The 65,219-nt window shown below is 48.3% G+C and overlaps 1 long non-coding RNA gene across 2 annotated transcripts; it reads left to right on the top strand.

Annotated features, from left to right (window-relative positions):
* The first annotated feature begins 15,879 nt into the window (after positions 1–15,879).
* LOC144119007 (uncharacterized) lies at positions 15,880–27,163 on the top strand. 2 transcript variants are annotated; one of them, XR_013312224.1, is made up of 4 exons: positions 15,880–15,971; positions 17,462–17,601; positions 20,593–20,635; positions 26,933–27,163. It is a non-coding gene; the product is annotated as an uncharacterized LOC144119007 (long non-coding RNA). The 2 variants fall into 2 exon arrangements; XR_013312223.1 differs by having other exon boundaries at positions 17,459–17,601.
* The last annotated feature ends 38,056 nt before the right edge of the window (positions 27,164–65,219 follow it).

The following is a 65,219-nucleotide window of genomic DNA, read 5'->3' as shown; positions in this document are numbered from 1 at the left end:
GCCTCAGCACGAACGACAATGATACATCGGGTTCCAGTACATCCAGCACCAACTACAGCAACGCATCGTGTCCAAATACGTGTAGCGCAAACACCTCTCTACTAGTCTCAACACACGTATCACCGAGGATGGCGCATGTTGCGGCTACGAACTGCTTCGAGAAACATTTCGTGCAGAACCCATTCGGGGCCGTGTGTGCAGTGTGTGATCGGTTGTGGTTTGCGAACGACCTCAGCAAGCCCCCCCCCCCCCCCCCCCACACACACACACAAGGCTATGAAATCCTGACAAAGCATTTGCCCAACAGGGACGTCAGTGAGTTCCTAGTGTGTCGAATGTGTCTGGCGTCGCTCCGCGACATCAAGATACCTAACTACTCGACGAGCAACGGGTACGTGTAACCCCGAAGCCACTATACCTACCTCACCTGAATGCAGTCAATGAGAGATTAATTTCACCCTGACTGTCCTTCATGCAGATCAAGCGACTTCCGTACCATACATCGGGGCAGTTGTCTATCATTGTGTACCGGCAACAAAACAACCAAAAATGGTGTATGGTTTCGTGCTCACCACAAAATACGCAGACGGGATTAAGCGCCAGCCCAGACCTGTGCAAATAAAAATTTAAGGTTGGGATCCGGCAGCGGAACCTTGATAGAGATACCTGAACCTGCCGTGAATGGCATGATTGCCTGCTCCACGAATACCTTAGGTGCAGGTAATCATCAGATCTTAAAAGAAATCCAGTTGTCATTCTTAACAAATTACGTCGCCGGAACCTCGCTGCTGTAATATACGCTGTAGCCGGAACGATAGGTAGCACGGTGCCATTGAGGGACGCCTTTGCAAGGCAGTCCGCAACTTCATTGGCTGTCACACCGCTATGACCTGGCACCCACATCATGTGAACAAGGCTCAAATGCGGTGGGAGTAATGAATGGAAGGTGTTTAGGATTGGCGAATCTACAGCCGAAGCAAGAGACAAACACAAAGAAAGAGAGTCTGTAATGACAGCCACTGAAAAGAAAGCTGTCTCCAGTTTGCGAAGAGCAAACACCACCGCCAGAAACTCCGCTTGGAAAATCCGGGTGTAGTCAGGAAGCCACACAGAAAAAGGCCAATCTAGAAGCGGGCAATATATACCCGCCCCTGCATTTTCAACCCATTGGGAGGCGTCAGTAGCTATCGTTAAACTAATAGGTAGGCTTTGTAAATGGTCTCCTAATAATCCATTTAAAATGCGGGGTGGTAAATGCTCAGCGTTTTTCGGGAAAATGTCATCACAGACAATTTCTACACACTACCCACTGTTTTTACCGGAAGGATGTTATACAAAAGACCATTTAAAGGTTCAAGCAAATTTTGTACCATAACTACCTGCGAGGTATGAAATCTAGGCCAGTGGACTCCAAAAAAGGAAGTCGGCTGGCAACAAAAAACAGACAAGGAGCGGTGTAAATCTGATTCATATATCTTAGGTACGTCTTAACAGTTATGGATTGAAATCTAGATGATAAAGAAGGAATACGGGCTTCAAGATAAAGCACGTTATTTGTCACACATTTTGGGAGGCCAAGGCACAACCGAAGCGCTTCCCGCTCCAAAAGAACGAGCGGGCGAATTTCGTAAGCAGCCGTACCAGAAAACAGCACAGATCCAAATTCTGAAATTGGTCGGACATACAAAACATATATCAGCAAAAGTGCATCTCTCCGCATTCCGGACCGCGGATCACTTAATCTACGCAACATGCCCACCGCACGAGCCCCTTTCGCTCCGACATGGTCAATGTGAGAGCGCCATGTGAGGCTGTCATCATAAATGACACCAAGATATTTTAATGACTTAACTTGACGAATATTTTGTCGCTGGCAACTGAGAGACAGATGAACAGGATCCTTCAGTTGAAAAACAAGTACAGCGCAGTTGCTTACATTTCAGGTGAGACGTAAGTCACACAGCCAACTTTAAAACAAATTCAGGTACGATTGCAGGCACACATACAGAGATTGAATGTCAGCTGCAGCAGTGAAAGATGCAATATCGTCCGTATAGACGTACGTGCGAATGTTTTGATGGCTGGGAATAGAGCTCATTAGAATATTAAAGAGCACAGGCGGCAAGACTGCCCCTTGTGAAACACCTCTGGATTGTTTATATCTTCCAGAATTCACACCATTTAGTATACAAAAAAAACTGTCTGTTTTCAAGGAACGCTAATATCCACGCAAGTAAGTAATTCGGAAACCGCAAAATATATAATCTGTGCAATAATATTTAGTGTTCGACGTTGTCATAAGCTTTGGCTACATCTAATGTAATCAATGCAGCATGCATTTTTTGGTGGCGCGCACGACGAATGCGACTCTCAAGAGCGGTGTGAGCATTCCACATGGAACATTTTTGACGGAAACCAATTTGACAGAGACTAAGGATATTATTACTGTCCACAAACTCCGAAACACGTAGGAGTATGACCCTTTCAATTAACTTGGCTACGTTTGATGTCAATGAAATGGGTCTAATATTATCCAGAGAATAGCCACCACCATTGTTTTTAGGTAAAGGGATCACTTTTGCGATTTTTCACTCAGGAGAAATCCATGCATGTTTGATTGAAAAATTAAACATCTGTAATAATGATATAGGGGAGTCCTAGAAGAGGATTCTTAACATTTTTGATGTTATCCTATCAGGGCCAGGGGCAGCAGTTGGGAACCTCAACACTATCGGGGAAAGCTCGGGAGGGGTAATAGGGCGGACATGCTGAAACTGGTCCACGGACGCCACAAACGTGGAGACCAAAATAAGTACAGAGGCGAAACGCTGCTCTAATCCTTTGGCAATTGTCCCACCTTTTTGTATTGCTTCTTGCGTGGTCAAAACACATGAGGATGAATTTTCTGAAACCAGAATCTTTTTCCGCGATATTAAGAAACCGAAAAGTGAGCGACGATTGCCTGATTGCGATAGGAAATAAAAATGCTCGGATTCATAATTTTGTTTCGCTTGTGAGACTGTGCGTTTAAAAGTAGCCGCAATGAAATTATAATCATGCCAATTTTTTGGACACTGATTGTGTAGGACCGTCTTCCATGCAGCCTGTCTGCGTCTGTAATCCCGCGAGCAATCTGCATTCCACCCTCTAGCTGAAGTGTTGCCTCTTGATGTACGTACCAAAAATTCGGACTTCTTTCGGCATTCCTCAATAGCCAAGCATATGCCTTCTGCTGTAGGTTCTTTGTTCTTCAGCAAAATTAACCGCTGAAGCAAGAGTGGAGCGCAAAGAGGACTGAAACTGGTCATAGTTTATATATGACCTCAGCTTAGAGCACAATGGTGTTGAGCGGCAATTAACATCATAAACGATAGGTATGTGATCGCTAGATGTTCCACAATCCACAGTCGACCAATTGAGTACAGGAACACTAGGGCTGGTGAAAGTTAAATCTCACACAGATTGAATTTGTGCGCGGAGAAATGTGGCCGAACCTGAATTCATACACGAAAGGTTGTTATCAGTAACCCAATCCCAAAGGCGCTTACCACAGAAATCTGTCTTAAACCCCACTACACAAGATGAGAATTAAATTCACCGGCCAAGAGAATTGACTTCTGACAATTAAAGAGCAGGAGATCTAGCAGCCTGGTATCCTGCACACCACAAGGAAAATAAACATTTACTAATGAAAACGGATAGCACCCAGGAATTTCAAAGTCTAAAGGCAATAACTCACAGTGCATAGTAGAGGACTGAAAAGTAGTCTTAGCCCTGTGACAAAATTTAGAAGAAACTAGTATGAGTAAGCCTCCTCTTTTTCACTGACGATCTTGCCGAAATGAAGAATAATTTTGCAAATGGAAGTCTTTTTCAGAAGTAAGCTAAGTTTCTTGTAAAATAATTATGTCTGCATTATGTTGAGATATAAGGTACAGTAAGTCTGCTGAAGCTGAAAGAAGGGACCGATAGTTCCACTGGAGAACTATTAACACCCCTATGGTTGAGAAATCCGGGCAGCAGCAACTGCCTGCGCTAAAATAGTTTCTTTCGGCTTGGAGCCAATCTGTTGCTTCTTTGATTTCGGCAGAGGATGTGAAGAAGAAGGGATAGGAATGGGGGATCCGCTGCGTTCGAGGATTCGCATATCCGAATCCACCATCTCTGCATCATGAACAATTTGAGCATTATCTGAATTAGCGGACCGAGGAAGTGGAGAAACAGCAGTAACTTCTTGAGGCGGAGACTGCTCAGGCAAGGAATGTTGGGTCATTAACGAAGGCATGGCTGACATGGCACAAGTCATTCCAATTTTCATGGCCTGGGTAATTTGCGTTGTCAGAGCATTAGATATACACTCTGTGACAGTGTACACTATCCTGTCACCCATCTTAGCCATAGAGGCTTCCACAGCAGTCAATATTGCCTGAGAGATAGACGAATCTATTGTCCCTCCTGAACGGGCTGAATTTCTGATATTGCCTCGCGCCATGAACAGCGTTTGCGGTCGGTTATGTATAGAATTTTCAATTCATGATCCCGAGAAGGACAATCCATGGAATTTGCAGCGTGAGGTCCACCACAAAGGCAACACTTCTCGTTTTGATCAGAGCATAAATTTGCTGGATGGTCATTGCCGCCTTTGCAACAGCGCAAGGGGGACTTGCAGCCACGAGCGCTATGACCATATCGCCAGCAATTACTGCACTGCAGTGGCTTAGACGGAAGGGGATCTACACGGAAGATTATGGGCCATGCTTTTATTTCTGAGGGGCAGGCAGTACCCGTAAAAGTGGCAATAACCGTTTCTGTTGGCACCCGCTCATTGTTCACCTCCCGGCTACAGCGATACACAACAACAACACCCGCTTCAGAGAGAAGGTCGAGGATCTCAACTGGAGAAAAGCAAGAGTCCACACCGCGAACCAAACCTTTTGAGCAATCCAGATGAGACGGAATGAAGCTGTTTACCGAAAGAGACCCAAAAGATGAGCAGTTTAGAAGATCCTTTACGCACGACAGGTCTGGTGAACGCCAAAGAATCCCGCCACGTCCTAACTGCATTACCTCAGTGATTGTCTCATAAACGGAAGTGGCCGCCTGGAGAGCAGCTCGCACAGGCCCTGGGTTGTTAATTTTGATAGAACCACCATCCTTTGGCACCAGCGCCACAGGAATGCTGCGGACGCCGGAGCGTTGAAAAGCTTCCAGAAGCATCTCATGAGGTGGTAGGAAAGCCGACCAGGGGTACCTCCCCTGCCCGGGAGACTGCGTAGACATAACCTGAGATTTAGAAACTCACCGCGTGCGTTATTCACACAAAAAAGGTACAGAGGCACAGGGGGAAATGAAAAACAGGACCAGCCGCCCAATACTTAGCCAATTCCTCGTCTTCCTCCACTGATCACTTCTTTTATTATAAGGCTAGCCAGCGTAGCTAAACCTCACTGTCTTTTCCCTTCATGGCCGTCTCGTGCCGCATTCTCTTCATTATGAAGTCAAAGTCTATGTGCTGGTCTTGCTTTTGTTTTCCTGCAGGAGATAAGTTTAGAATTGACAAGGAGTAAACAAGGGACTTATGTGGGGATGGCAAAAGATGAGTGTCACTCTTAAGATTACTTGCAGCGCCAAAACATGAATTAATACCTGAATCGTCATTGCTAACCGAAGGTTGGTCACGTTAAAATTGGTTTACACCTATTGAGCTCCACAAGCGTGTTGTGACAGGTACGAAGGTACACGTGCCATACATTTTCAGAGCACTTAAGGTACAGAATGAAAGAACTTTGGCAGTATAAGCAATCAGCCACAAAGAGGTAGATTGGTTTGCACTAACCACTACAACTTGCACATTACGCCCTGCACATTGCTGGCCACTCTTCCAGGCAACAAGGACTCTTGCTGCCCAAGAAATCTCTGTTGCGAAAACTTCTGCGGTACCTATGGGCATCCTCATCAGATCATGTGTACCTTGCAATGCACATTTTTCTTTTGTGTGAGTTTTTATGACATGCCTTTGCAGCCTAAGTGCTAATGCCATGTAGTAGAGTACTCCCTCTGTTCTCACGCAGTCAGCTTTTCAAGAGCTGTAGGAATATGGGTGCTCTGGGCAGCCTTCCGAATTAGTATATTTATCTAAATCATAGTTCTGCTCCAAGTAGCTAATGGCTCCTAAGTCTGTCGTGGTTTGCCATGAGATTATTTAATTTTCTTTTAAATATCCACTCTACTGAGCAAATATTTCAGTAAATATATGTCACAGGTGTTTCATATTTTTCTAGGCCATAGCATGGAGGAAACTCCTGAAAGAATTGTTGAACTTAAAGGCTGCAAAATATTATTTCTGTGTATTCGTGGCAAGACCCAGACTTTACCCCTTCAGCGGCGGTGTGCACATTTGTGCACGCTAACTTCTAACAGCGGTCGCCGCAAGTAAAAAGACTTTTCTGGAATTCAGGCGCTGTGTGCACATTTGTGTACGCCTCGCGCATGGACTACTAGCGCCATCTCGTTTTGAGAGTGCGAAGCTCAACCACAAACAGTCAAGATGGATGCCTCCGTGTTCTACGGGTTGACACGTGAGTACCTCCGAAAAATCTCCTTATTTTGCCATTGTGCCTGTTCAATAGTAACTGCATTTTGTGGTCAGTTGTTATATATGATATCAGGTTTCTGCTAATATTATTTGTTTTTGCATCTGTGGAGCGAGGCTGGCGTGACGACGAGAAAGTTATATGCGTGCACAAAAGTGCACACCGCGCCTGAATGCCCACAATCTCGATAAACACACACCGCTTGCTTACGCGCCTTACGTATGTTACAGTGGATTTAAGGGCGTGTTTTGTGTGTTTTAGGTCTCCAAGATCACTCGCGGTCAAGATTAAAGGCCACCACATCATCAGCGGAGCAATTGTTGCTAAATATTGCCGATAGAAATGCCTCGGATGGCGACTTCTCCGACGATGAGCTGGATGAGACTACAGAAGTAACAGTAAGTGTCTATTTATCTAACATTTCTGCAAATAACATTCATCGTCTAATTCTTGTTTACTTTAACAGACTCTCTCACAGCCTGAAGAGAGTGAAAAGACAGCAACAGGTGCATTTGGTGAGGATAGCGAGGACGAAGAGCCCCTGCTGCCCCAACCGCCCCAACCAAAACGAAAAAAGAAAGTGGAAGTAAAGTGGATATCTAAAGAGTTTACTCCTACAAATACTGACTGCACATTCAGTCAGCAGCCTATAACTTTATTGCTGGAGCCTCTTCAGTACTTTCTCAAGTATTTTACGAAGGACATATTTAGTGAGCTGGCCAAGTTCACAAACAATTACGCATTACAGCAAGATGGAATAGAGCTGCAGACTACAGCGGATGAAATTAAGGTATTCTTCTGAATAATGGTGCGGATGGCAGTCCTAAAGTTTCCCAGGATACGCATGTATTGGCAAGAGGGTACAAGGATTCCTGGAGTTGCTGACATGATGTCATCCAAGCGGTTTTTCAAACTCAGGGCCATGCTGCATATCACTGATGTCAACAGCCCAAGGGACTCTACAACAGACAAGTTTTGGAAAGTGAGGCCAATAATCAAAGCAGTACAAACCCGGTGTCTTGACCTTCACCCGCTGCCCGTTCAAAGCATCGACGAGCAGATAATGCCATTCACCGGAAGGGTTGCCGCGAAGCAATTTATCAAAGGGAAGCCAAACCCGGAGGGTGTCAAAATCTTCGTTCGCTGCAGTGCTGATGGCTTGGCGCACGACTTGGAGCTTTACCAGGGGAAGGGCACAGGCATAAGTGAGAACCATTTCCATCTTGGTCTTGGGGGTTCTGTTGTCATGCGGCTTGTACAGAATCTTCCACATGGGCACAACATGAAAGTGTACATGGACAACTATTTTTCATCTGTGCCTCTCTTCCGTGAACTAAAGGAGGTTGGAATTTTAGCCACTGGAACCATCCGATCGAACCGACTCCTCGGATGCCCTTTAGAAAGTGATAAGGATCTGAAGCGAATTGGGAGAGGCAGCTACGACCGAAAAATAAGCGAAGAAGAGGACATTGTCATTGTCAGGTGGCACGATAATGGGCCGGTGAACATGGTGTCGACTACTGTCGGCATCGGGATGATGTCAAAGGTGAAAAGGTGGAGCGACTCACAGAAGCAGCACATTGAAATTGATTGCCCTGAAGTCATTGCTCAATATAACAGCTTCATGGGGGGCGTGGACAAATTAGATTTTTTAATGTCCTTGTATCCCCTGAAAGCCAAGACAAGGAAGTGGCCCGTCCGTGCTATCTCACATTTTGTGACATTTGCTATTTGCAATGGATGGATAGAGTATGTTCGGGATGCCAATGAAGAAGGAATCCCCAAGAAGGACATAAAAGACGTCATGGCCTTTCAGACGGATGTAGCCCGCAGTCTCATCGAGGCGAACAAAAGCGAGCGGCCAAAGAAGGGCCGGCCGAGCAACGCTGCGCCTCGAAGTACTTCTCGGAAGGCACATAACTGTAGCCCGATGCCCACAAACTCCACCAGGTATGATGGCATCAACCACTGGCCAAGGCACATGCCTACTCACTTTGCACAACGCTGCAGGAATGATGGATGCAGCTCGAGATCCCGAATCTGCTGCCTGAAGTGCGATGTTTTTCTTTGTTTGTCTTCAGCAAAAGACTGCTTTTATGAATTTCATAATAGAATGTGAAATTCTGTAATGTAGGCCTCAAACCTATTACAAAATGTGCCTTGTAACCGCAAATGTGCCAAGAAAATCCATTTTTCACTGTTAGACATTGACCAAAACCAAAACCTGGAAAACTGCCATTGGGGCGCTCTGTGCACAATTGTGCACGCGAACTAATTTTTTCCGAGTTGCAATAAAATCTATTTTGTCAATTGCAATGTGTTGCAGTGACTTATAGAAACATGCTGAAATGAAATTAAATTTTTTTCTACTTATTTCTTAATTCGTGCCTGAAGGGAAATTAAAAAATTTATTTCGATTAATGCTAACAAACCAAACTTTTCCTGTGGTCGGACGAGGATAACAAACAACAATTATAAATGTTGCACTTCTCACTGGCTCCATTCTAATGTCACGCTGAATTTTTCATCTGTTGCACAAGCACTTTTCAGAGATGCTCTCGCCTAGATAGTTCGCTGTTCAAAATCGGACTTAGCAGTGATCTTCGACATTGTTATTGCGCTTCTCAATGCTTACACAGACAAGAACGACACATACAGACAGAGCGCAATTTTTTTTTTACTACGTATGTGTCGTTCTTGTCTGTGTAAACCATGAGAAGCGCAATAACAATGTCGAAAATTACAAACCAACTAGGCCAATTTGAAGCTGTTCATAGCAGTGATATCGCTCCCTTTTTTAGCTAATTTTGTCTCGTACAGAAGCCGACAGCGCACACCTCTGTCTCTTTATTCCGCTGACGCAACGTTATGAATACAATGATCTGCCAACAACCTACCACGTCCTGGGTAATCGGGGGTTGCTTGCGAGAGCACGCGACTGTCTCTTAGGTGGTTGGTGCTGCTGCTGGCTGTGGGCAAAACAGAGACAGGTAACGTGGGGCAGGCTCCTCGACACAAGCTCCGCTGCTGAGCGGCGTGCTTGGGCTTGGGGCGCGCTCCTATTCGTGCACAGGCTCGGCCACCATGCTGTGCAGCAATCGTTCTGCCGGCGTGGCCTCGCTGCTGGCGCCTGTAAACACAACTCAGGCTGATTCAATTTGCCCTATAAGCCTTTGCAATCTCGGCGAAAACAACGCCGACCTATGCTGTCTACTGGGTACACTTACCGGTCATGTCGAGGTCGGCATTGGCGCCTTCAGGTTGAGAAGTCTCGAGGGTCGCCGAGTATTGTTGCATGAAAAAATTCCTTGCAGCAGCCGTGTTCTTGCGCGCTGCGGCGGAGCCATTCACTTCGCGAAGGGGGGGCGCATTTTTCTTTCTGGAAATACTCGAACGGCGAACCCTGTATGCTGTGCCCTCGATCAAAGAGAGGATGTTCTGGAGCAGCTGCTCCCGCTCGGAATGTTTCTCTTCCGTTCCTGACCTAAGTGAAAGCAGTTCTGTAAATGAATCTCTGCGCGCACAATGAAAGTACAAAACTTACTTTTTTCATGTTCCTCCTGTCATTCACGGCGAACAGCGAGATCAGCAAGTCGAACCATTCGAGCACGCTGCGCGAACTGAATGTCTTGTTGATAGCAGCATTAGTTGCAGGCAATTGCGTCCCACTGGTCCGGGTGGCAAAATGGGTCACCGGAATGTACTTCGATGAGTAAAGTTACACCGACTTTTTGTGTGTAGATCACTCTGCTTCCGCTGGTAGAGTCTTTACGCTCGTTCATCACGCCACCATCCATGTCCGAATGCGCGCTTACTTTTTGCTGCTGGGCTCCCATGTATCAACAGCATCAAAACAACCAAGAGAAAAAGATACGTGACATGTGACTTCTTGTGGAAAAAATAAATGACACATGATGAAGATTAATTCATCGCCTAGTAAAAATACTGAAAGTACTTCAACGCCGCGTTAAAAATTATTGTCGCGCTTAGTTCCAAAAATAACTTGCACTCCATTTGTTTTTGTATGTTTTTTTCCTTTCAGGCAAAAACAATTGGGGGTCTGTTTCGGCGGCTGCCGCTGCTATGATCATATCTATGCACAACACATAGTTAGGGTTAGCATCTTGAAAATCGCCAGATTATCTGAAAAACAGGGCCTAGTTGTCGCTTATACCTCTACGTGTGGGTGAAAGTGTGCAAAATAAAAGCGTACCGCTACCATTTCGAGCGAGTTATCGCGTCCAAAAATGCAGTGACGACGCGACACGAATTTATCCGAAGCGGGCGAGCTGGGAACCGCCATCTTGTCTATGCATCCCGTAAAGTATCCGTAGCGCGCGCACTCTTGGTTTATAGCTTTCGTACGCCCGCAAGACGCTGCGAGATATGTAGCGTTCTGCGCATGCGCATTCGTAACCCGCAGAGTCGTTGCGTACGCCCAATTAAAAGTGTCTAATTTGCTCGTTTCGCGTCCGTTTTTCCGTCCGCTCTAAACATTCAAGATGGCTGCCAAATCATGCGATCATAGCCGTAACATCTCAGGCCAGCAAAAATTTCACGCCCCCCCCCCCCCACATGTGCGCGCGTGCAGGGCCGAATTACACCCTATACTGGCGTTCCGCTATATAATTACCGCCTGAGCAGGTGCGCAGAGCGGTGCCACTTCGGGTCGCCATTGGTGACACAATTGTGGCGCACCCGTGTAGAGGATTCGGAGTGGTAGCAAACGAATTGGCACTATTCGGCGCACAAAGCTGTTGGTCGAGTTGAAGGCTCATGTGTGTGAGGGATTCGCACCGAAGACCTTTGGTCCTGGAAACCGTAATGCGGGGGGACCTTCGAAGGGCCGTGGCGGGCGAACCAATGGTCGCAGAGGGATGCGGGTGGTACCATACAAATCGTCGTTTTGTGATGTACACATTGATGTCCACATTTGTCGAAACTATTAGTGAAAACGGCATAGCTAACGTTCTTCGTTTGATATAGCATTCGCGAATCATTCGTCTAATCTTTTTAGGCATCATTCGCGTTTGTTCTTCTTGTACGTGTCCCTACGTTGTTTTAACGAGACAACGTTTTCCAATGAGCGGACACCCTGGCTTGTTGTTGTTTTCAGAGGCTATTTATTAATAAAGTAATAAAGGAAGGAAAATATGTTGCTAGCCGCGGAATCTGCCGTCGAAAACTAAAGCAGCTAAGCTGCGACTAACAGGAATAAAAGGACAGGGAGAGAGGAAGAAAGGGGTAGCGATAGTAAGAAAGTGCAGGGGTAGGGAATAATATACACTATGTACAAATACAGAATATGGAAATAAATTTGCGGTGCTGGGGCGCGCATGAAAGGAGTAACCCCGGCGTACGCCCACTTCACATTCTGCGAATTTCAACGCCCGACACTTCGTATCCGTTCGGTCTGCGCCCGGCGATTGCCGCCGGTCGAGCCGCAGACGGCTTGCGAAAGATTTCCGTTCGGTTCGAATTCATTCGCAGACCGAGCGAATCCGCTTGGTCGGGTGGAGATATTCGCAGCATGTGAAACGGACCGTAGTCGTCGTCGCAAGTGTATGCGGAAAAACTGAATTGATCGACGAGGTCGTGGCTTTACAGGTTCTATGTGTACCTGTAGAATGCGAAAGTTGGCCTCGTCGATTATCCACCTCTGGATGCCTGCGGGCTCATCGCGGGCTGTCATAGCGAGGGGCCATGCTCTCGTTTTTCGCAGGTTGCACCGTGCACTTTTGGTGGCTGCCCAGAACACGTTCGTTTTTCTCTGGCTGGGCGGTTTCGGGCTGCCCGCGGGCAGCCAGACTCGCCAGGATCATTTTTTTTCTGGCAACGCTCGGGCTGGCTCAGGCAACTAGCAGACGACAAAGATGTGGTATGGCGGCGGGAAGCGCGCGCGGTCATTCTTATATGGACTAGATCGAAGGACCGCGGTTCTTGATGCGAAGGTTTGCTCGATCTCAAACGCGGCGAAGGCGCTCATTTCGATTAGACCACGGTGCATATAGTCACTCTTCCCTGCAATGAGGCCTTTTTATCTTTGTCCGTAAAATTTAGAGACTGATTTATTTTCTTCTTTAAAAAATGATTCCCCAAAACAAATGTTGGTGCATATGTGTAGCGCCATATTTTCAGGCTAACCTTAGGTATTTATGTTATTTGCCGTGGCAGCCGCTAGATGGCACTACATGTAGAAAAATACGTTGTCACTAGTCTGCGCATTTTACTGTGCGTGAATGTGTAGAAATGGACGTCCACCTCGAACAGCGTGTAAACATAAAATTCTGTGTGAAGCGTGGAAAGATAGCCACACAGACGTGTGAGCTCATTCATGACGCTTATGGCAACGAGACATTATTGCGGGCGCGAGGTTTTGAGTGGCACAAAACGTTCGTTTCGGGGAGAACGTCGGTGGAAGACGACACAAGGCAGGCGAGCCATTCAACCTCATGGAATGAAAACAACGTGGCTCGGATCAGTGAAATCGTACAGCAAGGCCGCACCATTACTGTCCGCATGCTATCAGATGCTGTCGACCTTAGTAAGACAACATGCCACCAAATTTTTCATGAGAACTTCGGGAAACGAAAGCTGAATGCCAGTCTTGTGGTGCACTCCTCACATGGGACCAGAAGGACACGCGGGCATCAGTGAGTGCTGATCTGCTTTCCGAGGCAGAGAAGAATGCTGCATTCATCGACAGCTTTATTGCTGAAGACGAAACACGGTGTTTTCAATACGATCCCCAACCAAAGGGGCAGAGCGCCGAATTGCGGTCCAGAAGCTATCCGGCGTCGAGAAAGATGCGGTGACAGGAGACGAAACCAAAGACGATGCGGATAGTTTCTCTCGATGCCAGAGGTGTCATACACCACGAGTTCGTCCTACAAGGGCAAACGGTGAATCAGAAGTTTTATATCCGCGTGCTACAACACATGCGTGACTCACTGCGACGCCGTCGTTCTTACTTATGTGCGTCTGGACAATGGAGCCTTCTCCACGATAACGCAAGGCCACACATTGCTCTCAGCGTGACAAAATTTCTCGTCAAGCACAGCATTACTGTACTTCCCCATCCGCCATACTCGCCTGGCCTCTCCCCACACGATTGTTTTCTGTTTCCTCATGTGAAGAGAGCCCTAAAAGGTCGCTGGATGGGGAGCGTGGAGGCCGTTCAAGACGTCACGACAAAGGAGCTGACAGCGCTGCCAAAAGAAGCGTTTTCCATCTGTTTTCAAGAAGTCAAGAAGCGTTGGAAGCTCTGTATAGACTGGAAGGAAGACTATTTCGAAGGGGTGCTGCACAAATGATTTCAATGTTAAACGCATTTTTTTAAGGGACACAGTCTCAGAACTTTACGGACAAAGGTTGTACAATAGTCCTTGCTGTACGTGCGTGTGTGGGATCGTATCTCGATCGTCTCCACGCAAGCACAAATGCTCGCTTCATATTACGAGAGCATAGTTCGGATTAAAACAATATTTCGCCGCAAATTTCCCCGCATCTGGCTTATATTGCGCTTTTGTTCGAGGCCCTTTTCGAGAGCGGCCGCAGACTCCAGCTCGGGTAACGCGCTCAAACACGCGCATGCATAGATGTGATGAACGTGTTTAACGCGTTCTTGTTTTCTGCGCAGGGCGAAGGCGGAGATGCTTTGAGAAATGCTTGATTGATTGAAACACGCGTCTTACTAAAGGCCTTCACGTGTACATTCCTCGAGGCATCTGTTCTCGATGCTGGCATACGTTCATTGCACTCGTTCCGGCGGCCAGGGCGGGTGCTGATTTTATTGCCGCCGACTGCCGTACAACTGGTTGCTGTGGCCTTCGGCCACAAATGCTTGAAATATCCCAGAAGTACCGTATGCATACATAAGCTAGCATTCGACTCATTAAAGAAACAATTTCCAAACGCAGATAAGCATGCATGCAGACGCAGTACGGCGCCGACACGCAAAGCCGGATTCTAACGCTTTTCATTTCATTCGAGCGCTCGCCCTCTGCGGTACAGCGACAGCACACAGATGGGATATGCAGATACATTTTGTGCAGTACACGCGCTTCCTCGAGAGAGACGTTGAACCGGCTAATATGCGCGTTTGTCAAAATTATGCGTGCAATCCTTGCCGCCAGCAATATATCGCCGGCGGGCGACATACTATAGTTGAGCCCAACGTATACCCTGGTTCCTTATACCCAACAGGAAGCAGTTCACGAACGTAGAAATCGCAACGACCACAGCGCATCGTGTGCGGTTACACTGCGTAGAAAATAAATACGCGATAATGCGAGAGCACGGCGCGCGTTTGATGAGCAATGAACGTGCAATTTTTCCCTTCGATGCAGGATCGAATGAAAGCCGCTGAGTGCGTCAGCTGGTCGCATGCTTTTGATGCCGTGTCGATAACTTCACGTCGTTTCTTTCTACGTAAGCGCGCGCAGCAACGGACGCAGCAGCATATGAAGATGCGGAGGACATTTACCTTCCTTGATCCGTGGTAAACGTTGACACCGTGACAACCGCAGGCTGGTTCTGGCGGCCGCCTGTCCATGTGATCATGATGCGCCTTCTTGTCAAGAGCGAATTTTCTGACAGCCAGCAGGCCGTCGGAGTGTGGCAAATAGAAGAGGCCCAGCGAGTAAAACATCACAATATTTGTGATTAGAGGGCCGCAACGTGACTCATACGCCATTATGGCATTCAGCACACAAAGTAAAGGAATCGCGCTGGAAATAAAATTGAGATAATTAGTCGGGAATCGAGCCCCTGACCTTCTTGTTGCGATTCAGACACGCTACTCCTATGCCGCGCAGGTACATTCCTACCACTTCGCTAAAGCGTAGCTTTGCATGTATTTCGTATGGTCTTTCAGATAACATGGAAGCAGTGTCTGTGTCTGCGTGGGCACGAGGAGGCGCTGACAGGACCCTTTAGCGCTATCGAGTTATATCCTTAAAGGCGAAGGTTAAGTGTCCCCCCAAACTTTATTTTCCCCTATGGCGGGGAGAGAGCGCGCAGAACGCTAACTTAACACAAGAACAACCCGAATAAAAGCGCAGAGGCCTTTCTACTGGCACCAAATAGACCAACAGCACTGCCACGCGCAGAGTAGAAACAAAACGAGGTGAAAGACGAGTGTCGACCGCCAGCGGCGGCGGCGGCCGAGTCGAAAATGAACGCCGTTCACTCTTGGCGAAAGCATGACGGCTCACTCGAGGGTGAGGCCAGAGAGGGAGGGGGAAATATTCTCCTTGACATCGTGTATAGCAACGCCTTCGTGACAAAAAGCGAGCGCTCAGAACCGCAGCCAAGACACGAGCGCAGCGAAGAGACAGCAGAATCGCCTTTGGAAGCAGCCGGCGGAGGACAGAAATGGTAAATATCTTATACAGTCACATCTCCAGCATCAATTGCAGGCCGACCTTTATGAAGCGTTTAAGCAGCTGACGGAAGAGAGAAACATGTATATCTTACACAGTCACGTCTCCAGCATCAAGTGCAGGCCGCCGTTTAAGATGCGTTTGCACACTTTGGGCAGCTTCACCGGGGTACGATATTTTGCTTGCAGCTGGCGTAACCACTTCGCCGTGGTCCTGGGCGAAGGCACCAGAGACAAGCGAAGCGAAACGGGCGCATAACGGCTTGTTTCCTCCTGACAGAGCTCCGTGTCTATGCATGGAAAAAAAAACACGGCACTGTACGCATTCATTCCTGCAGTGGGGTAGCCCTGCCTTGCAAGGACTGGACAGCATTGTTTTTTCTGCGTATAAAACGTGCAGAATTTTGATAACTCTTTTTGCTGTACAGTTTAATCGAAAGTGAAGAGCGTCTAAAGACATTAAGCCAGTGAACACGACGGTGGGGCGTGAAGTATGTCCTGGACGATGAGTCGAACCATAGACCGAGAATTTGATTTTTCACAACCATATTGTAACCACTGTATTTGTCCGGAATTGCGCTAATTGTATTGAGGCTCCTCATTATACGTAATATTGATGGTTCTTATGCGGCCTCAACAAGAGGGCTCCGGCACTCATATTTATTATGGATAAAGCGATGCGAAATGACAGGCGACGCGAAACAGCACGTCCTAATTCATCTCCCCCACCGTCACTTTGCTTCGACGCGCGACTAGGTGGGATGCACTGGCGCTCGAACAGCGCGCCCACGCTCTCGCGTGTTCACTTTAAGTGTGAGCGACTTTGTACGTGTCTACGGACATAGCAAGGCACAACGCAACTTCAGGATTTGTTGTGTTCTGCTCAGCTGTCCTTCTCCGTACTTCTGTTCCACTCACGACTATTATTTCCTATCTTGTTGAAAGTTACTGCCGATGGTTTTTGCCTCTTAAGCAGTAAATTGCCTTACCACTCTCTATACATTCCTGTGAAAAGGCGTCTGAATTTTTGTTTAATGAGCTCTGCAGCTGCCTTAATTTAAATTATTCGGCTGTAGTGAAACACACAGTGCATTGTTGTGTCCTGCCTTCAGGCGGTCACTTGTCCACCCCTGAGAGGAGAAGCGCGCAGAGTAATTAGTGCAATTTCTGACTTTACTAACGCCTTAGGTCACCGTCCACCATTCACCTCTGGCGTTGACCTTTAGGGCTCAATATTCTTTTCTTTATTCAGGCAGCATATTTTCTGAAGCCAACACTCCTCCTTAAATACGACCCTGCTGATGCGCTAAATGCTACGTGAGTCGGCAGACATTCCAAAGTGGAGAACTACAGACGACATCAATCATTTGCACATTGGAAATATAAGTTCAATACCCTTCAGAAAAAAGTCTGAAAAAGGACCTATTTCAAAGTGTTTCCCTCCTCTAAATAACAGCGCCTCAATTCGCACTCTCTCTTACAGTAGAACATAGAAAAGCCCGTGCTTTTCGTCAGCGTTTGCGGCAAGAGCTTCTCTTCTCAATAATTGAGTATCCTCCTAGACGTCATGAACACTTTCCTTGTGCTCGCTTGCCTTGTCGCCTGTGGCATCGTTGCGACTGCACGGTAAGTTATTAGCCCTTTCTGTTTATGGTGAAGTAACATTTACAAAGCCCTTTCCAGCCATTTCAAAGTGCACGGTATACACTTTGTACAGCGACAGCATTTTTAAATGCGGTCAAATTAATCTAGCCTACTGCTTCTTGCACCAGATAACGGCCTTTACACATTTTCTAATACATGCCCACCACTGACCACGTCCACATCAATGTGTTGTGCAAAGTCGCCAGTGCTAGATTGCTAGTGCGACACTAAGAGAACAATGGACAAAAAGTTGCTCGCAGTTAGCTGAGAATTTCGTGCAAACGAAAATGGCATGACATCCTGGCATCAAATAAAACCTTGAACGAGCTGCGCATTTAACTTTAGAGCGTTGCCTGATATTTCGGAACCCACGAAGTCAGTAATCAATGCTCGTGGCGTCTGCCTTAGAAAAATAGATTCATTCCTAGCTGCGCCATCTTTTGTGTATTGACTGCGACCCACACAGATTTAACGAAATAGGCCATCAATTACCCGCGCTCAAGGCATTCATTAGTGCAGTACATTCCGCAAAGATGTTGCAAAATCTCAAATATGCTGTAAACAGATAAGCTCAGCGAACCTACTCGATTCAAAACCACTTACCTGCGTAAAGGAGCAAATACTGAAACCGCCGGGGGTGGTACTGGGCTAGAACACCGTGTCACTTGCGTCCAATCACGTCTTTGCTTTGGGAAACAAAGAAGACATAATCCGCCAACACTGCCCCACTGTTCGACTTAAAGGGGCTATGCAATAAATTGAGATTACGTAAAGCAGACGAGAGATAGGCATTCGATCACTCGTCACCCCAGTGCAAGCAATTTTGAGCTAGCATCAATAACAGCGAAGATATAGACGATTAAAAATTACGCTCCTCCTCTCCCTCTTCAACTCGTACACGACGAGTACCGGAAAAAAATAAGAAAACAGCTCTGAGACTGGGCCCCGCGCATGAATACGTCATCCGCTGACGTTTTTTTTGCAACTTCCGGTTATCGCTCCTAGCCCCCCAGCAGCAGCGTCGGCGGCGTGGCGGCATCTCTCCGGTCTCTTCGCCTTCCTGGATTGCGGCGCGCGTCGGGTTTCTTTGCTTGTCATCTGTGGTAATTAGCAGTAATAAACCCGGACCTCGAGGTGCGACTGCTCGCTTTTACGGCCGCGATGGGCATCGAGGCATATGCGTGCCCACGAAGAACCGTGCGAGTGGCTCCGGAACTCCCGACAGAAGGAGGCGGCAGAGGAAAATTGAAACCATATGCGCGAAGGCAATGGCCTGGCTCGCGCTTCCCCGAGAGGGTCGCGCGGCGGCACGAGCAGACGATTTTCACGGCTACCGGAAGTGTGCCCGTGACGTCTTGGCTGCCGTGGCTCCAGCGAATGAGAGCGTGTGGTGGCCTGGGGACGTCATGGGTAGTGTGACGTCTTTATTTCACGGTTTTAGTTCCAAAATCGCTCACTACGAGCACACCAATCGTCCCGCGAATTTTAAAAAACACGGCTTTTAAAAGTTCATAATAAATTGCCGCCTCAGTTCAGAAGACTCATACTTGGTGTGAATGCTTCTTAGCATCCTTTCTAAGCATTGAAAACATTTACAAGTGACTTTTTATTCGTTGCATAGTCCCTTTAAGAGATTTAACTACAGGGGCTTCTAGTGTTTAGATCGGTGTGCTCAGCAAACGTGGAGAAGACCAAATCCAAACATTCGCTGATGTTTCTTTTCCGGAAACATCCCTTCTAAGACACAAGCAGCGCCATCTACATCATGGATTTTTCTCTACTATGGCGATTTACAACCAACTTCGCCATATGCTGTGTATTTCCTTGTTATATCAGTTAATAAATTTTATAGGTGTGTGCATCACAACACGACGAATCATTGGACACCATCCGGAACTCCGTGTGACAGAAAGGTCGGCCGTGATATCCGTCTGAAGGTGCTCGGAATGCACGGTTTGGGGGCGGAAAGGTCGTCGTTGCGAATCTTACACATATTTTGGGCTGTATCACAACTAGTAATTTTATCCTCAGGAACATGCCAAGTCATTTGACACCACTTCGAACATCTTGCTTTAAACGGCCAAATTTTATGCAAATGGCGGTCCCTGGGGGTCTCCCACTTCGATGGTCGCTTTATTGAGCCATGTATAACGGATCGAAAGCATAGGTATCAATTGAGACGGTACGCGCCTGTGTTGCTATGTGATCTAGTATGGTCACGTGGTAACTGTTCTGGTCAATTTTAACTTCACTGAAGAGAGATGCGTCCTTGACAAACGTAAGTAGTAAGAGCACATGCTCTTAAAATATCACCGGAATGGCTTTCTCAGTAACTTTACGAACAGTTCCTTTGGGTTGATGCCTGTTAAAGAGCCAACTTTAGTGACGGTAGCATATACTTTGACGGCTCAGACTCGTTTTTCATCTCAGGCCCACTTAGTACAGTGCGAATGCTACAGAAGGGGACATCAGTGGCCTCAAAGCAACACGCAATGTTGCGAAACAGGTAGCTTCGATGTAGTATGCTTCAATTTGATTAGGTTATGGTCCGTTGGCTCGGAAACGGTTGAATCACTTGATCAATCACATGAAGTGACTTACTGTAGAATAAAACTCCGCCGTATCTAAAACTGTATCTCGTGTTTGAACACACTTTCCTTTGAACGAATATATCAAGAAACCTTGTCAGTTCATTTCCAGTTCCGGACACAATGAACACCAATATCCGAAGCCGATGTGAAATCCCCCAAAACAAAATTCACTCTCAAAATTTAGGCGACAGTACTTCCTCAACATATTCTGCATAGTCAGAATCTTTGCTCTTGTTCGCCAATCAGTAACAACCCTTCTACTTCTTATGGATTGCACTAGTCACTGTCGAAATAATTACTATTTCGTCTTGAGGAAGTTGTACCGCACCACTTAATTTCGCAATTATTACATCGACTGTCCTTAAAGGTCTACCTTTTACAGATATTATCCGGAGGTTGACTACCACCCGCCATGTAACCCGAACGTAAGTTAGCTCTGGCCATATTAATTTGGCTGAATAGTAGGAGTAATAAGAATGTGTCATGTACAGTGACGGCAATTGTGATTTCTCGCCGTGTCTAAATCAAGTTCGCAGGCTTTCAATGTCAACACATAAAGATCAGAACAATCTGGTGTCTTACTGTAACAAACAGCCCTAGCCGGCCCCGTTTAAGTGTTTATCAAGAGTTAACTGCTCAGCTAGTTGGTTTTCAGACATATTTCCGAGATGTTCAGCGCAACGAAAACACACACAAAAAGAGGACAACACCGGCGCTTACAATTGTTTAATCAGGTGAAAGCAGTTGACATATATAACCATCCCTGCTGAAGCGCACGCGTACAAGGCAACAAGAAAACCAGTACCAATCTTATATGAGTACGCGTGAAAGAAATTTCTGCTCGGTCTCATAAAGAAAAAAAAACTGAAGTGTCACTGACACAGCTCGAACCCGTTTTATTGATGTAAAAGGATTCCAGAGCTTGACGAGCCGTCTGCTGTCTGCCTCTACCCAGAACCCTCACCTCGCAGAACCGTGGTGTACTACAATTGGTGCAAGCCCTACAGTGTTCGACAAGTCTCTCACTCGCATTATTTTCAACCTCTTTTGCATGTTATCTAAGTCTCTCATTCACCCAACGTCGCGTCTGTCCAATATAGAATTTTTCCCAGTGCAACACTGCACTAAACAATTGTAAGCGTTCGTGTTGTCCTCTTTCTTATGTGTGTCTACAAACAGAACAACGTGCGAACCAAACCACCTCACACACATTCGTGATATGCTTTTTGGCCAAGAGTTGGCTAAAGACTTGCTGTCACTTTTGTTTGTGCATTAGTGGACAACAGCCGTAAGGGCGACTTCTGGTAGTTCCTGACATTCGCAACGAAGAACTTGATAACCTGTAGCTCGAGCGCAGCGGTTTCGCCGCGAAGGTATTGAGTGGTTGTTAGTTCCTTTTACAGACTGGGAAAAAATCCGGTAGCAATTTTAAGGAGATGCCCGGGTTAATGACAAACAAAAGAAAAGATATCACCTTCTATCTACTCTTTTTGTCTTGATTTCTTTTCCCCGGAGGCGTGGAAAGTTACTTTGACGGTTATGCCACTCCCCAAAAATATCAAATGAGACTATAATAAGGGGAGACGTGAAGTCAGGGCAAAATTTAATCAAGATTTGTATGGTAACCCGACAGGCATATACAACGTGAATGCAGCGAGCCCATCCGACGAAGGCGTCTGCACCACTGCGGTGTCGTGCACGGGGAAAGCAGATGAACAGGCTCTAGGTAAAACCTAGCCACGCGCTAATGCTAGAGTAAGCTGCGATTGCACTGGCCGCCACCCACTCCGACGCAGTGTACATAATGTCGGACTCACAGCGGGCCTGCAGAAATTATGTGCGGGGTAGAAGAATTCCACTGGCCCGCAAAATGTTATTAACAAACGGGAGCAATTTGCATTCCGCTACTACTAAAAAACAGATTGTAGAGGCACCCGGTCTTCAGGGGGTGGAGGGGAATGAGCCCACTCACGTGGCCCTCGAGCGAAGTTCCGTCTGAAGGGTTCCACGCAACCCCTCGGATCTGCCGCGAGACTCATACTAATAACGCTAATCTCTTACGCGGAGATTACCATACACGATTCTGGACAAAAGCATTTTTTAACGGGAAACCATTTATGAAAGCAATTTTCTCATATAATGTAAGATTTCACTATAGCAATCAATATATATCTGCAGATCACCCTACGGTAGTCTTAAATTTTTTTTCACGCTTATGCTATCGTCAAAATCGTTCCCCATTAGTTTTCAATGGAATCCTTAACTGATGGGAACGTTGAAAAGGAAGGTATTGCTACATGTCAGAAAAATGGACCATTACCTTCAATCCCCATCATCCTGACTACACCCACTGCGGGCAAAGGCCTCTCCGATGTCTCTCCAATTAACCCTGTCCTTTGCCTGCTGCGCCCACCCTATGCCTCCAAACTTCCTAATCTCATCCGCCCATCTAACCTTCTGCTGCCCCCTGCTACGCTTGCGTTCTCTTGGAATCCACTCCGTTATCCTTAAAGACCAGCGGTTACCTTGCCTTCGCAGTACATGCCCTTCCCAAGCCCATTTCTTCCTCTTCCTTTCGACGAGGATGTCATTTACACGCGTTTGTTCTCTCACCCACTATGCCCGCTTCCGGCCTCTTAACGTTACACCTATTAGTTTCATTTCCATGGCTCGCTCTGCTGTCCTTAACTCAACCTGAACCCTTTTCGTTAGCCTCCACGTTTCGGCCCCGTAGTTGAATACCAGTGAGATACAGCTGTTGTACACTTTTCTGTAGAGGGATATTGTTAACCTGCTATTCATGATCTGAGAGAACGTGCCATATGCGCTCCACCCCATTCTTCTCCTTCTAGTTATTTTCCTCTCATGATACGGATCAGCTGCCACTACCTGCCATAAGTAGACGAATTCCTTTACCACTTCCAGCACCTCATCGCCAATTGTGAACTGCTGTTTCCTTGCTAGACTGATGAACATTACTCTGGTTTTCTGCATGTTAATTTTTAGACTCGCCGTACTGCTCTGTCTGTCTAACTCATTGACCATTATTTGCAGTTCATCTCCTGACCGACTCCACAAGGCAATGTCAACAGCGAATCGCAGATTATTTAGGTATTCTGCATTAACTCTTATTCCTAACTGTTCCCAAATCAGGCCTCGGAATACGTCCTGTAAACAGGCGGTGAATAGCATGGGCGAGACTGTGTCCCCTTGCCTGCCGCCTTTCCATATTGGAATTTTATTGCTGACTTTATGGAGGACTATGGTAGCTGTACAGTTCCTATATATATCTTCAAGATTTTGACATAAGGCTCATCTACACCCTGATTCCGCAATGCCTGTATGACTGCTGAGGTTTCCACTGAGTCAAATGCTTTCTCATAATCAATGAAGGCTATATATAGGGGTTGTTTATATTCTGCGCATTTCTTTATCATCTGTTTGATGGCGTGAATATGGTCCATTGTGGAATATCCTTTACGAAAGGCTGCCTGATCATTTGGGTGATTGAAGTGTAAGGTTGCACTTACTCTATTAGCGATTACCTTAGTAAATACCTTGTAGGCAACGGACAGTAAGGTGATCGGTCTGTAATTTTTCAGGTCTTCGGCGTCTCCTTTCTTATGATTTAAGATTATATTTGCGTTCTTCCAATCTTCTGGTACGGTCGAGGTCATCAGGCATTGCGTATAAAGGGTAACTAGTTTTTCTATCAGGATCTCCCCTCCATGTTTCAACAGATCTGCTGTTACCTGATCCTCACCAGCTGCTATTCCCCTTTGCATTCCTCCTAAGGCTTTCTTTATTTCCACTTTCATTACTGGCGGAATGACGCATTGCTGTGCGCTACTCTCTCCATCATTAACGTTGTGATTGCATTGGCTGCTGTATAGATTTGTATAGATCTCTTCAGCTACTTTAACTATCTTATCCATATTGCTAATGACATTGCCCTCATTGTCTCTTAACGCATACATCTGGTTTTTACCTATGCTTAGTTTCCTCTTCACCGCTTTTATGCTACCGCCGTTCTTTAGAGCATTCTTGATTCTCTCCATATTAAACTTCGTTATGTCGGCTACCTTGCGCTTATTAACTTCGATAGCTCTCCTAGTTCTATTCTGTCTGTAGGGTTAGACGCCCTCATACTCTGACGTTTCTTAATCAGATCTTTCGTAACCTGAGATAGCTTGCCGGTATCCTGTCGAACCGTCCTACCGCCTACTTGTGCAGCGCACTCCGTAATGAGAGCTGTCAGATTATCGTTCATTGTATCAGCATTAACATCTTCTTCCGTAGTTAAAGCTGAATATCTGTTCTGAAGCGCTATCCTGAATTCCTCTATATTCCCTCTTACCGCTAGCTCGCTAATGGAATTTCTCTTCACTAGCTTCTTCCTTTCCCTCTTCAAGTCTAAGCTAATTCGAGACCTTACCATTCTGTGATCGCTACAACGCACCTTTCCGAGGACCTCCACATCCTGCACGATACCAGGGCAAGCGCCTAGTATGAAGTCAATTTCATTCTTAGTCGGACCATTAGGGCTCTTCCAGGTCCACTGCTGTTCTCTCGTTTGCGGAAGAAGGTATTCATGATGCTTAAGTTATTTCTATCTGCGAACTCTACTAAAAGCCCTCCCCTGCTATTCCTAGAACCTATCCCATAGTCGCCTACAGCCTGGTCGCCAGCCTTCTTCTTGCCCACTTTCGCATTGAAGTCGTCCATCAGTAGAGCGTACAGTGTTTTTACTTTGTTCATTGCCGATTCCACGTTTTCATAGAAGCTTTCAACAGTCTGCTCATCATGACTAGATGTAGGCGCGTAGGCCTGCACCACCTTCAGCTTGTGCCTCTTATTAGGCCTAATTACGATACCTGCCACCATTTCGTTTATACTATAGATCGCCTCTACGTTGCCAGCTATATCCTTATTAATGAAGAATCCCACACCTTTTTTTCGTCCATCCGCTAATTCACAATAGCACAGAATGTGCCCGTCCTTTAGTACTGCATACGTCTCACCTGTCCTCCTAACTTCACTAAGCCCTATGACACACCCTTTAATGCCCGCTAGTTCCTCGAACAGCACTGCTAGGCTAGCCTCATTAGATATGGTTCTAGCGTTAAAGGTTGTCAGGTAAAGATTCCAATGGCGGCCTGTCCGGAGCCAGAAATTCTTAGCACCCTCCGCTGCGTCACAGGTCTGACCGCCGCCTTGGTCAGTTGCTTCGCGACCGCTGGGATCTGAGGGCCGAGGGTTAATTGGTTTGTTCACGGAAGGCTGTGGCCATGTACTGCAACAGGGTGGCCAAATCCTGTTTTGTTGAAGGAGTGCGTTGTCGGTTAAGCTCATCGAGATCAGGCCGCCCCCCCCCCCCCCCCCCCCCGCCTCCTTATGCAATTCTATCAACATGGCATTACAAAAATCAACATGGCATTACAAAAATATACCTCGCCAGGGATGCGTTTCAGGGGGCGCTCACGCATCCTCGTCAGTTCTGCAGTAAATGTAAATGTAATAACTATTTATTGCCTAGTTTAAGATGCAAATCACAAAGGACACAAGAAAGCAAAAACCTCAGGTTGCTTGCCACATTTTCGACAACTGGACTGGTCTTCGTCTGGGCAAAGCGTTCATCACGGGCGGGGTTTAAATAGGATCATCTCTCTGAGGAGGAAGGCGCGGTGAGAGGGAGGAGGGTGTGAAGTGGGAATCACGTTAGGATGGGGAGGGTAAATCTTGTCCAGACATGAATGCTAAATTTGATTTTAGGATTGTCTGAAGTGGCGTTGCTCGGCTTGCTCTGTGCGTGATACGGCCGCTTGATGATGTGAACCGATTTTTCTTGGCATCGCTGGGATTATCTGTACCATCTTCGAGCACACAAACATACCACCGGCTTTTTTCGTGACGGGGCTGTAATGCTTTCGCATTAAAAAAAAGGAACCCATTCCGAGGCATGATAATCATATTACAGAAATTTGCAGCTGTCTGACAAGTAACTCCTAAGGCAAAAGATTCTCTTGCCTCATCAGTGTTCGCAAGATCTGTCGGCAGAAAACGTGTACAAGAAGTATCCGCTCCACCTGTCAATCAAATAAAATGAAACAAATTTCGACGAGGATAGGATTCGAGCCCACGCGGGCAGAGCCCAATGGATTAGCAGTCATTCGCATTAACCACTCGGCCACCTATTCCGACGAAACGAGGGTGTTTTAGAAGGTATATGTCGTAACGTGAAACCGGGTATAGCGAACACACCGGATATAACGAAGGAGCTGTATGTTGTAACTTGAACCCGAAACTAATTCGAGAAGCTTGAGGTGATCGTGTTGCGCTAGAGAGCTCAACAGGGCGACACAGGCTTTCGCCTTAATGCACGTAAAGTGACTTAAGTGCTCCCTCAGTTTTTTGCGCGCCATATTAATCCTCTAACCGCGAGCATACTTACAACCTTAAATATGAGTTAAATATGACAGATTCGCTCGAAGGCCTTCTAAAATAAAAGATGGCATCTATTTGGGACTGAAACTCTGCATTGTAGAAAAAGGGCAAGAATTTGCGCCACTTGTCAAGCACGCGAGAAGCCTCTGCGAAGTCCATGTTTATTTTTGTTGAATATGCCATAACATTCAATAGCTGTTGATTTCAATATGCTGTTGGTTTCAAAACACATTTAGCTCGCTTCGTGAATAACTTTGTTCTTTTCTTTCTCTTTCTAGTGCGACCAAAGCGACCCGAACGTAAAGGCCTCCTGCGGGTCAGAATATCGTCCCTGCCTGTGCAAGGCTAGAGGAGACAACTTTGACACCTGTATGACGAAAATCGAGGCAGATGCCAGAATACGCTGGAATGAAGAGAAGCAGAGTTAGATTTGCGATAATTGAGCACTGCGTCATATGCTGTTTCTCAAAGCCTTCATAATATGATTCTCCTTTTAAAAAACAGCCAATAAAAGTACGTTGGTTAGGTTAGCAATTTTGTTGCATGATTTTTTAAGTGCTTATTACGACCACTGATTTCGCTTGATGGGCTAGCAGTACTGCTCCTTGTGTTGCAAACTTGAGTCGTTATGGATGTGGCAATCGTCTTCGTAATTTCTTTCAGCAAAATCTGTTGAGGCCTTCGCATCGCATGGAACTGTGCCCTATTAAAACTTATAAAGACGCTACTATGCTGTGCGAATTATAAACATTAGGTTGCGCAGTACTTTACCTCTGCAGTTTGTTTAGGAATTCCTCATGATTTCTAAGGAAAGATTATTTACTAGAGGTGTGCTAATACTCGAAATCTGCTAATAGCATATCGACTGTTCTGCTACTCAATTCGATGAGTGAAGAAATCTCGCATGTTCAATATAATTTCAACCGAATTAAACATGCTGTCAAGATTTCCAACTGATTTCGAATAACTGGCTCAAATTTAGAATATGTAACATCTTAGTTTGCTTAGACGACTCTTTCAAAAACAGGGCTCAAGCTGCCGAGCAGCACGTTGCCGTAATCGGTTGCCGAAATACAAGCTAACGACTTCCTGTTGCAGAGCATTAGAATACTCGCACAATTGCCGCTTCTGAAAGAATGCCAGCCTGCAATGAGAATTAAAACATTTACCTTTGCGATTTCTTTATCACCTGCGGTACACTGGCTTATCGCTTTGTATGCTAGGCAAGAAGGGACCAGAGCACTCTCGAAAAGGCTTAATCAGTCGCTGCTCTTTCAACGTTGTTCAAGATGGTTGTCGTTCTTCCGTGACCCTCATCTCGAATTTTCGATACCGTCTTTAGGTTAACGGGTTCGAAGGCGGCGATGATTGTGTTCGACGACCGCACAGCTCGATTGTTGCAATCGCTGCCACTTGTTTTTTTTTTTGTCTTTTCCTTTGTGGAGCGGGGAGCCCTCCTTCTTTCGGGATCATATATATACTGTCTATTGTGGCCGCAAGTCAGCCCAATAAAGAGTTCGCTTCTGTACCACGTCCATCGGCTCTTCTGTGTATACTTCATTGTCACCACCACGTGGCAACCGATGGAGGCGCTCTATAACCTGGCCATGTCCAGCGCACCTCTGTCAAGCCGAGGCACCAGCCATTATGCCGTCCCGGAGGTCATGCCCCGAGCTCGTCCAATCAGCTGGCGACTTCAAGACCATGGCCTAGAGTTTGGGTCTCTGCCAGAACAGAGATGACAGAAGACTGAACCGGCAGATTGGAATTTAACCCTGCCTACAAAACCCGCTTATATATATTATTCTGCAGATTCCCCGATTGCCGCCCACGTTCAATGGTTTACTAGGCCAGGAGATCCTGAATAATGGCTTCGAAAGTTAGAGCGAGCGCCCTTATTAAGGTGAAAGCCTTTAATAGCTCATGCTCGCGGTCGCGCCCGTCCGTGCGCTGGAATCGTGACAACTGTGGCCTCTCTTCCGCGCAGTCTGCTCCCCCCCTTAGCAAACGGCGCGCCGGTGAGGGGCGCAGCTGCGCATAGCAACCATGACATCACACAGTAGCGGTAGAACGAGCGCGCGCGTCGGCGGTGGCAGCTGCAGCGCTGCTCCTTCGCCCTATGCCGGTCTCGAGCGAAGCGCGCGCCGCCGCCGCTACTAGAGCCCGGTCGTGCTTCGCCAGAGGTCTCGTTGCAGTGGAGTGAGTGAGATGCATGGCTCTGAAGCGGCCCACTGATTCCGCGCCAAGCGGTTCGGGGAAGCGGCAGCGGACGCCGGATTCCCCCAACACCAAACGCCAGTAGAACAAGGAGCGCATGCGATGACTGAACATGTCACCAGATGCGAAAGCAAGGGAGGCAGAACGGAAACGCCAACAGCGACTGATTAGATCGCCGGGTACCAGAGGCAGGGAAGCAGAACGAAAGCGGCAGCAGCGACAAGCGATATCGCCGAACACCAAAGCGAGTGAATTGGAGCGCAGACGGCAGAAGCGACTGGTCATGTTACCGAACAGCAAAGCCAGGGAAGCGGAACGAAGGCGGCTGCAGTGGTTGTTGCAACCAGGTCCATCAAGGAGCGCGTCTAGCACAAGTGGCACACGCCTACTAGAGGGGGAAGACGACCGACAACCAGGCCTCAGCACGAACGACAATGATACATCGGGTTCCAGCACATCCAGCACCAACTACAGCAACGCATCGTGTCCAAATACGTGTAGCGCAAACACCTCTCTACAAGTCTCAACACACGTATCACGGAGGATGGCGCATGTTGCGGCTATGAACTGCTTCGAGAAACATTTCGTGCAGAACCCATTCGGGGCCGTGTGTGCAGTATGTGATCGGTTGTGGTTTGCGAACGACCTCAGCAAGCCCCCCAACCCCCCCCCCCCCCCCCCCCCACTTACACACACACAAGGCTATGAAATCCTGACAAAGCATTTCCCAACAGGGACGTCAGTGAGTTCCTAGTGTGTCGAACGTGTCTGGCGTCGCTCCGCGACATCAAGATACCTAACTACTCGACGAGCAACGGGTACGTGTAACCCCGAAGCCACTATACCTACCTCACCTGAATGCAGTCAATGAGAGATTAATTTCACCCTGGCTGCCCTTCATGCAGATCAAGCGACTTCCGTACCATACATCGGGGCAGTTGTCTATCACGGGCCCCATAGTGGGTGGGTGGACGGGCGGACACGTGTGTGTGTGTGTGTGTGTGTGTGTGTGTGTGTGTGTGTGTGTGTGTGTGTGTGTGTGTGTGTGTGTGTGTGTGTGTGTGTGTGTGTGTGTGTGTGTGTGTGTGTGTGTGTGTGTGTGTGTGTGTGTGCATGTGTGCATGTGCATGTGTGTGTGTGTGTGTGTGTGTGTGTGTGTGTGTGTGTGTGTGTGTGTGTGCGCGTGCGCGTGTGTGTGTGTGTGTGTGTGTGTGTGTGTGTGTGTGTGTGTGTGTGTGTGTGTGTGTGTGTGTGTGTGTGTGTGTGTGTGTGTGTGTGTGTGTGTGTGTGTGTGTGTGTGTGTGTGTGTGTGTGTGTGTGTGTGTGTGTGTGTCGACGGACGGATGGATGGAGGCTGAAACCTTTAAATCGGGCGGTGGCTCCAGCCACCGCCCGAACCTTTCACCGCATAGTAAACGTCCAAATCAGCGCCCCTGAGACTGTCGCCATGCTACCCATTAAACACGCGAATGATGTCGCTCTGCGTGTAAACATCAAGCAGCGTATGATCTACAAGACATAAGTACAAGGGATGGTCAAGAAGTGAGATCTCGTGCTGTGGCTCAACTACCTGATGGTGACCGACCGTTTCTACGGGATCAAAGTCGATATGCAACATATCGACGACATTTGTGCACATGCTGTGCCGATATCAGAGGACAACGTAGAGATTACCAGTAGAGACTTAGACGACCCAATGGCGGTCGCAGCCGCTATGACACTGGGACAAGAGATTATTATTCTCGACAACTGCAGGTTGGTCATGGCGGCAGGCGAAAGGCTGCAACCGCTCAACACCATCTTTGATGAGCACGCAGAGGAACTGTCGTTTCCACAAATCTACCTCGGACAGGCGCGCAAAATTTCTGCGGACGCCCGGCCAACACTGTTGACTATGGCGTCAAGTGAATGCAGGCGACGAGGCAGGAGGGGCGCCGTCCCCCGTCACGTACTCTGCATGGCGATGAGAGTGATCCGCTCTAGATTGGCGTCGTCCATGGCGGCCATGTTTCGCAACGACAGGCTGTCGGGCAAGGTGACGCGAGCCGACATAAAAGCAATCGATTAATCTAATATGGCATACACAGAGAAGGAACAGGCTAGTGCTATGAATGTGTGAACGTGATCCTGAATAAAGACGCATAGAATGTATAGAGTGTCCCATATTTACTACAAGCACCTTTAGGTAATTGAAACGGATATCGGCGAACACTGGCCATTCCACTAGGGCGCCATGTACAACATGGTATAAGCAGTTGGTTGACCACAAGGCTTTCGCTAAGCACGCTTTAGAATTTCCAAAGTGTGTTCGATACTTTTTCATCAGTTCGAATGACGAGGCGATAGTGAAGCATCTTTCTTCGCTCTGGAACGAACAGCCAGTATCTGGTACGAAATCCATGAAGCTTACCTGGCAACGTCGGATTCATACAGACGGGAGTTCATCATGATTCTCACAAGCGTGTCAGGTAAGCGCAGCTGCTTCTACAATCTCGTACGAAGCACTCAAAAGAGACCGTGACTGCATATGTAGGAGAAAAAAAACATTTTTTTTACGCGCCGATCACGACATGAGGGAGAAGGAGCTCCTGGTGCGTGTGTTGAGAAGGCACTTTTCCCCTGTATGATTCAAATTGGCGGTGGTTTAGCTCTGGTAAAACCTGGAGTGACGCGATAGCTACGGCTGGCCGAGTGGAACTCGCTCAGTTAAATTCTGAAGTCAGTCTTTCGCCGCTCCGTTTCGCTGGGCGTTCCTTCTTCATCTTCGTCCCACTTGACACGGCACATGCGCACAGCTGTTGTGCGCCGCGCCGCCGGCAGCAGCAGCAGCTGCTCCGCACCACGTGATCAACCCCCGTGACCAACCGCGCCGCCGCGTAGCTCAAGTGGTGCCACGCTGAAGGGTCGAAGAGGTGGCGTAGTGTAGCTATTGCTATAAAATTCATTTAAGACACTCGCCGAACTACCCATTGAAGCGGCCATAATTCAGAAAACACTGAATGCACGAACTCGCCATTATCTACGGCCTTTGCAAGTCACTTCCGAAAGTCTATCGGACAGCACAGCAATCAAAAAGAACCTGCAGGATGTCACACTCGGCATTGTCCAGGAAGACCTTCACCGGCTGCTACAGACTTCCAACTAGGCTAAATTCCGACCCTCGTGGAAATCGTCCTCGAAGACGTGTAACATGCGCTTGGTTCCTCGCCATCAACGACACCAGCAGAAGCTGAAGCCCTGACCTACGCCGCTGCAGTGCGCAGTCCTGGGCGCGAGTGAGATGGCCCAAGCCATCTTCGACGCAAAGCACCTGCTCCAGAGCAGCGCCCTCAAGCACCGGCCCACCCAGTCTATAAGCGACGCTCAAGCCCCATGAAATGCGACACCCAGAAGGACTTTCGACAACCGCCCACTGGGCATTCATTGAGGAGAGGCCGGCCAAATCTTTCGTCAATGCTGACAGAAGAGCATGGGCGGGAATTTGTGGTTTTTCCTGCGACGCACCGCGACCCGGACAGTGACCACGTGATGTAGAAGACTACTTTCGACATGCCCACTACAAGCCCAGTCGTTCAACGAGCTTCTATCGCCGTCGCCCTGCCGCTTTGCATCGGAGCCCCAGCTACGCGACGGCTACCCGCGGGTCTTCCAGCCCTCATAGGCGAAACTGAAAAGGTCAATCTCTGGAGATAAGCTGGCTTTATAGTGCCAGTATATGACTGCTTTGTAAATAGTCGGAGTACATCGCCACTTCCTGTACATAAACGTGTCTAGAAAATGTCAGATGAGGAAAAAACTCAGTGGATTTCATTGCTAGCTATGATGTAAAATATCTTGCTCGATGGGAAATATGCCCAGTCCGGGTGAGGCCCCAGTCCAGGGCTCCTGCAGCGGCTACCGACAGCCTAACGTAGTTTACCAGCTTGCGCTGACCAACCAGATCCGAGCTGGAAAGCACCGCTTCACATTGGGTGGTGGTGGGGTTGGGGATAGGGGGGACTGCCGGGTTGAGTTCGCATGTCCAGGTGGTCGACCGCTGATGATTCTGGTTCCCAGACGCAAGATCTGCGGTTCGATTCTCCGCTCGGCCGACTTTTAAGTTTCGTAACAATACGAGTAGATACACTCATTGCACAGAGTGTGGCTGCACTGTGGCTTAGACTGAGTGCTGGATTCTTTAAGAAGGGTTGACATATTGGGCAAGATACTACTGCACCACAAGGTGTTCGTAACACTCCTTCACTTCTAGGAATGACACCAATTCAATTACTGGTTTCTTAAAAACACTCATGCAGAAAACTATGTTCGTCACTTTATTCGCAGCCGCTTCAACATCTGCACGAAAGAGAAAGCTGATAGCTGCTAGCTAGTCAGCGCAAAGCCGCTTGAATGCAAAGGGGAAAAAATCAAAAAGCCTCTGGCTTAACAGAACGTCTTCTTGGGCGAGTTGGTCACAATTCATCTTTGGTACAAGGAGCGAACACACACAGAACACAAGGAAGGAAACGGGACAAAGCGCCACTTAAAACTGCTTTATTCGGAGGCACATCTCACACACTTTTTTATACGCAAGGAACACAATCAAATCAGGACCGATAAGCACGTCCACTGGTTAAAAATTTCTTTTCCGCCTTATATAAAGATACGGATGGATCAGTGACGCACATGTTTCATTTCTCTCCGATAAAAAAAGCTGCAATTAATTCCCGAGCTTTGGTATCTTTACTGGAAGCTAGAATCCTCGCCCCTGAAAAGTATGCCTCACAGGAGCGTGACGGGCAGGACCAAATATGCTTGGGTATGTTTGGCCCTTCTTTATTTTGCTCTAGATTTCTCTCATGTTCCCTAATGCGGTCATTGACGCAGCGCCCGGATTGCCCTACGTATGAGTGACCGCATGAGAGGGGAATTTCATACACCACCCCTACGGCGCACTTCAAAAATGGTCGCCCATGCTTCGTACTGCATCCTTTTTCCTCTTCACGTACTCTTTCGATACGCGAACACAGGATTCCCAGCTTTTCAGGGGCTGAAAACACAAGCGGCACCCCATGCCTGCTTGCGACCTTCTTTAAATTGTGGGCCATCTTATGTACATAGGGCACCACTACCGGTCTCACCACCTCTTCTCGAGGGGGATCTTCCCCAGCTCTAACCGCCACAATCTTCATTTTTGCAGTAGGCTTTCGGCGACTGCCATCACAACCGAATCAGGGAATCCAGCTGAAGACAGCCTGGCCGATTGGTTCTGAAAGCTACCCTGCATCCTGTGAGGACACGATTTCCTGAGGGCGGATTTAAGGCAAAGTGAAGCAATTCCTCTTTTTATCAACTTCGAATGGGTAGAGTCATACGGCAGGAGCCCTCTTCTTGCACGAGGAGCATATCCCCAACAAAGCTGATCCTCACTGTCGTGCGCGGCTGGCTTGGACACATCCGGAGCCTCAAGTAATCACGTACGGAACGCCGCCTGTATGTGGACAAGAGTGCGTACGCTGTGATCCATTTCCTTTTGACTCCACATGGAACTAACGAGTCAAGCGGACGGCGACGGAGGGGAGTTCGGGGTGCGCAGACGACCCAGCTCGGCCGGGCCCCATTGTTCGCAGCCCGCTCCGAGAAGCAGCAACGAAGGCGCGTCGCCTTTCATCCCTACCGCGGCGACGCTGCCCAAGGCCATTACCCGGGCGGCGGTCGTTCAGTGTGTGGCTAGGAGGCAATTTTGAAGACGCGTTCCTCATGTTCACTGTGAGCGCTTATCAGCTCCATATGACTGCCAGGCACTTCCTGTACACGTGGGGCATCAGGATGAATTGGGGAGCGATGGCGCCTTAAGTGGCACGGCTTTCGACAATCTGTGCGGCCCTCGCATGCTCTTTAAGCGAGTAATCATGCCGCCCCGCGGGGAAGGATGGAGTGATCCGAGAGGGGAATTGTTAGTATTCGTGACAATGACCTGTCCCCTCTCCCCAATCTTTGATTGGGCGTGTTTTACGCTCCTCTGTCTCTTTTTCAATGTGTTTTCCTCTCCCATGTGTTTTATTGGATGTGTTTTCCTTTCCCCGGTCCTTGATTGGATGCGTGCTTGTGTTTTGACCTAATTGGTTGGTGTCCCCACTGAGGGCGGGGACTTAGGGATTAAAAGAAGACGTTTTGGTGGTACCGGGGGTTGATTTCGTCTGGTCACTCTGCGGATCAATCACTATGTACATAGTTGTTCTCTTTGTTGTACCTTCCGTTCTGTCTTAGATATTTTATGTGTGATTAAACAGTTTACTTCCTGAAGTTCCACGAGTAATGTGACTGAGCAAGTTTAGAACCTCAAGACGTCGGCATCCAACAACTTCTACCTTTCCCCTTCGGGCTGACATCAAAGAAGAGAAAGGGGTAAAAGGAACTCAACTGGCGCAGTCGACAGAAATGCGACGTCTTCCTACTCGAGGCAACTGAAGGAGGGCGGAAGTACAAGGCGGCGGACGAGCTATAGCGTGGCACGTCCAGAGGAGAAGATTTCAAGAGTGACAGCTGGTCAACGCCGACGTGACGCTGAAGGTCCAAGTCAGCGGGCAGCTGAAGGAACCAGGTGACCAGAGTCAAGGAGGGCGCTGTTGATCAGGAGGAGCCGACGACGACGCGGATCAAGGAGACGAGTTCCAACCGGGACCGTGCGGCGCAGCGACCAACTTCCGGGCCAGTCTTCCATGCTGGGGCACCGGCAGCCTCGTAAAGCGGAGCTTCGGTAGCCAGGCGAGTACCTTTCTGTTCCTGTCGGGCTTGTGCTTATGCCAAAGCCTTGGGTTTTGAGAAGTGACAGTGTTAAACAGAAAGAGATGGAGAACGGGGCAGGAAACGGAGAGTTGGCAGCCGCGGGTCAGGCAAATGAGGGTCCGACGTACCCTCTTACAGTTAGCGCGCCGGTGCAACAAATGACCGAGTTGCAAGTGCAATTACGAATTGCTGAACTAGCGGTGGAAAAGGAGCGGTTGGCTTTGGAAAATACAAGGCTGAATCTTAAGCAGAGCGGAACAGCGGGTGGGCTTGGTGAGAGCGCGGGAGCGAGCGGAAGAATGGACGAGGACAGAAGGTTGAAATTTGCTAACCTTATGAAAGGCGTCCTCACGCCGATGCCGCTTCAAGAAGCCCTGGTACCAGGGTGGTTCGAGGACGTAGAGGCCACGTTGGGGTCATACGAAGCTCCAACCCAGTGGTGGGCTGGACTAGTTTTGCCACACCTAAGCGAGAGGGCACGCATGCTACTCACGCGGTTGTCCGCAGAGGAAAGGAGCGAGTACGCACTCCTGAAAGCTAAAGTGTTAGACGGCTTGAGGCTCACTGCCGCCGAATACAAGCGTCTTTACTCATCCGCGAACAAAAACCCAAATGAGACGTGGGAGCAGTTTGCGGTACGCCTGCAGAACTACCTGGAATACTATTTAAACAGCTGTCAGGTAACTTCGTTAGAGGAGTTCAAACTGCTAGCCGTCGCGGACCGACTAAAGGAAGCCCTCAGTGCAGAGGCGAGAGCGCACGTTGCTCTAAATGATAAGCCAGGGTTCCTAAAACCTAGTGAGATTGTCACGCTGGCAGAAAACCACGACGAAAGCCGAAGATGTAAGGTCGGGAAAGCAGCGAGCGCGGCGGTGGCGACGAACGAGGCAGTCGAGGCAACACAGCGCGACGGAACCCAGTCCCGACCAAACAACACGCGGCCCCGGGGACGTGGACAGTGTTTCCATTGCCACGGGCATGGGCACATCGCAAGATTTTGCCCGAAAAGACAAACCGCGGAAAAGCCAGACGTGGGGGGCGGACGCGCAGACCAGAAATCAGTAATCGCCCGAATATCGGTCCCCTTGCATGACAGGGAGACAGTGCACGGCTCAGTGGAAAGGCAGCCCGCGGAGGAGAAAGTCAGCGCCGGAGAGGTAACATTGTTGAGTAGCGGGAACGCTATAAGTGCGCGCATTGACTCAGGGGCCGACATCACGGTCATCCGCAGGTCGCTCGTGCCGCGATATGAATGCGCGGGGGCAACAATAAAACTCACCGGGGCTTTCGGAAAGCAGGTTGTCGCGGAGCTGGCGTACGTTCCCCTAGTAACAACTCAGGGAGCACCGCGAGTATCATTTGACCCGTCGGAGCGGGGCATACTGTGTGCAGTCACAGACGAGCTTATAACTGGGATAAGCGCGTTAATCACTCCCGAAGACTATGAACAGCTTCTGAGCGATCGTGTCCATGCGCAAGAACAGGGAGAAGCCGAGGGTTCTGACGAAGAAATCGAAGAGAGGGAGAAGCGGGTTGACGAGGTTCTAGCGGGCGCGGTAGCAGCAGATTGCAGCGAAGGGGAAACCGCGGTGGCACAGACGACGCGGCAACGGTTTCGCGAGGCGCAGATTGGAGACGAATCACTCCAGGAAGCGTGGGCTCAGGCTAGAGAGGGAACACACGGCATGGCGGTCCGGGACGAGCTTTTGTTCCACCAGGAGCCTGTTGCTGGGCATCCATGTACTCAGCTTGTCCTCCCAAGCGAGCGACGCGCAGAGGTGTTAAAAATGGCGCACGACTCAGTGTGGGCAGGTCATCTCGGCGAGCGGAAAACGCTTCAGCGGATAAAGGCTTCATTCTTCTGGCCCGGGGTCACACGCGACGTGAAGCAGTACTGCCGCTCATGCCACTCATGTCAGGTGAAGTCGCGTGCACGCACAGCAGATCTAGTGCCGATCGCGCCGATCGCTAGACCAGAGGCCGCATTCCAAGTGGTAAACATCGACTGCATAGGACCGATAGAACCACCGTCAGCTCGAGGGCACCGCTATGCACTTTGTGTAGTGGACATGAACACGCGTTGGCCCGAAGTCGTGTGTTTAAAAGCGCTGACCGCTAAGGCCACGTGTGACGCTCTTCTGCAAGTATTCGCGCGCCTGGGAGTCCCTGAAACAGTGTGCTGTGACCAGGGCACAAATTTTACCGCAAAGCTTACACAAGAGCTTCTCAGAAAATTGGGCGCCTCTCCGAGGTTTTCCACGCCGGACCACCCTAAAAGCAACGGTCTGGTCTAGCGCTGGAATGGAACATTCAAATCCATGCTATTCCAGATTATTCAGGAGCACGGACGGGACTGGGATAGGCTTGTGCCATTCTTGCTCTGGGCTTACAGAGAGGTCCCTAATGAGACGACCGGGCAGTCGCCGTTTGAGTTAATGTATGGCAGAATACCGACCGGACCGCTATCCATTCTCTAAAAAACTTGGACGGGAGACTGGGCAGTACCAGATTCTTTGGCAACGCCGGCGGCAGAGTACCTGTCAGCTCTGCGCGAGAAGCTGGCCGAGGCAAACGCAAAGGCTAGTAACAACAGCACGGTAGCGCAACGCAGGTACACTGGACAATACAACTTGCGCGCTGTCGATAAACACTTCACAGATGGGCAGCAGGTGTTGTTGCTTGAAAGGGATGGCGAGGGAAAGTTGATGTCCAAGTGGACGGGGCCTGTGACGGTAATGCGGAAGACGCGCCCGTACAGTTATCTGATCAAGCTCGACAATGGCGCATGTCGGACTGTCCACGCAAACAAGCTCAGAGCATACCACGCACGGGTGAATGTAGTAGGGGTGATATTCGAGGGCGACGCGGAGTTCGGCGACGTGCCCACGTTCCCCATGCGCTCAGTGCCAGGCGACGCGCTGCCGCCGGGTGCTCTCGAACATTTGAACGAAGCGCAGCGCCGAGATCTAGAGGCACTGATCGAGGAGAATGGCCAGGTTTTCAGCAGTAGGCCCGGCAAATGCACGCTAGGAGCGCACAAAATCGTGCTAAAGGAGGGTGCTCAGCAACGGGCTGGCCATGCGTACAAGGTCCGGATGGCGGATCGGAAGGAAGTGGAGAGGCAAGTAGATGAGCTCCTGGAGTGGGGACTAATATATCCCGTTGAGAGTCCTCATGCTCACCCAGTGGTTTGCGTCGCTAAAAAAGATGGGGGGCTGCGCCTGTGCTGCGATTATCGGAAGTTGAATGCGATAACCGAGCAGGACGCCTTTCCGATGAGCCTACCGTCCGAGCTGCTGTTCCGAGTAGCGAAGGCCAACTTCATCAGCCTAATAGACATGCTGAGAGGCTATTGGCAAATATCCCTTGACGAGCATGCACAGGCCCTCACGGCATTCGTCACTCCGGTGGGGCAGTACACATGGAGGGTCATGCCCTTCGGCCTTCGAAATGCGAGTTCGACATTTCAGAGGGTCATAAACCAGGTACTAGCACCGCACCGCGAGTACGCATGCGCCTACATAGATGACCTCGCGATTTATTCAGACACCTGGGAGGAGCATTTGAGGCACGTTCGGGCGGTGCTCGCTTCGATCGCAGCCGCCTGGTTCACCGTGAACGCAGGCAAATGTCATTTCGCGAGACGAGAAGTCGAATTTTTGGGCCATGTGGTTGGGTCGGGGAAGCACAGCGCTAATCCAGGAAAGGTCAAGGCAATAGACGAGATGCCGAGGCCCCAAACAAAGAAGGAGCTCAGAAGCTTTCTGGGCTTAGCTAACTATTACCGACAATATGTCCCCGACTATTCTCGCGTCGTGCTCCCACTGACGAGCTTAACTAACAGGCGGACACCGCAGCGGCTCCCATGGGATGACGAGGCGCAGAAAGCTTTTATTAGGTGAAAGCTTGCTTGAAGAGCGCATCCTCACTTCATGCGCCTGACCCAAGTAAGGAGTTCGTGCTCGCAACCGATGCTTCGGACTACGCGGTGGGTGCCTGCCTTGCCCAGTGCGATGACGAGGGCCGCGAGCAGCCTATCGCTTTTCTGAGCAAAAAGCTAAGCCCGGCTCAGACCCGCTGGGCGACTATCGAGAAGGAGGCTTATGCCATCATTTGGGCATTAGGGCGACTTGAAGTCTGGTTGTGTGGCGCACAAATTAGGGTCATAACGGACCATAACCCGCTCAAATATTTGACTCTGAGTAGTCCGCACAGCGCCAAGCTGACACGCTGGGCACTCGCTCTGCAGAGATTCGATATCCGGGTCGAGCACAAAAAGGGGGAGCAAAACGCTAATGCCGATGCAATGTCACGACTCGTAGCTGCCAACTAGAGGCGTGGGGGTGTCCGGGGCCTGGAGTTATGTCATGTATGGAGGTGTACCCTGAGGCTTTGGCAACGCATATGATTCGGCAGCGGCAGATGGTGCTTCTTCGGCTCCGGGCCCGCGGCACGCTGGTCTGTTTCGGGTTTCTGTGTGTGCTTCATTCCAAGATGTTATGCAGCACACTTGGTGGGGAGGTGTCGTGCGCGGCTGGCTTGGACACATCCGGAGCCTCAAGTAATCACGTACGGAACGCCGCCTGTATGTGGACAAGAGTGCGTACGCTGTGATCCATTTCCTTTTGACTCCACATGGAACTAACGAGTCAAGCGGACGGCGACGGAGTGGAGTTCGGGGTGCGCAGACGACCCAGCTCGGCCGGGCCCCATTGTTCGCAGCCCGCTCCGAGAAGCAGCAACGAAGGCGCGTCGCCTTTCATCCCTACCGCGGCGACGCTGCCCAAGGCCATTACCCGGGCGGCGGTCGTTCAGTGTGTGGCTAGGAGGCAATTTTGAAGACGCGTTCCTCATGTTCACTGTGAGCGCTTATCAGCTCCATATGACTGCCAGGCACTTCCTGTACACGTGGGGCATCAGGAAGAATTGGGGAGCGATGGCGCCTTAAGTGGCACGGCTTTCGACAATCTGTGCGGCCCTCGCATGCTCTTTAAGCGAGTAATCATGCCGCCCCGCGGGGGAGGATAGAGGGATCCGAGAGGGGAATTGTTAGTATTCGTGACAATGACCTGTCCCCTCTCCCCAATCTTTGATTGGGCGTGTTTTACGCTCCTCTGTCTCTCTTTCAATGTGTTTTCCTCTCCCATGTGTTTTATTGGATGTGTTTTCCTTTCCCCGGTCCTTGATTGGATGCGTGCTTGTGTTTTGACCTAATTGGTTGGTGTCCCCACTGAGGGCGGGGACTTAGGGATTAAAAGAAGACGTTTTGGTGGGACCGGGGGTTGATTTCGTCTGGTCACTCTGCGGATCAATCACTATGTACATAGTTGTTCTCCTTGTACCTTCCGTTCTGTCTTAGCTATTTTATGTGTGATTAAACAGTTTACCTCCTGAAGTTCCACGAGTAATGTGACTGAGCAAGTTTAGAACCTCAAGACGTCGGCATCCAACAACTTCTACCTTTCCCCTTCGGGCTGACATCAAAGAAGAGAAAGGGGTAAAAGGAACTCAACTCTCACTAAACTGAATATTTATATCTAGAAACTGCAGGCTGTTACCCTCAGGCAATTCACAAGTGAATTGCAAGCTATTTCCATGTTGTCGGAATAAGGTTACAATATCATGGACACTCTCTTCGAAGTTCAAACTTCTGTCCTGTGAGGCGTATTTTTCAGGGGCGAGGATTCTAGCTTCCAGTAAAGATACCAAAGCTCGGGAATTAATTGAAGCTTTTTTTATCAGAGAGAAAGGAAACATGTGCGTCAGTGATCCATCCGTATCTTTATATAAGGAGGTAAAGAAATTTTTAACCAGTGCACGCACTTATCGATCCTGATTTGATTGTGTTCCTTGCGTACATGCCTCCGAATAAAGCAGTTGTAAGTGGCGCTTTGTCCCGTTTCCTTCCTTGTGTTCTGTTTGTGTTGGCGCCTTGTAGCAAAGATGAATTGTGACCAACTCGCCCATGAAGACGTTCTTTTAAGCTATATTTCTCGTACAGTGGGCCTTTCTATGTGTGTGTCATCTCCGTGCTTCATGGAACAGTGGATTTCATCTGCTGTCGCATACACCTGTCGCGCAAGGAACATCGCCTTTTGTATCAGGAATGGATTGGTACCCGCTGAAGTAAGTGCTGTTTTCCGGCCAGTTCTACCTTCGTGGGGCCATGTGAAGTGCATAAGTAGGATCCTCAGGTCTGAACTGTGGCGTTACATTCGCCTGCTAAACGATCTCCTACGCATCGCCTGTACCTGGGTAGCTGAGAAGAATTTTCGGTCCGTGAAGAGGTCAGCTTCCCAACTGACTGAACAACTGTGGGTCTGCATGCTAGACAAATTGCTGAAGGAAAGAAGTAAGAAGAAGAACCGCATGAACGAGAGTGGGCTGGTGGTTGAAGGAGACATTCATCTGCCCGACAAGATATCATCTGTTTTGGAAAAGTATGGACTTGAACCGCGAGTGCCGCCGCATGAACTGCCTGCCAGCAATCGACGAATTGCCAGCAAGGCGAAATCAGAGGAGCAAGAGATGTGCCTAATTGAAGGCGTTAACTGCCTTCTCAAGTCCGGCTACCGGGTGCGTTTTCGTCACAAGAAAACTGCAACAGGAGACATTGTGACATACTTCAGAAGTAACAACCTTAAACTCTTACAAGCCGATAAGGAGGGCGGTTTTGTTGTTATCTGCAGATAGTTTCTCGGAAATAGCTGCGCAGGCACTAGAAAAGAATTTTGTGCCTGTTAAAGTAAAAGCAACTTGAGTTAAGAACAGAGCTGTTGCACTATGTGAGCAGTTTGGTTTGGACCGTCTTGGAAAAAAGATAGCAGAGTGTAAGAAATATGCTTTGAAGGCTTTCTTTTCAGTAAAAACCCATAAACAAGGTATGCCTTTTAGAACAATAGTCACAGAAAAATCGACGTGGCGTAAGGAGCTAAGCCAGTTCTTGTTGAAGCATTTAAGTAAACTTGAAATAGGCGACCCATTTCTTACAAAGAATTCTGCCGAAGTTTGTGACTTCCTGAAATCGCAATGTGATGTGGGGCGCGCCTTTTCCGTGGATGTGGTGGATTTATTTTACTCTGTTCCTCACAAGGCGCTATTTGCTGCAGTCCGAGAGTGTATAGAAAAAAACGACCCCTTTTCCTTTCAGAATACTGTGGGAGTTTCTATTGACAATTTTTTAACCCTTTTAGAGTTTTACTTGCAATCGACTTTCATCACATTTGACCAGCAGTGTTTTCTGCATAAAGCCGGCATATGTATAGGATCCTGTGTGGCGCCGGTATTGTGTAATATTTTTCTTTCAAAAATGGATCAAGTATTACATCAGGTTTTACCGTCTATGCATGTTTTTAAGGTGTTCAGATACGTGGACGATTTTTTGATATTTTTTGCTAAGGACGGAAGTTTGAACTTCTAAGAGAGTGTGCATGATATTGTAACCTTATTCCGACAACATGGAAATAGCTTGCAATTCACTTGTGAAGTGCCTGAGGGCAACTGCCTGCAGTTTCTAGATATAAATATTCAGTTTAGTGAGGATCAGCTTTGTTGGGGATATGCTCCTCGTGCAAGAAAAGGGCTCCTGCCGTATGACCTACCCATTCGAAGTTGACAAAAAGAGGAATTGCTTCACTTTGCCTTAAATCCGCCCTCAGGAAATCGTGTCCTCACAGGATGCAGGGTAGCTTTTAGAGCCAATTTGCCAGGCTGTCTTCAGCTGGATTCCCAGATTCGGTTGTGATGGCAGTCGCCGAAAGCCTACTGCAAAAAATGAAGACTGTGGCGATTAGAGCTGGGGAAGATCCCCCTCGAGAAGAGGTGGTGAGACTGGTAGTGGTGCCCTATGTACATAAGATGGCCCACAATTTAAAGAAGGTCGCCAGCAGGCATGGGGTGCCGCTTGTGTTTTCAGCCCCCCAAAATCTCGGAAGCCTGTGCTCACGTATCGAAAGAGTACGTGAAGAGGAAAAAGGATGCGGCACTAAGCATGGGCGACAGTTTTTGAAGTGCGCCGCAGGGGTGGTGTAAGAAATTCCCCTCTCATGCGGTCACTCCTACGTAGGGCAAACCGGACGCTGGGTCAATAGCCGCATTAGGGAACATGAGAGAAATCTAGAGCAAAATAAAGAAGGGCCAAACATACCCAAGCATATTTGGTCCTGCCCGTCACGCTCCTGGGAGGCATACTTTTCAGGGGCGAAAATTCTAGCTTCCAGTAAAGATACCAAAGCTCGGGAATTAATTGAAGCTTTTTTTTTTATCGGAGAGAAAGGAAACATTTGCGTCAGTGATCCATCCGTATCTTTATATAAGGCGGAAAAGAAATGTTTAACCAGTTCACGTGCTTATCGGTCCTGATTTGTGTTCCTTGCGTATAAAAAAGTGTGTGTGATGTGCCTCCGAATAAAGCAGTTGTAAGTGGCGCTTTGCCCCGTTTCCTTCCTTGTGTTCTGTGTGTGTTCGCACCTTGTACCAATGAAGCCTTTCGCTTACGCAAGCCGTTTTTGACCTTCATCGACTATGACGCCATTCAGGCCCCGTGGGAGTATTTTGCCTTTGACGGAGGGGGCGATTATTGATTGGTTATTTTAAGCATGGGACGCTTTTAGCTCCTGGTGTCGGCGCGCCGCGGGTTACATTGGCCCCAGAAAGGAGGACAACAGGTAGCTGAGCATAAATGAAAATTGGCGAAACTTTCATTTCACCTCCCCTGGTGTACTCGTGCTAGGCTTGCACGCGTCAGCAGCGCCTTCATGATTCTGTGCTGTTAAAAATAGCACGCGACGTGAAGGAGGCTAACTTCTGCTCTGCAGCCGGAGAAATGCACAGGCAGTGCTAGTGGCACTCGAGGCCTTGGCCAGCTGCTCTGTCAACGCGCAGAACCGGCACTTCCCCTCCCCTCCTTCCCCACGCGCGGTTGCCGATAAGCGGCGGCGGCCTGTTCAACTCTTAAAGCCGAAGCTTAAACCTCCACCTCGTTTTTTTTACAACTGTTTTTGGGAAATGGAAGTCTGTACTTAACGGAAAAAAGTGGAATTGCTGTGATTTCCTGATCTGACTCGTTTATTTTTTAGTGTTGCCCCATATTCACTGGCCAAACATAACATCTGGTGGCAATTCGAAACAGTCACACTTGATTTTAAATATTCCATTCTCATACGACCATGCCGAAACTGGTGACATTTCTACACAAAAACTCCTCGGTCTGTTGAACATCATATTTGTTGCCCGCAAGCCCAGCTATTTACTGACTCACACTGATGTTATGAGAGGAGTGTCTGACCATGAACTAATGTTTGCAGCTATCACTCTTCAAAGCGATGACGAACAGATCAGTTTATCTAGAATTTAACAAAGCAGACGATGTAAGCATTCTTGATTACTTAGAATTGTAAGAATGGGCCTTTAAAGCTGCCGAATGACAGCGAGGAAAATATTCCTCGGGTTACCGACGCATCAAGTACTACGGGCGGTCTCACCGCTAGAAAGCTGCGGCGCCAGGAAGAGACGCGGGCTGACGGGAAGGCGACAAGGTAAGAAGACGCGCGCACCAGCTTGGGATTCCCGGATTCACGCGAAACCGTGTGAATCCGGGATCAACACCAGAGCCGCTCAACGCGTCAAACCAGCGGAAGAACGCGCGTCACCCGTAGCCAACGTCTTCGGGAGGAAGCCGCACTGCATAATCTGCTACATCGTTCTTGGTCAAATGTTTAGGGGAATCCCCCAAGCTGCAGTAGATTTGTGATTATGGCGCAATTACTCATTGGCATCCACCCACGCGCAGAAATACGGCTACAAAGAAAGCTATTCAACTTCCACAGAAATTCGTAAAGAAAAATTCGTCCTGTAGGTCCTGTTCTGGTCGTACACCGTTCTGGTATACATTTCGTCCTTCCGCCAACTGTCGACGCCGAGATAGGCATTTATTTTTTTTAATTCCTCGCCAAATTACTATTCTAGCTGCGACTAGCACGCCTCCATCGTTTGCTTCTTTCAGTTTTACTCTTATTGCTTTCCTAAGAAGGGGCTGGAGTGGTGGGGGGGGGGGGGGGGGGGGGGGGCTTATTATATTTCAGTCTTTTTGGCCAGGACTAACCTATCAAATATCAATGCTTTCTAATAGTTTTCCATCAGGTAATGCGCCTTTGGCGTAGTCCAGCGACCCGTAAAGAGTTCCAGAAACTTTGCGTCCTCGTCCTTTCAAGCTGCTGCTTTTATCTTTCATTTCCATTTCCACAAGCAGATTTCCAGTGTTCATTTCTTCCCGCTTTTTAGTTATTCCCCACACATTCGCTGATGGCGCTGACAGTCTAGATAGGCGACATTTCTTTATGTGACGTGCCACTCAAAGACGTGACAACAAACAGTTTGTAAAATTTTTAATTTACATAGGTAAAAAGGTCCTTTCATGTCTCGGTGCATCCTCGTTTCCGAGCGACCTATCATTTTACTGGGCGGGAAGGAGGAATTAAAATCTATTCAGCATGTAATGACCATGAGCTTCTACTGTGTCGCCTGTGCTTTATTCTTATAGACTCACAAGGGTCCCAGCGATGACGTTGACATATGCCCACTTAGCAGCGAACGCAACATCTGCGGCGATAGCTTGCAAGGTAACTCACCCGTTTCTATTCCTCGGCCACAGCGGCGGCGCTACTGGTGCCGACCATTTCGAAGCTCCGTGGCAACGGGTGAAAGATAACGACGGCGACGATTAAGAGCAAGTAGCACGAGATGCTGCGAGGATGGCTCAGTGGCTTACGGTGTCGGGAAACTGAGCTGCTCTCTTACCGCCGGCGTTCGTGTGACAACCGGAGAACTTATCCTCCGGGCGCCAGTGGGAGGCCATCCCAACCCTACTGAAAAATGTATATAGGTTTGAATGGGTCAGCAAATGGGATTATGGCACATTTGGTTAGGCTTTATAGGATGAACGTCCCAAAGCGCTTCAGTCTATGAGGGACGCCGTAGAGGAGAGCTCCGGATAATTTCGACCACCTGGGCCCTGATTACGGAACTCGCTCCGACCGCTCTACATTCGAGAGCGCTCTAATATGCCCGCTCCTATTGGTCGCCGGCGCCATTTTGAAAAGTTGCGTCACGGGAAGCTGAAATGGCGTCACGGACAACAAAAAACGCATGACGTTGCGCACCTAATTATGCCCGCGGTTTTAGACTGTTTTTTGCGACCGCGAAGAGTCGGTGTAAAGAGTTTTAGAGGGAAAATGGCGGCGGCGGCGGCGTCTACTATTTATTGGTGGCGGAGGCGGCAACGTCAGCGCCAGCAACGACGAAGGACGGTGTACGAGGACGCGTATGACTTGCCGGACGAGCTGTTCCGTCGGTTATTTCGACTCGATAAGGAAAAAGTGGAGTGGTTGTGCGGCGAACTTGCAGACGAACTGCGAGGCGTACGGACGAGCGCTTTGTCGGTGAGGCGGCAGGTGCTGTGCGCTCTCCATTTTTTTGCCTCCGGGGGCTTTCAAGTGTGTGTCGGCAACGAGCAGACCGTCGGCCTCGCACAACCGACGGTGAGCAAGTGCGTGCGACGCGTGGCTGAGGCCATCTGCAAAGTCGGCGCACAGAAGGGATGGGTGCGTTTCCCGGTGCGCCTCGAGGAAAAAGCGGCAGCGAAGGCGACCTTCCTTCCCCGCGGCACCATCCCCGGCGTCGTCGGCTGCATCGACGGCACGCTGATTGCCATAAAAGCGCCGCGGGGAGACCCAGCAAACCTGGCAGCATTCTGGAGCCGCAAAGGATACTACGCGATGAACACCATGATCGTGAGTAGTCTGGTTTTCTGACCGGATGTGTTCGAAAGCCGCGACCTCGACAATGGAAGTTCACATCCAAGATTGTCTGCCTGTGAAATTTCTCGCAGATCTGCGACGCAAACATGAAGATCCTTGCGGTCGACCCTCGCTGCCCGGGGTCTTGTCACGATGCCTTCTCTTGGCGCTACTCATGGCTGCGTCGGAAGGTGGAGCACGGGCTGCTGGAGGATGGAGAGTTTCTTCTGGGTAAGCAGCCTATTGATCATCCGGCCACTTCGACCGCACGTATTAAGCTACAGCAGTGGCTCATACCTAAATGAGGCTGGTTATAACATGGATGACTTGCAACAGTATGATGTATCGTATTTATTTTTGTGTATTTACTGTTACTGCGGGTGCAGGGGCACAAGAAACATTGTTATAAAGTGAATCGTATTTCAAGCGTAAAACACCCAGGCAAAATAGGTGTGCACATCGTTATTGCCGTGTAGGATATCACAGTACATCATTAACCTAGAAGGCTGTGCTTACAGAGGTACCCCTTAGTCATGGATCTTCTGCATGCCTATGAATTCTGGTTCAGCATACTGGTTTTGAGCTGCTTGGTATGAATCATTTATTACATAGGCAACAACACACTTCACTGCAAATTTTGGTCGTGCAGGAGACAGTGGATATCCACTGGAGCCTTGGCTGCTCACACCAGTGTCAGGGCATCCTGGTGCAAACACTGCAGAAGGGCAGTACAACGCAGCACATGCCTCATTGCGATGTGTTGTGGAACGCTGCATTGGTGTTCTGAAAAGCCGCTTCCGGTGCCTTCAAAGATACCGGGCCCTCCACTACGAGCAGGAGCGGGCGGTGGTCATCATTGCAGCATGTGCTGCGTTGCACAGCATCTGTCTTGAAGAAGCCCTGGCAGCAGACGAAGACGACACTACTGATGACCCTGACAGCAATGGGCCTCCTCTGCTTGCCGGGTACTTGGCGGGGACAGGATCCCGCATGACCTACCTGCGTGGTAGAGCCACGCGAGACCGTATTATTGGCCTCTTTGGCACAACCCGTTCGCAGAGGCAAGCACACCTGCAGATGGTGCGGCGACAGCAGCAGCGGCAACAGCAGCACCACCGGCAGGAAGCCCTACACCATCTGGCAGCTGTGGCTGCAATGACTCACCGTGCTGGCGTGGCGAGTTGTCGCAGCCACTCTTGCTACGGGGCAGTGTCATTGCCTTGTGTTAGTGCGTGAGCCCCTGTGTGATATGATGCCCTTGGCCACTGGTAGCCACATTCCAGCATTTGTAAATTACTTTTTCTTACATGTGCTTGAAAGCCTCCAGTGGCAAGACATGAAGTGCACACACCAACTGCTGCTGCACCGACAGTGGTCACCAGTATGCCTTTCAGTGCATCAGCAAGCTTGCCGCACAGCTACTGCACTTCCTCCTTCTCAAGTCGAAATACACGCCGAAACAACTCGTCCAACAAGTGAAATGCATCCTTGTACACCGTCTTTCGCCGTTGCTTACGTCGACCTGCCCACTTAGGCAAACAGTTGCTTGCTGTAACTATGTGTTTGATGAATGTGCACGAGGGAAAAGTGTGGTGTGGAGACTGCTAGGCACCAGTAAAGCGTTTGTTTTTGCACCACGTTTATTCATTGGTCACAATGATTTTTTTCGCCACAGCTGTTCATACTAGTTTCCCAACTGTAACACACAGCAGGGAAACAAAAGCATGCAGCATCAACAGTGATTTGCATATGCCTTGTCGAGTGCTGCGCAGAGATTGCACAAGAAAAGTTGTATCTTACACTGTGGCCGAACTGGCGAGTTGGCTGTACATTTTTAAGGCGAACAGTGCGAAAGACATAGCCGGAAAGCAGAGGAAACACAGGATGAGCGCTCGTCCTATGTTTTCTTTGCTTTCCGTCTAAGTCTTACGCGCCGTTTGCCCTTAAAAAAAAGCTTCATCTTGACTGCCAGCTTGAATGCTAATAATCGCAGGTTTGGCATGTTGTGCATACTTGTAGGCCCGATGTAGCCCTGGTTTGCACTTTGCTGGAACACATTACATAACTGGTGGAATGCACAGCAATTGCTACAGAAGACATTGCTCTTCGTAGGTTTTACTGGACTAAAAAACCATGTTACGTGTACAAGACACACTAGCATCACAGACGATGATGCCAACATGGCGGCGTTTGAAGTTGTAAAGGGACCCACAAACGAGAGCCATTAACATTGTTGCATCATACCTTTAAAGGCGGAGCTCAAGCGTCCCCCAAATTTTTTTTAGCCTGCATTCAACACTAGTTCAGAAGTGGCTTTGGACGAATGCTGGCAAGCCTCATTTTTCCTCGGGTCTATTGAGGACAGAACATGTTACAATGCACACAATGGACACTATACGGAAAAGCAGGAAAAATAATGCGAAAAAAAAACGACGCAGGAACATGCTAACAAACTTAACAGGCACAAAATCGAAGTGTTCAAAATTTATCCAGAATCCCCATATTGTGATGCCCTTCATAACTACGGTCACTTCAGAACAACTTTGCCCCACATATTGCACTTGCCCACATATTGCAATGAAAGAAAACAAGCACTATAAATTGCACCTTGTGCACTTGCCGCAGCTGCAGGTAAACATTTGAAGGGAACGGAAAATAAAAGAGTATAGCAGGCTCTCACACCTGGCAGAGCTTAAGTTACATAACTGGAAGAAAATAAACAGTGTGAAGCATCCGAGCCTGCAGAGCTTACAAGAAATAAAACAATGATGCTATGGCATATGGCAGAGATGATCTTGAATAAATGCAGAAACCTGACAGAGAAGCGAACAATGTAAATAAATATAAACACATAAAACGGAAATTTTAAAGAGCAAACTAAAAATAGTTCAATGAGTCTGCACCTTGCAGAGAAGTAAATAATGTTCTTGAATAAATATAAACATATGAATCTGTTCTTTCATAAATATAAAAACACGCAAATAATGCAAATAAATATGAACAATTCAATGTGGTGCAGGTGGCTCAAGCTGCTTTTGTAAGATTAGCGTCAGTAGGTTCACGTTCCGGATGAGCAGCTCTTGCTGCCCATTTGACGCCTGCACAGCATCTGTCAACTCCCGTATGGCCTGCATGTAAAAATACTTCCAATTACAAATTATTACTGACAACCAATTTTGAAATCTCGCTTAAGCTTTATGCAAAATTTCAGGTGCTGAGATATTTTGGACAAAGTATGGGTGTAGAAGAGTCGTGTCAGTTTCATAAACTCAGCTGTCCCAACCACCTCCCACAAGAGGCGTCAAAAGAGAAGTAGAGGTGCTCAAAAGAGAGCACTGATATTTATACTTCAGATGACGGCTTCGACTCTGCAAAGTGCAGTGTGCGCAGCGAGTACACAACTCCAGCATGCTCTGCTGAAAAGCAGTGTCCTGGCGGTTCCGGGCCTCAGTAAGGGAATCCAAATGATGCGATTCACACAGCGTCTGGCGCAGCACCTCATTGGCCTCATCGTCTCGCCGTCGCTTCCCAAGAAGGCTAGGCGTGGCGCGCGGGGAGGGCTGCAGTGGGGTATCTGGTGTGTGCTGCTGTGAGGGCTGCGGCGAGGGCACCGGTGTAGCGGTCGGGAAAGAAAATGTGCTCATCACGTGGTGGAATACGCAAAACATTTGGTACAATGTGTTAGAGGACTTGCCATAAATATACAGGACAGCAATCTTGGGCAGCATTGTGGTAGCATATTTCATGTGCACATTTGCTAGACTACTAGGAGATATCGCAGCCTCACTGCAAGAGAAATAAACATTCTGCACAGAGTGGCAAAGCCAGAGAGAGATAGTTTTGTGTATACTGTAGAATCACTGCAGTATTTTGGCTACTGCTGCAAATGCTGCCTGAGAGTATAGTGCTATTACTTTCAAGCAGCTGCCAGAAAGGGTAGTATGGAGCTTGAATAACGGCAAGCCAACTCACGGTCTGTGGGGCTCAGTGTGTCTTGTCGACAACTTTCTGAGGCTCCCCGTTCATCTCCTCTGCTGTAACAGGGTAAAAGGTGCGGCTGATTGGTACTGGCAAACCATGAAACTAAAAGAGCACTAGCAAAAGAGAAGCAATCAATAATGCTCAACCACTTGTCTATGCATTCCTGCACCTCCTCCGAGACTAAAATACACCACAGATGGAATAAACAGTGCTAGTGAGGCGCAAGGCTCAGACATCATGTTTTTAAACGGCCGACCCCTTGTTGTTGAGAATCGACGCAAGCTGGTTCCACAGCTCGCGCTTTTCAACAGCTCTGTAGGAGTTTGTTAGGTCGGCAGAAGCCCGAGCCAAGAGTGGATGGCTCTCCATAAACTCTATTATGATTAGTTCTTGCTCGCTCGGCATTCTTCGTGTTGGCGCCATTTCGAGACTATAATTCCCGCTTAGATAATTGCAGCAGCGAACACAGCGGGCAAAACAAACAGGCAATAGTTTCTGTACCGCTTTTCGAAAGCAGGGAAAAACCTTTGCTTTGAGTTCGCGCTAATATGTTTTTACAGGAACATATGCGTGTGTTGCGCTGCAGCAACTTATAGCACAGCCAAGAACGACCGAAAACAAGCAAGGTTCTTGCTTGGTTCTTGCTTCTTCCCAACTGAATCAATTGTGCCAGACGTTTATGAAGCCAAAAAAGTTGATTTTATCCAACAAGCCGTGCTTCGTGCACGTCTTGTATTTGCTAAAGCAAAAGAAACAGTACCCAAATCATATGCTTGGCATGTGGCATCTTTAAACCAATAACACAGGCTTACCTCAAGTTGTCTTCGTCGATTTTCGGGCCCGACGTTGCGTGCAGGTTCCTTTCTGGAGGCCCGTGACCTTCACTGGCTTCGATAATTGTTATCCGCGCACTTTGGACAACCAAATAGAACCCTGATTTCAGACGACGCGTAAAAAAGCAGGAACTAGCCGTGGGATCAGCTTTTTTCTTGAAGGCCGCCATGTTCACTGTTTACATCTGCCAGCGCGCCCTCATGGCAACAAAACTTACCCACGAAAGCAGTTATTTGCAAACGTCAATGTCCTTCTTGTTTTGCTTCATGGCAGTGAGAGTGAAACACACTTTTATGAAAGAATAAAACAATGTTTATTTTATTCACTGCGTGTTCTTATAAAACAGTTAGCATACGGCCCCTTGCCGTGCAAATAGGCCTCTTGTCGTGCAAAAAAAACTCTTTCGGGGCGGCACCCTACTAGCCATTGGTTGATTCCGCGTTCCGTCACGCGTTGACGTCTCGCCTTTTCGTCATGCTGTTGTCATTTTGACGTAATGCTCTACAACTTTACAGCGAGTTTCGTAATTCGGGCCCTGGTGTTCTTAACGAGCATTAACAATGCACAGTACACGGACCTTTCACATTTTTCCTCCATCGAAGTGCTACCGTAGCGGGCGGGTTCGAACCCACGACTTGCATGCACTGTTTGATGTAAGTGCACGGTAGTTAACCACGGGTTATCGAAGTTATACGAAGCCCTCCACTAAGGAGTCTCTCAAAATCTGAATCGCTTTGGAAGCTTCATCCTATAATGTTAAACGAAATGTGCCATAATCCTATTTGTCGACCTATTCAAACCTGTACACGTTTTTCAATAGGGAACACAGAGGAGGAGGAGCCCATCCCACTCACCTGTTTGCGCTCTAACAATACCGACTCCCCCGAAAAACATACACAACACTTCACAAAACACTAAGTCGATAGGCGGCGGCCTCCTGGTGCCGAATACACACATACATACACTATCCTCCATCTTACGCTTGTAGGCATACATTTTATCCCACACGCTACCCCACAAACGCCCTTTTTATGGCGCACATCCAACCATTCACGTGCGAACACCCCAATCCTCTTTCAATACACTCGATACCCCACCCCTCCCCGTCCCAATAAGAAGATGGCCTGTCTAGCACAGCCCTGGACGGTCAGCAAGACTTCAACGCCCAGGCCACTCAGATAGCTACGGCAAATGGTGCCCTGGACAAGGGCTCCACTTTTCTTGCTATAAATGTTTTCTCTTTCTTTCTCTCTCTCACTCTCTCATGGCAGTAACAGAGCCGTGGTCTAACGAACTTTCTTTTCTGCTGAATACCATTCGACAGAAAATTAGTAATGTTCCATGAAGTTCCGGCTTCATGTTCCGTGCCACGTTTTGCCTCAAATGCGCCGCGGTGACCCGACGACGCTCGACTGAATTTGATGAGAATGGGAACTTAAAGCATTTCACGCTTAAAGAAATAAAAAGCAAAATATCAAACTGATATATTATTTCTCGGGAACACTAGTGATAATTTTTCTACACGGATAGGTGGCTGCGCTGCTGAGAAAACCGCAAATGAAAGTCCCGAAACCCTTCCACATTTAAATTAACTGCCGTGTCGTCATTTCTATGAAGTTTTTGCAATGGAGCTGTTTGACCACTCAGCGACGCCACTTCCAAAGATCTGAAATTTAGCCGGAAACCGGAAACAAAAAGTAAGCAGATCAGTGCGGTCAGAGCGGCAAGAGGCAACTGCGGGCCACCTCAGCGCCCAACTGGGCGCTCCGCTGCATCGCGCGCGCCTGCCTCTCGTTGCAACGTATGCATTACGGTAAAAATAGACTACGTGAGTGCGAAAGAAACCACGGGACGTTGACGAGGGAAGCCGCAGACTGCAGAAGAAACTGCTTACGTAGATATAGGCAACAATAAAACGAGCGTGTGGCCTTCGGCGCGTTGTGTGCCGTCAGGAAGTGTACAAGCCAGCTTCGAGGGATCCTCAAAAGCATGCTAGCAGCATTCGCACTCCAACGTATTACATTTAAAACCATACAGAGAAAAAATTGACGCCCAGCTCTAATCAAGCGGTGCACTGTGCTATCGGTTCATGCGTGTTTCTTGACTAGCTCCATAGTAAGTGTGATCGCCGACAACATTTGTGAGTGACTTTGCTGTGGTCGTTGTGATTTCTATGTTTGTGAATTGCTTCCTGTGAGTTGTGTGCGTAAATGAATCGCGGTACGTTTTACCTGTTGTAAAACTCCATTCCTACATGCACAGAGGGGCAAATTATTTTCTTTCCCTGACAAAGAACACACTACTGTATTTTTACTTGCATGGTCCCACAAGAGAAGGAGTGCGTGCACGTAAATAATATAAAGAAAGACTTCACGGAAGACGCTTATTCCAACAGGCTGCCAGAGACGCGCCGCGAGCGAACAACTCAAGCGATGACGATGGGTATTCACAGGTGAAAGAGAATGAAGTCGCAGCCAGTTATGCGACAACGACGAAGGCGCACACAGTGCCCACACTAACTGCCTCCTGATTCTTGGCCGATCCCCAAGTGTGGGTATGTACCATCTTTTGAAAGGCTAACAACAACAAAAACTACCCACGTGGTCAGAAGCGGCTAGCCTGGGCGCGATTAGTCTGATTCAGGGCATCGAATGAAAGGCTTCAGGCGGGAAATGCGGACAATTTCAGTCCCGTAGTAACGGCGGTCTGGAGAAGGATCAACGGGGGTGACACGGTAGTTGCTTGGAGACGTTTGGTTGAGAACCAAGTATGAACCAATGAAATGAGGCTGAAACTTGTCGCAAAGACCAGGCGTCCGCACAGGTGTACAAAACAAGACCTCGTCTCAAGGGTTGAACGACACAACGCGGTGCTTTGCGTCGTAGTGATGACTCTTGCGATCTTCCTGGCAGGCTTCAGTGTTCAGGCGAGTAAGCTGACGGCATCGGGCCACTCGGGAGACGAACTGGTCGGACACAGACGGGGAGGAGCTGGCAGGCGCCGAGAAGGATAGTGGGAGAACGGCCGTAAATGAGGGAAAATGGGGAGTACCCGGTGGTTCGTTGCAACGCGGAATTGTAGGCAAAAGTCACGAAAGGAAGGACTGCGTCCCAATTCCGGTGGTCAGGTTCGACGTACACCTGACCAATTCTTAAGAGTACTGCGCGAGCGTCGACCACACTGGCGGCCCGCGCCGCTCTCAGATAAAGTCCCCTAGTTTGCAGAAGTACCACGAGATGGCTGTTCGCTCGGCGGCTTGGCAATGCTTTTCTATGAAGAATGCGCGCTTTGTGAACGCCATTTTCCCGAAATCTGCTGCCGATCAAAAGAACAAAACTCCTTTGCCGCTTTATTTCTGTACCGCTTCATTTCCAACTGCAGTTTTGTGAAGCAGCGGCTTCGCGCTGGTTTAGCTGAAGGCGAAGAAGGCGACGAGTCCTGACGGGTTTTTTAACCTGCTACACGAATAAGTGCCGGCGCCCTGATAACCGAGCATGTAACCATCGCTCGTCTTTTTTGTTCTCTTGACCTTTGGCTCGTTGGTTCGTGCGTTAGTTGTCCCGTTCATTTGTTCGCCTGCTGCGCTCCCTACTCGTTCCTTCGCTGGTTAGCTCGTTAGTTCGTTCCTTAAATCACTGTAGCATTTGCTATAGCTTTCGTGCGCGCCGCTCGCTCGCACTTCCGTGCACTTGCTTATTATACCGTTCGTTTACTCAGTCGTTTGCTTCCTCTTAATTTGTCCGCTCATCTTGATGTGTTTTTTTCGACTTCCTCCCGGTAGCGCACTCAAGCACGTACATGTTTCACGGTACGTTTTTAGCAGTCCCCTTGCGTTAATTTAAGCGAACTAAAAGTGCAACAACTATGTTTTCAGAGCGCTTCCTGTAAAATAACCATGACTCAATTGTCGGGTGATATGCTTGTCACTCCACCACATTGCAACATCAAGCGCAACAATAAACTTCTCCTCGCTGCGCTGTAAGGCGTAAGGAACAGTTCTTGCCACGCGAACGGCCTTTGTGGTGTAAACGAGCCGAGAGATATCCGCAAGGTTGCTATCCCAAAGAGATAATATTTACGTTTTCTTTCTTCCGGCGAAGTTTCACCGCTTCATCGACACTGACGCTGCGATCAGCGGCCCAGTTCGGATGACGCGGCTGGTACTTATCTGGTCGCTTGCGGCGAGTGCGTCGCCCGCAGAGTGTCCTCACCTATGACCACACTGCTTGTCAGCGCCTTATCACGGCGCGGAGCCGCAAAGCCAGTGAGAATAACCGCGTGCGCGCAAGTGCGCGGGTTCGATCCCGGCCGCGGCGGTTGAATTTCGATGGAGGCGAAATTCTAGAGGCCCGTGTACTGTGTGATGTCAGCGCACGTTAAAGAACCCCAGGTGGTCGAAATTTCCGGAGCCCTTCACTACGGCGTCTTTCATAGCACGAGTCGCTTTGGGACGTTAAACCACCATAAACCATAAACCAAACAAGCGCGCCCACAGACACAATCGTTGTGCGAGCAAATTTGTACGCACGTGGTTATTCTCGTTGGCTTCGCCGCTCCGCCCGTGATAAGGCGCTGACAACCAGTTTGATCGACGCTCGCGCGGTACTGTTAAAGATTTGGGTGGGTGTACAGGCGCGTGCAGAAGTAACCGGAGCACGCCGCACAAGAAGGGTGGATGAATAGGGGGATACGGCTGAACCCTTTAAATCGGGCGGTGGCTCAGGCACCTAGGCATGACTTACGATATTTTACTCTTGTCTTGATTTGAGGCACCAATCAGATAATCTTAGCTTGGTTACTTCTACTCGCTTAAAATCTACTTTACTTTCAATGTTCTTAATCCTCAATGCGTTGGATAAATCAGCCCCACTGCTTACCACTGTAGGGTGAAGCCCTTTACAGAAAATTATCAAGTGTTCAGCAGTTTCATCCTCCTCTCCGCACGCAACGCACAACGTGTCTATCTCGTGGTACCTGACTCTACATGTCTTAGTCCGCAAAACTCCCGTCCTGACCTCAAACAACAAAGAGCTTCCCCTACAATTATCATAGATATTTTCTTTGACAATTTCCTGTTTAAAGGTCCGGTATGTTGGGCTAGTTGGTTGAAATGCATACTGAAGAAGTTGGCGCGGAAAAACGAGGACAAGCGAGACAAACAAAGACGAGCGCTTGTACTAGAAATAACACTTAGGAGAGCAGAAAGTTGGGCTAGTTGGTTGAAATGCATACTGAAGAAGTTGGCGCGGAAAAACGAGGACAAGCGAGACAAACAAAAACGAGCGCTTGTACTAGAAATAACACTTAGGAGAGCAGAAAGTTGGGCTAGTTGGTTGAAATGCATACTGAAGAAGTTGGCGCAGAAAAACGAGGACAAGCGAGACAAAGTTTTTTCGCACGCACTTCTTCAGTCCGGTATGTTCCCAGTGCTGATTTCGTCAACATTCCTGTTTTCCACATAGCTCTCTCTGTTTCTTTAACCTTTTCCTTAACCGATTATTACTGATTTGCCCCCCATACTGCTGTCCAGATATTTGCTTGTCAATTTTATAGTTCGCTTTCTCCATTTCGTATCAACATTCCTTATATACAGGTATCTGAAAACTTTCCTAGCCCACTGCTTTTCCCCCATTTTTCACAATCGCTCCTTAAATCGCTCCTCAGAAAAAGAACTGCGCGTCAGCGCCGCCTAGCTGAACCAGACGAAAGCTCAAAATCGCCACGCGCATGTGCAGGCTCCCTACCAGCGCGACCGACATTGCTCATAAACGTTTGCGGGTAGGTAGGCTGGAAACGCTGATTGGTCATAAAACGTGACGTCACACGTGTGATGTCAATGGTCACAGCATTTTTAATGGCGTCATGTCCGGTTGGGGGCAAGAACGTTTTCTCTAGATTTTCTTTTTAATTCCCCACATTTTCCGACGGGCGCCCTGCTGGCCCCACTCTCGCTGCCTGCTTCTGTCCGGAAAGGCTGCAGTGTGCCAACGAGGGTTGACACCAACCTGATCGCGGTGACCGTGACTCACATCACGACGATCCTCATCATCACACATTTCAGCGTCTGCTACAAGGTCTACACTAAGCGGAAGAACATGCTGCAGCATATTATAAATGCCCAGAAGTTGGAGACGGAAGGAGCATTCCTTAAGTGCGATCAGTGCAGCAGCGGGCTGCAACGGCTGCAACGCTGGAAATTTTGGTTCGTCACTGCTGCGTAGTACACCATGCAGTTCCCTGCCGAAAGCCTGCATCTTCCCTTTGGGAACGACAAAGGTAATTATTTCTACATCGTGCATGAATTTGTAAGCAGTCAGCCGCTGTGACGTCTCTCAATGTACCTTTTTTCCCTCTGGACGAGGGGACCTTTTTCGTTCTTGAGCAAGTTTGTGCGAATTTGTAGTTTTTCTGCGAGCTTCTCGTATTTTATATTTATTCGTGCTCTGTACTGTGGTCCTTTCGTGGCTTGAGTAGAGCGCGCTCGAACGGCGAGCTCTGTTGTGCATTAATGACAATCGCCACTTCTTGGCGGGCGGTACAGCTTTTAAAGATATGAGGTTAAACACGATCCGAGTTCCATGAGAATGTGCATGCACGACAAGCCAAAGGCCACTCGTAAATGACGCAAGGGCACTACGGCCACGGTGCGCCGACAGACAGGTGTGGTCGACTTCGCGCGGAACTGCATGCATGTAAACAGTTCTGGAGAATGCTCGACAATACAACTATTAGGTTTTGTTAGTTCGCCCGGGAGTATCGTTTAACGGTCCGTTCCTTGTTTACATGAAGTTTTGTAGGAGATATTCGAAGCAAATGGGTTTCTGGAGGACAACTGCGACGGCAGTACGTGTTCGATATGATGGACGCGTACTTTGGCAATCACTGACGCCATATACAGGTTTTTAATTGGACTGCCGTGCTAGAAAACAAAACTGCTCGTTTCACTAAGCTGCGCAAAAATATTCGGCGGAATCGTTCGCCACTGCAGGTCCGTTGCGTGCAGATTTATGATCGGTTTGCTAGCTGGCCCAACAAGCGGTAGAAAGCGGGGATCACGCAATGGGAAGCCGCGGCTTCGATCCGAGATCCGAGCGTAATACCTTGCGAACTGTAAATAAATCTGTACAGATGCGTAACTGTGAAGCCGGTGATGTGCCTTCTTTGATCGAGCTTCTGCGTCCCCTCGTCTTTCGTCTTTTTTTCGTTTTGCGCGGATTTCCTTTCGACGGGACTAAGTGCCGTAATTGTTTGAGTCGATTTCAAGAAGCTCTTATAATATGACAGTTGCACGCGAAAAAGCTTACTTGCGCGATCAAGAGGCACATGTTCGTCGTTATATTGCTGCGGACAACCCCGTTTATAATCGGTTGCCAGAGTTGCTTGTCGGCGTGATCAAGTCTGCCTTTTTGGAAATGGAAACACGGAAATTAATGCTTATGGCTCGTCACTCTTGCAGAAGTGAACGGATTGCTATTATTTCCGCTACACTGTCCACACCCGGCAGGTGTATTCCGCTCATCAAAATACATATGCAAGCGCTGATCATATATTATATGGACTGTAAAAGGAAAAAGAAAGTTATGCCCCTAAGAAAGGCTCCTGCCTTCAGTATCTTCAGGTGAACATGTCCGCAAGCCAATGACTATTACATATTGCATTCTGTCACCTAATTGCACACTTCTGAGTGAAAGTGGGTGTTATTTAGGTAGCAACTAGAACCAGCTTGCAAACACGCATTCAAATATTTATTCAGGTGACGGCAACAGAAGCACAGCTCGAGTATCACACATGTTCGTGATTGAAATGCATTGGGCATTTGAAAATATACTGAGCAATTTAGAAAACAAAAATGCGCTGTATATTGTTCAAGGTGCAAATCTTCAACTTTTAAGCATGTACAAGTGGGGACAGTGCACCGGAAATTACAGCGCGCATAATTCGCAATGTTTTTCTAATAGCCATGCTTGATGAGCACAGGAGCATTTTTCATTTGTCATTGATAAAGAGTGCTTTCAATTTTAACACCGGTGTGCATAATATTTTGTATAGTATAATTTCTGCACAATTTGCAGTGTTTTATGAAAGGAAAGCACAGGAGGAAGAGATCCGGGAGTGCAAGTTCATAATATCTACATGTTAAGAAAGGTTGGTTTATTGGGGTTTAACGTCCCAAACTAACTCAGGCTATGAGGGACGCCGTAGTGGAGGGCTCCGGAAATTTCGACCACCTGGGGTTCTTTAACGTGCACTGACATCGCAAAGTACACGGGCCTCTAGAATTTCGCCTCCATCGAAATTCGACCGCCGCGGCCTGGATCGAATCCGCGTCTTTCGGGTCAGCAGCTGAGCGCCGTAACCACTGAGCCCCCGCGGCGGCTTTGTTAAGAAAGGCTTACCGACAGAAGTACAAGGGCGTTCTACAACTGTCAGGAGAAGTCCAGGCAACAACACTCTTGCGATGCAAAGTCAAGGAAGCTGCAAGTGTGGTAAGGCATGCTTGTCTTTTATTATCATTACAAGAGAAGAGGGTATTGTCAAGGTCTTATACCTGAGAGTACACATTATGGGCACGATACCAACATTGTATACCTGAGTATAGGTCTCCTCATTTGGCTGCACTTTTTGCACTAGTTCACAGAAGTGCCGTGATAGTATAGCGCCAGTTCGTACGGCGCGAGTGTACCCTGACAATAGTACTCCCGGTGCAGTGGCCAAATCGGGTGCAGAAGTGCAGAAATGTTCCTCTCTTGCAGCCATGTGTTGGTGCTTATCGCCTGGTCTTACATATGGGGTGGTTGTGCTAGTTGTATTCGGCACTATGCATTTGTTTGAAGAGGGCATATCGTGGAGCGGGCATTAAATTTGTAATTCCAAAAGTGATGAAAAATTTGACACCTTCCTTTCCCTTGATTGTGCATAGTGGCACAGGTTGACCATCACCGAGTCAACGGGTACTTGAGAGAGGCAACTAACTTTGTATTCAACAGGATATTCAGACTGTCGCTCGAGTCGACCTTTGACAGTTTATACGGGTGGCTCAGGCTGTTGCCGTTCTATCCAAATCTGCAGTTGTCTGCCAATTACAGCAGAAAATAGTTGCCTGATAGCTTGTATTTATTTGAACTTGACAACTCATGTTCACTGTCAACAGACGGTGCGGCAGAGTGACTATCAGTGACTGACTGGCAGGAAAAGGTGTCGGCTGACGGCGACCTCAAAGACAGCCGCTACTGTAAGCGGAGCTGCGGATGATGTCGCAGCGGGTCATCACAAACGTTGCGATCATCCACATGTTAAACGTCTCACAATCTGCCCCTTATACAAATGCTCCATCGTGCTGCGTGAAATAATAATATTTGCACACAAAACAGAATTAGCGTAAAGGAACTTGCAAGGCTGGACAGAAAGATGAGAACCCCTACTCAGTGCACCTGCCAAGCAGTCGCTTACATGCACATACACAGGCACGCACGCGCACTGTTATTTCAGCTTTTTGATGACAGCATGGCGCAGATGCTGCATTTACCACGGGTACACTGCTGTCTCAACGCCCCTTGGCCGTGTGGCCGTCTGCTATGGAGCACACCAAGCGCCTTGCACTGCTTGCATGAGAACTCTCCAGGAAGCTAGCACAGAAGAACCCATGCAGCACGAGGTTAGATTGAGTGCCGAAGTGCAGGTGGCGCTAGCTGCACTCCGTGACGCCGTCCTAGGAAGAGCTGTTGAAGGTATTTGGGTCATGAACAGTGTGTGTTGACTCTGCACTTAGAACAACAGGGCACGAATTGAATTGGGTACTCTTTTGGTGGTGGAGGAGTATAGAGAGGTATTGCCTATGGCCTGCTTCATCTGCAGAATAATGCATGAGAGAACCTTCGCAGCATTCTTTGAATCTATGAAGTCCTCCACAGGACCCCTTTCACTAGAACTTCGATGTCACTTGATGCATCTGAATACTTTGAAAGATGCGGGTTCGATGGAAGCGAAAAGGTGGAGGTCCGTGTACTCTGCGATGTCAGTACACATTAAAGAAACCCAAGTGGTCAAAATTATCTGGAGCCCTCTGCTACGGCATCCCTCATAGCCTTAGTTGCTTTGGGGCATTAAACCTCATAAGACTAAGCATCTTAATACTTGATGGCCCTGCCAACAGTCAAGGGCACTCCTCAAGCGATGATTTATTAAGATGATAAAAGGAAAAGAACTCATAGCAGATATCTACTATGCTGTTTATGTCCTGCCAGAGGGCATTGACAAGAATGAGGTGGCCTCATCTCTAGCCAACATGTACCCCAGGCTTCAGGAGTTTATTCAGTACTTCAGAGGAAACTATGCTCACTGACAGGAGATGTGGACCTACAATTTCTGAACAGGGCTCGGCCTCAACGCAAACATACAACTTGAAAGAATGCACAGGACTTTAAGGTATAGTTTCTTTAAAGGTAAAGGAAATCACCATGTTACAAGCTCATCTCTGCACTGATGGACACGACACAAAACACTTGGATGGAGAGGGTAGCCCACCTTGTGAAATAAAAGAGAACCAGCAAGATGAGCTGGGTCGAGAAGAACCACATATCTGCAGTAGCAATTACTGCATCTGCCAAGAGGGATGAAGAAGGACCTTGGACTGTGAAATACTAGTCCACAAAAGACCTCGCAAACAATCTCAAAACTGACAGGCGGTATCCGCTCATTTCTGAAAAGCACCGAATGTTTTCTATGGTCTTCAAACACGTGCTTTCACTGTGTGGTGATTACTAGCACACCTGAAAGACATCAGAAGGTTTTTAAAAACTGCCCAAGAAATGTCATCAAATTCAGCAAATTCTGTAATCTTGGAAAGTTAAAAAAGCGGACTCCTCCACTAGCGTGGCAAACTTAATTTGTCTTGGCGAAGATGGAAGTGATCAAAGAGTAATAGCAGAGGAAAAAAATTTCTCAGCAAGTGCACAACGAGGTCAGCAAGCTTTTGGACCCTATACTCATCAAGACTTGTGAAGATAATGCAAAGAAATAAATGCTCCACACATCAAGGAACCCAGCAAACAAGAAAATTGAAAGATTTCATTCAACTAAGAAACCAAGTCTGTCGAGCTCAAGTTCATGTTTTTAGAAGCAAGCCAAGCTTCACAATAGCACGAAAAAGACAAATTTTCAACAGCAGTATCGAGGCTACTCTTATAATTACATCCCCAGGACACCACTTTTGAAAGACGTGATGCACCCTGCGGCACCCTCTTCTGGTCATTGCATATTGAATTGTTCACCTGTGCACTTATAGACATAAGGTATGAAGTGTGCAGCAGTGGGGTACCAGTTAGGTGATGTGTGCATTAGAGTGTGAGAGACACCTCCATGCTCGCCACATGTGCTGCAGGTAAGTATATTTTTCTCTCAGCAAAGTGGCTTGCACACCACAACTGCAGCACATTAGTTTTGCTACATCTGGCTGAGCCTGACCTCTTATTAACTCGGCAGGCCCTGGCTGCTATGGAGTGCACCTCCCAGGTTGCGGATTGGGAGGCTCTAACTAAGCACTTGAGTGCAAAAGGCACTATAGGTTTGATTAAATGGACGCATCTCGAGACACAGTGTGTCTTACAATGCCCAGGGTGCTTAGTAGGAGTGCACCTTGCATTTTGCGGTCCTAAGGAGGTTTCACTGCCTTGTCACATTCTCCACCTGTGCATGTTTTCTTCTCACTCAGGTCCATGATTGCATGTCACTAGGAATCAACAATGTTGATGTTAGGGTGCAACTTGATGCACACATGTTCTTGTCAACTTTGCTGGGTGTCACATAACACTATTATGTGGTATGAAGAGACAAGTGTGTGCAGAGCTAAAAAGATGACTGCTCTAATTTGTGTCATTGTGATGAATTTCAGAGGACAAACAGCCAGAGAGATGTGAAGACAACAATGCTGGCATTTCATAATTCCATTGAAGACGTCCTTAGCGTCAGTTACTGAAACACTTGAAAGATGACATAATATACTGTGCCTTAAATTTATTTTAGGCTCTAGTATATTGCAATTCGCCTGTTGCAGCACTGCAATAAGGCTATAATATTTATTTTGCTCATGCAGTTGTGTTGTCTTCCAATCTCTTTGCAGGTACGTGCTTCCAGAGATTTTCAAATTTATGAGTAGCCCTGGCTACTCAACCAATTAACAAAGCCCCTAAGTGGTTATGGTGCTCGGCTTCTGACTCGAAGGACGAGGGTTCGATCCCTGCCATGGCAGTCGCATTTTGATACAGGTTGGAAGCCCGTGTACCGTGTGATGTCATTGCACGTTAAAAGAACTCCAGCTGGTCGAAATTTTCTGGAGCCCTCCACTGTGACATCGCTCATAGCCAGAGTCGCTTTAGGACGTTAAAGGGACACTGAAGAGAACCCTATCAAAATTTTTTTGTTAGCAATATCTGATGGTTCAGCATTTCATAGCTTTGTTGACGCTTGTCCGGGAGCGAAAGATGCATTTATTTCAAAGAAATTTGGATTCTAAGTTGAAAAATTTTTTCCCGTAGCTCCGATTCAAACTCAAGAACTCTCATGACGACACGGAGAACTCTTATGACGACACAGAACGGAGTGACGTGAAACGTGACGTAAACGGAGACTCCGTGATTTCTGGCGGCTAGCGGTGCGGTCTAGCAGCTGCCGAAATGAAAGCTACCGCCGCCGCACGTTGAAGGCATCTATCGGGGGTCGCCACCGCCGCTTCGTTTACGTTTGCACCGGCGTCTTGCCAGCGTTACGATGGATTCCGTTCCCGAACCCGACGACGTCGTTTTCGCAAAAACTCTGGCCTGCATTTCAGCGACCTCAGCCCCACAGAGCGTGCGATGCTTTTGAGGGAGCACGGTTAGGTTAGGCGCCGGCGGGTGGTTTCCGCCTTCCTCAGAGAGCAGCCGTTGCAAACTAAATATCATAACCCCAGTGCGGGGAGCCGCAAGGGGCCAGG

This window comes from Amblyomma americanum, chromosome 2, assembly GCF_052857255.1.
Source record: "Amblyomma americanum isolate KBUSLIRL-KWMA chromosome 2, ASM5285725v1, whole genome shotgun sequence".
Lineage (NCBI taxonomy): Eukaryota > Metazoa > Arthropoda > Arachnida > Ixodida > Ixodidae > Amblyomma > Amblyomma americanum.
The sequence above is the reverse complement of the archived record's forward strand: the minus strand, read 5'-3'. Positions and strand labels throughout refer to the sequence as shown.